Raw genomic sequence first — 70,654 nt, 5'->3', positions numbered from 1 at the left:
CCATCCCTATATAGGATCCGAACCCGCGGCGGGAGCACTGCTGCGCTCCCAGTGCCGCACTCTCCCAAGTGAGCCACGGGGTCAGCCCTAGAATCAACTTCCAATGACATTCCCAGTGGGCAGTGGATGACCCAGTTATTTATAGACCAGCCTCCTTCCTTTAATAATCATTGTGAAATGCAACAACAGAAAGAAGAAAATCATGCTTAAGAATGGTGTTTCTCACTCTGCTTGAATGTTGCAGTTTTAATACAGTGGTCAAGGAGAACCTCAGTTTACTAACTGAAGTCTTTTATTAGTATTTCACCCTAGTGGTGTAATTCTAGTACAGAACAGTTGTACGGTAGAATCAACTGCATGAATGTAAGTAGTGTGCAAGGAAAAAATAGAGTTTTTGTATATGAGGGTTTTTTTATTTGAACTAACCATCTTTCCAGATTTTTATGTATATAAAATATACCTAAAATATACATTCTTCATATATTTCATTTATGAAGAAATTGAGGGCTGGCCAGTTAGCTCACTTGGTTAGAGCATGGTGCTGATAACACCAAGGTTAAGGGATCAGATCCCCATACAAGCAAGCCACCAGAAAAAGAAAGAAAAACCCATGGCTTACCTGGGAGAGTGTGGTGCTGATAACACCAAGGCCATGGATTTGGATCCCTATATAGAGATGGCCGGTTTGCTCACTTGGGAGAGCGTGGTGCTGACAACACCAAGTCAAGGGTTAAGATCCCCTTACTGGTCATCTTTAAAAAAAAAAAAAAAAAAAAAGGAAGAAAGAAAGAAACTGATTATCTTTTGGGAACCCTCAAGCGAGAGGTATCCCTTCCTTGGGAAATCAACTCCAAATTGGGGTTTTCTTCCTGCATTTATTCTCCAGACCAGGAAGTTACAGGAAGAGAACATAGGTGGGGTTATAGTTTAACAATATAGGCTGGTAACTTTCAGTGAAACAAGCCAGATGACATTCCAGTTAGGCAATTAAGTGATCCATTAACAAAAGCTTGATCTAGCAAACATTCCTTCTCCCTCAGCAATTTTCCAGTATCTACACATATCTATCAGTAACCTGTCTGTCCTTGAGCCAGCAACCTTGCTGTGCCACATATCTTTATCTTACACCAGAGACTTTATAGCATGAGGAAAATTTCCTGTCCTTTGCAAGGTCAATATTTGAAACTGCAAGGCTTTGGAAAACCAGGCCCTGTGAAGTACATTTGCTTTATAGTGTATTCCACACTCTCCCACAATGAATTTACAACTATTAAAAAGCAACAACTGCCAAGCTAGGGGCCACTAGAGCTCAGAAGAGGAGGAGAGACTTACAGAGTGCATGAAGGCAGGAGAAGCCATGATGAGAGAAAGAAAGGACCTTTCTGACTGTTTCAAGCCCCAACCACTTCCAGGCTGGCTCTGGTGAGCACACAGAGCAAGAGCTGGCAAAAGCCACTGCTGTTCCCTTCATACAAAGTTGCTCGGAGGCTGCAAGGGAAAAGAGGGCCTTGGTGAACCCCAGGCCAGCAAGACCACTAAGAGTTCCCATAGACCCACATAGGAGTGAGGGGCCACAGACAACTGGAAAAAGGAGCCACTCAGAGGCCAGTAAGTCATTGCAAGGGACTGGCACATGGCCCACCCCATGGGAAGTGTTTGGAGTCATGGGGGGTGGGGGAGACAGGCCCAGTGGTGGAACCTTGGGGCACAGCATGGACAGCTGATCTGCCTTCCAATCAGCACAGACCCACTCAGTATAGACTGAGGAATATAGAACTGCAGGTGGTGTGGACTGCTGAAAAGACTCAGGCCCAGACTAGATTTTCCACACAACCCAGGTGTATTGGACTTCACAAGACCCAGAAGTGCTTACAAGGACAACAATTAAAACCTGAGCTGCACAAAAAACCTTCCCCAGGGAGCAAAGCAGCAAAGCAGCAATTTAACTCAACCACAGGTCTCACGTGCTGGTCCCCACAGGAAGTTCACCCATTTACAAATTAGTTCCAGTGCAGAGTTTAAGTGCTAAGATAGCAAATAACCCAACACAGAACTGAAAGAAAAAACAAAAACCCACAGATCAAAATTCTGATACTAACCAGTAAAGGTCTAACACCACCAAAGAACACATATGAAACCTAGCGGGACCGGAAGCCCCCCAGGTCCCCAAGCTGGGGTAGTGAAAAGGCCAATGGCTTCAGCCATGCCCACCCGACGACTGCATCCAGCCCAGCAACAACCACCAGGTTGCTGCCGGAAGTGCTCCAGGCTCCCAAGCCAGGGTTGGGGGACCAATGGCCTCATCCAGGGCCCCCCAACATCCACATCCAGCCCAGCAATGACCACCAAGCCACTACCAGAAGCACCCCGGGTTCCTGAGCCAGGGTGGGAAGGCCTGAGGGCCTCAGCCACACACCCCTGACATCCACATCTAGCCCAGCCCAACCAAGCCACCACCAGAAGCTCCCTGGGCTCCTCTGCTGGAATGAGGATGGTGTCATGGGCCTTGGCCATTCTCCATCCCCCTTCCTCATCCTCCCATCCTTCCCCTTCTCCTTCCCCTCTCCACCTCCACCCAACTGCTCTGCAACATCTTAGAATGTAAAAATAATAATAACAATAAATAAATAAATGTTTAAAAACCAATATTATACAATGTAATCTTTTTTTGTGGCCCTTTACCAATTTCTTCCTAAAACCCCCTCCCCTTACCCCTTTCCCACCACTGGTAACCTCAGTTCTATTCTCTGCTTTAGAAAGTTCAACATATTATTGTGATTGTTGTATCTTTCTTAGTTTCTTTCTTTCTATTTTATTTATTTATTTTTTTTTTAGCTCCCACTTATGAGCGAGGACATGTGGTATTTCTCCTTTGTTACACTCTCTGTCACCTCTCTCCCCCTGGGTGACGGAGATGCAAAGGACTACTCAAAACCCATTTCCTCTGAGCAGTGAGAAGCCCCGAAGGGGTTAATTTCCTGGAACCCTCAAGAGAGAGGCATTCCTCCTTGGAAAATTAACACCAAACTGGGGTCCTTTCTCAATATTTATTCTCCAGGCCAGAAAGTTACAGAAAAGGAAACATAGGTGGAGTTATGGCTACGTATAGTTTAACAATAGAAGCTGGTAACATCAGTGAAATAGCAAAGTGACATTCCATAATGCAATTAGTAAAAAGTTAAGTCGGTCCACCAACAAAAGCTTGTTCTTAGCAAACACTTTCCTTACCAACGGCAATTTCCTTAGCATATTTACATAACAATCAAGTAACTTTCTTAACATATCAATCAGTAGGTCAACCTGCACCAAAGACATCTTTTCTTGAGCCAGCAATTTTGCTGTGTTACAATTCTTTATCTACAACAGAGACTTTAGCCTGGGGAAAGTTTCCTGTCTTTTGCAAGCTTAACATTTCTATACGTAATTTTTAAAAGTTAGGCTAAACCTGAAACTACAGGTCTTTGGAGGCTAGGCCCTGTGAAATACATTTGCTTTATTAATGTTAGTGCTCTCTACACTCCTTCTGTGCCTGGATATTTCACTTAACATGATTTTCTCTAGGTTTATCCATAGTTCAGTGAATGACAGAATTTCATTCTTTTTTATGGCAGAATAGTATTCGATTGAGTATATATACCACATTTTCCTTATCCAGTCATCTGATGATGGACATTTAGGTTGGTTCCATATCTTAGCTATTGTAAATACACCTGCAATAAACATGGAGTGCAGGTGTTTTATTGACATGATGATTTCCATTCTTTTGGGTATATACCCAACAGCAGGATTGCTGGATCACATGGCAGTTCTATCTGTAATTGTTTGAAGAACCACCATACCATTAGTACCATAATGGCGGTACTAATTTACAGTCTCTTCAATAGTGTCAGAGGATTCCCCTTTCTCCATATCTTTGCCAGCATTTGTAATTCTCTGTCTTTTTATAATAGCCAGTCTAACTGGGGTGAGATGATATCTCAGTATGGTTTTGATCTGCATTTCCTTGATGCTAAGTAATGTTAGCCATTTTTTAATATATCTGTTGGCCATTTGTACATCTTCCTTTGAGATATGCCTATTTAGCTCCTTTGCCCATTTTTCAATTGAGTTGTTTGCTTTTTTTTCTGTGAAGTTGTTTGAGTTCCTTGTATATTCCAGATATTAATTCCTTGTCAGATACATGGTTTGCAAGTACTTCCCCCCCATTCTGAAAGCTGTCTTTTTGCTCTGTTAATTGTTTCTTTTGCTGTACAGAGCTTTTTAGTGTGATATACCATTTTTTAAATTTTTTCTTTTGTTATCTTTCATTTTGGGGTCTTATTCATACCCTATGTTTTGTTTTAGGAGTTTTATAATTTTAGGTCTTATATTTAAGTATTTAATCCATTTTGAGTTGATTTTGGTATATGGTGAGAGGTAGGGGTCTAGTTTCATTCTTCTACTTATTTCCAGTTTTCCAGTTTTCCCAGCACCATCTATTGAAGAGGCGATCTTTTTCCCATTGTGTGTTCTTGGTGCCTTCATCAAAGATCAGTTGGCTGTAAGTATGTGGGTTGACTTCTGGGTTCTCTATTCTATTCCATTGGTCCAAATGTCTGTTTTTATGCCAGTACCGTGTTGTTTTGGTTACTATAGCTTTGTAGTATAATTTGAAGGCAGGTAGAGTTATGCCTCTGGCTTTATTTTTTATTTATTTATTATTATTATTTATTTATTTGCTTAGTATTGCTTTGGTTATTCGGGGTATTTTGCTGTTCCATATAAATGTTAGGACTCAGTTTTTTTCTATTTCTGTGAAGAATGTCATTGCTATTTTGATGGGGGTTGCATTGAATCTGTAGATTGCTTTGGGCAGTGTGAACATTTTCACAATATTGATTCTTCCAATTCAAGAGCATGCAATGTCTTTCCATCTTTTTGTGTCCTCTTTAATTTCCATTAGCAGTGATTTGTAGTTCTCGTTGTAGAGATGTTTCACCTCCTTGGTTACATTTATTCCTAGGTATTTCATTTTATTTTATTTCTTTTTTTTTTTTTTTTTTTTTTTTTTTTTTGGTGACTATTGTAAATGAGCTTGCTTTCTTGATTTCTTTTTCTGCTAGTTCCTTATTGGAGTATACAAACACTACTGATTTTTGTGTGTTGATTTTGTATCCTGCAACTTTACTGAAATCATTTATCAGCTCTAAGAGTTTTTTGTAGACTCTAGGTTTTTCTATATATATGATCATGATATCTGCCAAAAGGGACAGTTTGATTTTGTCTTTTCCAATCTGGATGCTCTTTATTTCTTTCTCTTGCCTGACTGCTCTGACTAGTACTTCTAATACTATATTAAATAGGAGTGGTGAGAGTGGGCATCCTTGTCTTGTTCCTGTTCTCAAGGGAAAGCCTATCAGCTTTTTCCCATTCAGGATGATATTGGTCGTGGGTTTGTCATATATGGTTTTTATTGTGTTGAGGTATTTTCCTTCTATACACAATTTGCTACAAGTCTTTATCATGAAGGGATGTTGAATCTTGTCAAATGCTTTTTCTGCATCTATTGAGATAATGATATGGTTTTTGTCCTTGATTTTTGTTGATATGTGTATCACATTTATTGACTTGCACATGTTGAGCGATTCTTGTCTTCCTGGAACAAATCCCACCTGATTATGGTATATAGTTATTGGGGGGGGGGTTGCTGTATTCTGTTTGCTAATATTTCATTGAGGATTTTTGCATCTATGTTCATTGAATATATTCACCTGTAGTTTTCTTTTTCTGTTATATCTTTGTCTGGTTTTGGTATCAGGGTGATACTAGCCTCATAGAATGAGTTTGGAAGAATAGCCCCTCTTTCAAATTTTTGGAATCGTTTGAAGAAAAATGGTATTAATTCTTCTTTAAAGGTTTGGTAGAATTCAGCAGTAAAGCCATCCAGTCCTGAGCTTTTCTTTGTTGGGAGTCTGCTGATGACTGCTTCAATCTCATTGTTAGTTGTTGGTCTGTTCAGGTTTTCTATGTCTTCTTGTTTCAGTCTTTGTAGTTTATATGTATCCAGAAATTTATCCATTTCCTGCAGGTTTTCAAATTGGTTGGCATATAGTTGTTTATAATATTATATAATATAGATGTCTCTAATGATTCTTTGTATTTCTGTGGTATCAGATATAATGTATACTCTTTCATTTCTGATTTTTGTTATTTGGGTCTTCTCTCCTCTTTTTTTAGTCAGCTTAACTAATGGTTTGTCTATTTTACTCATCTTCTCAAAAAATACAACTTTTGGTTTCATTGATCTTGTGTGTCATTTTGGGGGCCTCTATTTCATTTAGTTCTTCTCTGATCTTAATCATTTCTTTCTGACTACTAATTTTGGGATTCAATGTTCTTGTTTTTCTAGTTCTTTGAGATGTGATGTTAGGTTGTTTACTTGAAATCTTTCTATTCTTTTGATGTGAGAATTTATTGAAATAAACTTCCCTCTTAGCACTGCTTTTGCTGTATCCTGCAGGTTTTGATATGGTGTATATTTATTTTCACTAGTTTAAAGAAATTTTTTGATTTCCTGTTTAATTTCTTCTTTAACTCACAGATCATTCAGCAGCATGTTGTTTAATTTCCATGTGTTTGTACAGTTTCCAGAGTTTTGCTTGTTATTGATTTCTATTTTTAATCCATTGTGGTCTGAGGAGATACCTGAAATTATTTCAATTTTTTTTTAATTTGTTGATATTTGATGTGGTCTATCCTGGAGAATATTCTATGTGCTGATGAGAAGAATGTATATTCTGTTGTTCTATCTCTTTCTGTGATATCTGCCAAGTCCAATTGAGCTAAAGTGTAGTTTAAACCCTGGATTTCTCTGTTGATTTGTTGCCTAGATGACCTGTCCAATGCTGAGAGTTGTGTTCAGGTCCCCGACTATTATCATATTGGGGTCTATCTCTTTCTTTAGGTCTAACAGTGTTTGCTTTATATATCTAGGTGCTCCAGTGGTGGGTGTATATATACTTATGAATGTTATCTCTTCTTATTGGATAGATCCCTTTATCATTATAAAATGGCCTTCTTTGTCTCTTTTTATGGTTTTTAGTTTAAAGTCTATTTATCTAACATAAGAATAGCTACTCCTGCTCATTTTTAGTTTCCATTTGTGTGGTATATCTTTTCCCATTCTTTCACTTTTTGCCTCTGTCTCTTTATAGATGAAATGAGTCTCTAGTAGATAACATAGAGTTGGGTCTAGTTTTTTTTATCCAGTCAGTCAGTCTGTGTCTTTTGAGTGGAAAATTTAATCTATTTATATTTAGGGTTGTTATTGAAAGATATCATCTTACTCTTGACATTTAGTTGCTTTTCTTATGGTTGATTCAAATATCTTTTACTCCTTTCTCTCCTTTTTATTATTTGTCTTTGGTGTTTGTTGGGTTTTTTGAGGTGGTATGGTATAGGTTCTTTCTTTCTCACTTGCATATTTGCTCTACCAGTGATGATTGTTCTTTCTCATGCATTCATGGTCATCATTATTTTTTTTGGATTCCAGGTGCAGGAATCCCTTAAGGAAGAGCTGGTTGTGTGGTGGTGATCTCCCACAGCTTTTGTCTGTCTAGGAAATATGCTATTTCTCCTTCATTTCTGAAGGATAGCCTTGCCAGATATAGTGTTCTCAGCTGGCAGTTTTTTTCTTTTACTACTTTGAATATACATCCCATTATTTTCTGGTCTGTAGGGTTTCTGCTGAGAAGTCTGCTGTTAGTCTAATGGGGACTCCCTTATGTGTTACTTGATTCTTTTCTCTTGCTCTTTTTAGTATTCTCTCTGTGTCTTTGACTTTTAACAGTTTGACTACAATGTGTCTCAGAGAGGACCTTTGTGGATTGAGTCTGTTTGGGGATCTTTGAGTCTCTTGGATTTGGAAGTCCATATCGCTACCAATACCTGGAAAGTTTTCTGCTATTATTTCATTGAATATATTTTCAATGCCTTTTCCTTTCTCCTCCTGATGGAGTTTGGATGTGTTGTCCCCTCCAAAACTCATGTGGAAATTTGATCTCCAATGTGGCAATGTTGGAAACTGATTGAGTTGTGGGGGCAGATCTCTCATAGATGGGTTAATGCTCTCCCTGGAGGAGGAGGGATTAATGAGTGAGTTCTCGTTCTATTAGTTCCTGTGAGACCTGGTCATTTAAAGGACCCCGGCACCTCCTGTCTCTCTCTCTCTCTTGCTTCCTCTCCCACCAGGTGATCTGCTTATGCCTGCCACTTTCCATCATGAGTAGAAGCAGCCTGAGGCCCATGCCAGATGCAGCTGTCCCAGAATCATAAGCCAAATAAACCTCTGTTCTTTATAAATTACCCAGTTTCAGGTATTCCGTTATAGCAACACAAAATGGACTAAAACATAAAATTGGTACCAAGGAGTGGGGTGTTGCTAAACAGATACCTGAAAATGTGGATGTAGCTTTGGTACTGGGTAATGGGCAAAGGTTGGAGGAGTTTGGAGGACTTAGAAGGATACAACAAGATGAGTGAAAGTTTGGAATGTCTTAGAGACTTATGTGGTGGCAAGCAGAATGCTGATAGAAATGTGGACAGTAAAGGCCATGTGGATGATGAGGTCTCAGATAGGAATGAGAAACTTATTGGGAATTGGACAAAAGATCATCCTTGCTACACCATAGCAAGGAATTTGGCTGCATTGTGTCCATGCCCTTGGACTTTGTGGAAGGTGGTACTTTAGAGTTGTAAACAAGACCATTTGGCAGAAGAAATTTCTAAGCAGCAAAGCATTAAGGATGCTGCATGGCTACTTCTAACAGCCTGCTCTGAGTTATGGCAGCAAAGGCATGATGTAAAGCCTGAAATTAAAAGGGAAGCAGAGCATAAAGATTTGAAAAATTTGCAGCCTGGACATGTGGTAAAGAAGTGGAAAGCTGGTGAACAATGCAAGGGTGAAGAAGATAAACTGGTTGCTAAAGACATTATCTTGGCAGTGAGACAGCCAGATGCTAATAGTAGAGAATTTGAGAGGAAAGCCCTGCAGGCATTTGAGAAGTCTGGAAGGGTGCCCCACCCATCACAGACCCTGAGGCCAGGAAGGACTGAGTTATCCTGGAGGACAGACCTGGGGTACAGCTGCCCTTAGGATCCTGCTCCCTGCATCTCAGCTGCTCCGGCTGGAGCAGCCCCAAGTGTGGTTCATGCAGCAGCCCTGGAGAGTAGAGGCCCGAAACCTTGGTAGCATCCACATGGTGTTAATTCTTCAGGCCAGCAGGATGTGAGAGCAGTGGAGGTGTGGCAGCCTCCACCCAGATTCCAGAGGATATATGGAAAAGCCTGGGGGTCCAAGGGGAGACCTGCTGCAGGGGCAGAGCCACTGCAGAGGTCATCTACTAGAGCAATGCCTAGCAGAAAAGTACGGTCCGAGCCCCCACAGAGAGCCCCCACCAGGGAAATGTCTAGTAGAGCCAAGGCAGCAGGGCTGCCACCAGGACCCCAGAACTTTGGGGGCACTGGTAACATGCAGTGCAGGCCTGGAAAAGCCACAGGCACCAGTGTGGCCCACGGGCTGTGCCTGGCAGAGCTGTGGGAATAAGGCTGCCTGATGCTTTGGGGGCCCAGATGCCCAATTGTGCCCGGGATGTAGGACTTAGAGTCAAAGAACATTATTTTGGAGCTTTAAGATTTAATGCCCACCCTGCTGGGTTTTGGACTTGTTTGGGACCTGTTTTTTCTTTCTTTTGGCCTAGTCCTCTCTTTTGGAATGGCAATGTGTACCCAACGTCTGTTCCACCATTGTATCTTGGCAGTAGATAAATTTGGTTTTGTTTTTCAGGTTCACAGCTGGAAGGACTTTTGCTTTTGGTCTCAGAAGAGGCTTTGGACTTTGGACTTTTAAGTTGGCACTGGAACAAACTAAGACTTTTAGTACTGCTGTGATAGAATGATTGTATTTTGTATGTGAGAGTGACATGATTTGGGGGACCAAGGGTGGAATGATGGAGTTTGGATGTGTTGTCCCCTCCAAAACTCAGGTGGAAATTTGATCCCCAATGTGGCAGTGCCGGGAACTGTTTGAGTCATGGGGGCAGATCCCTCATGAATGGATTAATGTTCTCCCTGGGGGAGGGGGGATTAATGAGTGAGTTCTCGCTCTATGAGTTCCCGCAAGAGCTTATTGTTTAAAAAGACCCTGGCACCTCCTCTTGCTTCCTCTCTCACCATGTGATCTGCTTCTACCCGCCGGCTCCCTGCCACTTTCCACCATGAGTAGAAGCAGCCTGAGGCCTGTGCCAGATGAATCTGTCCCAGAATCATAAGTCAAATAAACCTCTCGTCATTATAAATCACCCAGTCTCAGGTATTTCTGTTATAGCAACACAAAACAGACTAAAACACCTCCCTCGCTTCTGGAACACCCATGATTTGGGTGCTTGTGTGCTTAATATAGCCTGTTAGCGCTCTTAGATTTTCTTTATTTTTTAAAAAAATTTTTGTCTGCTTGGGTTATCTCAAAAAAAACTGTCTATAAGATCAGAAATTCTTTCTTTTGCCTGCTGCTTACACTCTCAACTGTAGTTTTTATTTCACTGAATTAGTCTTTCAGTTCCAGAGTTCTGCTACATTCTTTATTATGTAATTATCTCTTTGTAAATTTCCTCCTTCATGTCCTGGATTGATTTTCTCATTTTGTTATGTTGTCTAACTGAATCTTTGGTATCTCACTGAGTTTCTTTCAGATTGTTACTCAGAATTCCCTTTCAGACATATCAAGGGTTTCCTGTTATATGGGTTCTAGTGCTTGAGAATTATAGTATTCCTTTGATGGTGTCAGATTTTCTTGTTTTTTCATGTTTCTAGTATCCTTACACTGATGCCTCGCCATCTGGTGGTTGCTTCTTCTATTACTCTGGGGTGGCTTTTGAGAAGAGAGACTCACTCTTATAGATTTTTTATATATTGCCTGTTGTGCTGGGTGTTTTCGTTTTGGTTCCAAGTAGACTCAGTAGTTCTGGGTACATTTTCCCAGGGATTCCAGCAGCTATATGTGTGGCTGGGGCTGCACACAGCTGTGCCCACACAGGCGGGTGAGGACCATGTCGGCAGCTGGGGGGGGCTGGGACTGCATAGGCAGCTGCATGGCTGGGTCTGTGTGTGTAGATGGGGCCACATGGGTGGCTTGTGGCAGCTGGAATCATGCAGGCAGCTGGATGTCTGGGCCCACATGAGTGGATGAGGCCACACCGTTGGCCAACAGTAGGGCCTGCATGGGCAGGTTTGGCTGCATGGGTGGTTGGGCAGTTGGGGTTATGTGGGCTGCAGAGGTCCAAGTTGTGTTTCCAGGCACTAGAAGGCTGGAGTCTTACAGGTGGCTGGAAGGCAGGAGTTACACAGGAGGATTCGAGGCTGGAGCCATGCAGGCACCAGGCACCACATAGGTAACATGGGTTGCATGGTAGGGTGGGCTGCTCTGGATGATCTCAAGTCCTGGGAGAAGGGCCATTGTTCTGGAACTAGGCAATGGCACAGGCAGGGGTGGGGGGTGCTGGTGCAGGAGCAGGAGGAGGGTTACTGCTGTAAGTGCTCACAGCTGAGCAGATTCTTTCCACTGCAAGGGAGAATTCCTTCTGGCTGATCCTGGTTTGGGAGACATGGAGGTGGCTGAAGTCATGTGCCTTTTTCTCCTCTACCTCACCTTGCTTGGTTTTCATGCTCCACAGTGTCCTCACGAGGCTCCCATTGCTGTCCCACGCTCTCCCACTGATGCTGTCCCCCACACTTAGCTGTCCTTTCCTTGCTCTGGTCCCTCTCTGTGAGAGGATCATATGTTGGACATCTCTAGTCCATCACCTTGCCGCACCTCCTTCTGTTTTTCTAAAATGAAATATTCATGAAGTTTCTCTTCCCCCCAGGAGGTTATATGGCCTGTTCTCTTTATAATAAGAGAAACACATTCTTGTGAGTCTTAACATGCTTTTTAACTGTTAGTATGATGGACTTTATTTTTCCTTAAGTTTGGGTCAAGCTGTATAAAAGTCATTCATGTGATTTAAATGATGCACTACACTGCTGTTTACATGGATGTTTTGTGGGGTGCTTTGAAGTGCTTTGCATCAGGAGTTAGGAGCAACTGAATTATTTTTCTATGGGACTATGTAAAGCATATAACTAGGTATTGCTTTGGTATATAATTATTGCAGGTTTACAGTAGAATTTTTTATTTGAGTGGGGAAAATTCCCTTTAAATTATGACAGAAGGGCTGGCAGGTTAGCTCATTAGTTTGGAGTGCAGTGTTGATAGCACCAAGCTCAAGAGTTCAGATCCCCATACCAGCCAGCCATCAAAAACATAAAATAAAAATTATGATGGACACAGTCAAGAATGGGTTTGAGGATTTTCCAAACATACAATAATGGTGTTTTTCATTAAACATGATAGATGAATAATAAATGTTGATATATCCTGTACATGACAGTATGAGACTTTTTCAATAAATAAAATTGAAAGATTTTTAACTCAAAAATAAAATTAGAAGTGCAAAAGGAGACATTACAACTGATACCACTGAAATACAAAGGGTCATCAGAGACTATCATGAACAACTATATGGCAATAAATATAAAAATCTAGAGGAAATGGATAAATTCCCGGACACATATGACCTACCAAGACTGAACCAAGAAGAAACAGAAAACCTGAATAGGTCAATAACAAGATTGAATTAGTAATAAAAAGTCTCCCAACAAAGAAAAGCCAAGGACCAAATGGCTTTACTGCTGAATTCTACCAAACACTTAAAGAAGAACTAATATCAATACTTCTTAAACTATTTCAAAAAATTGAAGTGGATGAAATTCTTCCAAATTCATATAAGGCCAGCATTACCATGATAACAAAACCAGGCAAGAACACAACAAAAAAGAAAACCACAGGCCGATATCCCTAATGAACATATATGCAAAAATCTTCAATAAAATATTAGCAAACCAAATCCAACTGCATATCAAAAAGATTATACACCATGATCAAGTGGGATTTATCCCAGAGATGCAAGAATAGTTCAACATACACAAATCAATAAATGTAATACTTGACATCAGCAGAATGAAAGAAAAAAACATATGATCATCTTAATAGACACAGAAAAAGCATTTAATAAAAATTTAATATTCCTTTATGATAAAAACTCTCAACAAACTAGGTATAGAAGGAAAGTATCTTAATACAATAAAAGCTCTGCATGACAAACGCACAGCTAATATCATACAGCTTTTCCCCTAAGAACTGAAACAAGACAAGGATGCCCACGCTCTACACTTTTATTCAACATAGTACTGGAAGTCCTACCAAGAACAATTAGGCAAGAGAAATTGGAAAGGAAGAAGTCAAATTTTCTCTGTTTGCAGGTGACATAATTTTATAGAAACCTGAAAACTCTACCAAAAATCTTCTAGACTTGATAAACAAATTCAATAAAGTTTCAGGATACAAAATCAACATACAAAAATCAGTACCATTCCTATATGCCAACAATGAACTTGCAGAAAAATAAATCAAGAAAGTTATTCCATTTACAATAGCAACAAAAATAAAATAAAATACCTAGGAATAAATTTAACCATGGAGGTGCAAGACCTCTACAAGGAAAACTATAAAACACTGATTAAAGAAATCAAGGAAGACAAAAAAAAATGGAAAGACATCACATGCTCATGGATCAGAAAAATCAATATCATCAAAATGACTATAATACCCAAAGCAATCTAGAGATTCAATGAAATCCCCATCAAAATACCAATGACATACTTCACAGAAATAGAAAAAACAATTCAAAAATTTATATGGAACAAAAAGACACCCTGAACACAAAAGCAATCCTGAGCAAAAAGAAAAAAGCAGGGGGCATCACACTCCCTGATTTCAAAACATACTACAAATCTATAGCAATCAAAACAGCATGGTACTGGCACAAAGAGAGACACAAACTAATGGAACAGAACAGAGAATTCAGAAATAAATCCATGTACCTTCAACAAAATGATTTTGAAAAAGGAGACAAGATCATACATCAGGGAAAGGACAATCTCCTCAAAAAGTGGTGCTGGGAAAACTGGAGATCCATATGCAGAAGAATTAGAAGAAACTAGACCTCTCTCTCTAACCATATACAAAAATCAACTAAAAAATGGATTAAAGTCTTAAATGTAAGACCCAAAACTATAACACTTCTAGAAGGAAACACAGAGGGAAATTTTCAGGACATCATACTGGGCAAAGATTTTATGAATAAGACTTCTAAAACACAGGCAACAAAAGAAAAATAAATAAATGGAATTATTTTAAACTAAAAAGCTTCTGCACATCAAAGGAAACAATCAACAGAGCAAAAAAAAAAAAAAAAACATGCAGAATAGGAGAAAATATTTGCAAACTATGCACCCAAATAGGGATTAATATCCAGAATATACAAAGAACTCAAACAATTCAATAGCAAATAAATAAAATAAATCTGATTAAAAAATAGGTAAATGAGCTAAATAGACATTTCTCAAAAGAGGATATACAAATGGCCAACAGGTGTGTGAGAAAATGCTCAACATCACTAATCATCAGAGAAATGCAAATCAAAACCATTATGAGATATCTCTCATCCCAGCTAGAATGGCTATTATCAAAAAGAAAATAACAAATGCTGGCAAGGATTTGGAGAAAGGGGAACTCTTACACATTGTTGGTGGGAATGTAAGTTAGTACAGTCATTATGGAAGACAGTATGAAGATTTCTCAACAAACTACAGATACAACTACCATACGATCCAGCAATCCCACTACTGGGTATATATCCAAAGGAAGGAAAATCAACGAGTCAAAGGGACACCTTCACTCCCATGTTTATCACATCTGTATTCCCAATAGGCAAGAGTAGAAACCAACCTAAATGTCCATCAACAGATGATTGGATAAGGAAAATGTGGTGTGTATATGCAATGGAATACTACTCAGCCATCAAAAAGAATGACATTCTGCCATTTACAGCAACATGGATGAGCTTGGAGAAAATTACGTTAAGTGAAATAATGCAGGCACAGAAAGAGAAATGGTGCATGTTCTCACTTACACGTGGAAGCTCAAAAAGTGGATCTCATAGAAATAGTAGAATAGTGGTTACTAGCGACTAGTAAAGAGGAGGGACATGTAGAAGTGGCCAATGGACACAAAATTGTAGGGAAATGGGAAAAATAGGATCCAATGTTCTATTGAAACACAGGGAGACTATAGTCAGCAATAAATTACTGTACAACTTCAAGTAGCTGGTTGGAAGGAGGTTGAATGTTCCCAACACAAAGAGGTGACAAATGTTTGAGCTGATGTTTACTAAATACCCTGATATGACCATTGCACACTGTATAAATGTACCCAAATATCATATTTTACTCCACAAATATATACAGTTATCACAGGTCAATTAAGAAAAATTAAATTAAAAAGGAAAAAAATTTTTCAGAGACAGAAGATTAGAGGTTACCAGAAGCAGGGGGAAGGAATAGTGAGAAGTTATTGTTTAATGGGTACGGAGTTTATGTTTAGAACAACAAAAGTTTTGGAAATAGGTAGAGGTAGTGTTGCACAGCATTGTGGATGTAATGAATTCCACACAATTGTATGTTTATAAATACTTAAAATGTCAACTCTTGTGTTATATATGTTTTGCAACATTTTTTAAAAAGAAAGATAAATACTGCATGATCTCACTTACATGTGGAATCTTAAAAAGTCAAACTCATAGAAGCAGAGAGTAGAATAGTAGCTTTCAGAGGTGGGGGAATGGAGGTGGTCAAAGGATACATCCTTTTTAGCTGTGCAAGATAAATGAGTTTCTGGAGGTCTGCCATACAGCATAGTGCCTATAATTAACAATATTTATCCTAAAAATGACTTTTTTTTTTTTAAGATGACCGGTAAGGGGATCTTAACCCTTGACTTGGTGTTGTCAGCACCACGCTCAGCCAGTGAGCGAACCGGCCATCCCTATATGGGATCTGAACCCGGGGCCTTGGTGTTATCAGCACCACACTCTCCCGAGTGAGCCATGGGCCGGCCCCAAAAATGACTTTTTTTAAAGGTACACTTCTGATGTGATTAAATACATTTCAAAGAATCCTGTTGGGGTGTGCCACTCAGGTCTTCCTAAAGAAAGAACTTGCCGGGCCGAGCCCGTGGCGCACTCGGTAGAGTGCTGCGCTGGGAGCGCGGCAACGCTCCCGCCACGGGTTCGGATCCTATATCAGAACGACCAGTGCACTCACTGGCTGAGTGCCGGTCTCGGAAAAACGACAAAAAAAAAAAAAAAAAAGAAAGAACTTGCCATTGGGCTGCAAGAAATGCCCTGGAAATCACTCTTCCTGGACAGCCTAGTCATCATGAGCAGAGCAAAAGGCTTGACCTTTTCTGATGGATGTGGAATTCATTCATGAGTCATCTTTACTTCTGATTTCCACATTGGCTTGGCTGAAACTTTGCCAGATCTGGATTGTAACATGAGGTTCTTTCCACCCGATTCAGCTTCCTTCCCATTTATATTTCTGAGTCATCATCTTTCAATAATATTCTTACACTCCAGAGTTAATTATGAGCTTCCTGGAGGACACAACAGGCACACATGTTAAACAATTGAAAGGACATGTAGCCATCTACCTGTTTTATTTCCAAGTTTTAGATAATGTTTTTAACATAAGGTAACTTGGAAGAGAGGAATCTTGGGTGGGGGGATGTCAACCCTCAATCATCTCCCATCCTCCATTTTTTAGGAGTGTTTCCCATGAGTTAAACCTAACTGGTAGCCAGGGGATGAAGGGGCCCATTGGTTCCATTCATAAAGGTCTTCCTCCTAGGAGATGGAGGAGATGGACAGTACACCTGAAGAGACAAACAGAAAATATCTGGACACTCAATGAGCCAAAGCACCAGTCTGAGAGACAAAGAGCAGATTAAAACAACTCTCACTGTCCTAACAGATAAATCCCCAAATCCCAGTGACTTCACACAATAGAAATCTCTTTCTTGTTCACACATTTTTAAACAGTTAAGTGTTTCCTGGCTCATGTAAAGCTCTCCTCTATGCAGTGACTCAGGGACCCAGGCTCCTTCCATGTTGTGGTTCTACCTTTCATCATCGTGCTCATCTGTATCAAGCCACGGAAGAGACAAGATGACAAAGGGTCATTTGTAGGTGTTCATGGGCTATGCATGGAAGTGGAGCATGTCGTTTACCTTCACAGTCCATTGACTAGAACTCAGCCACGTGGCAACACCTACAGAGAAGCAGGCTGGGAAATACAGTCTAGTTGTGTATGCCCAGGAAGAAAAGGGAACAGTTTTGGGAAACTGTCAGCCAGTCTCTGGGCCAGCAGCTAACAAAGTATTATCAAAAATAAATAAATAAAAAGACCATTATTTACAAAGGAGTCAGTAGAGGGAGCATTAAGTAAATATAACAGGGAGATCTTGCTTACTTTTGATACTGGAGGAGAGGGTCTCTGGGAGGCCTGGTAGTTGTCCTCAACACACCCAGTCCTATTATCAGATTCTTGACTCTGCCACCAGAAATAAATCAAGAGCAGAATCACAGTAGAAGAGAAAAGCAGGTTTAATATATCACATAAGAAATACAGACTTCACAGAGAAAGTGCAGCCCGGCTCCAGAAACTGATCAGGGCCCACACCAAATTTAATGCAAAAGTCTGAAACACACACTTAAAGTTTAGCACAAAGTGCAGGCTGGCACAAGAGTGAGCAGCCACAGCTAAAAGCAAGTTTAACACAAAAGTAAAGTGTACACATCTCAGCCAGCAAAGTGTGGGCTGGCCCCAGGAAAGTGAGCAACAACCCCACCTTCTGCCAGGATTTCACTTTTATAGTTTCACTATCTGATACATATTCGTGCTATCTGATGACTATTCAACCAAGGGGATAGTTCCCTGTTACTTAACATAGTCTTGCACATGCTCAGTTGGTCCTTCTAGGGCATGTTCATTGGTCAAATCTAATCACATGCACCAGACATATTCAAGAATATTCTGTGCTCTTTAGCATCTCTAGTGGAAGGTCATTCAAAGGATAAATTCCACTTGACTGAGCATGCATATTAGGGTTGTATAACCCCACTCTACTGAGCATGGCCGGCCACTGGATTTGCACAAGTCAGCCCCCTGAGGTCTCAATTTCCCCATATTGGTGTGGAAAATTGGCCCAACAAGCAACAGTAACTCTCCTCTAGGGGACAGCCTACAGGAGAGTCTTGAGAACTTGGAAAGTGGCTTGAAACCCAGAGGTGTGTCCTATAACCTGACCCATGGAAACTGAGTACCTCCTATCTCACTTTGGGGGGTGGGGGGAGAGCATGTTAAGGAAGGAGTCCCTGAGGAAGTGATATTTAAGACGAACGCTGAAGAATGAATGGAAGTAGGCAAGGTGAAGGGTGGGGGAGTTTCAAGGGGATCCAGGAAGGACGTTCTGATTGCAGGAACAGCACTTGGCAATAACTGGGAAGTGGATAGGAGAAGCCAGGCAGCAGCTTGTGTGGATGAGGAAGAGTGTGCTACAAGATTCTTCTGAAAAACTAGGCAGGGACTTGCTCCCTCCAGACCTTAGAGGACTACGGAGGCTCCCATCTTTATGGTTGGCAAACAGAGGCTGAGTCTGCAGACCCTAACAAGACCTGATTGGTCCAGGGATTGATGCCCAAGTCAAAGGCTGCCCAATAGGGTCAAAGGCTGCCCAGTAGGGTCACTCCATATTGGATGGTAACTAATCCAGCCAATCAGCTCTTCCCCAGTACACATCCCACTGTCCATGGTTCTAAAGTATCTTTGCATATAAGACTGGTAATCCCAGTCAACAGTTTGGCCACATAGAAATAACCCAGTGTACTAGTTAGCTATTGCTGCATAACAAATTACCACAAATTTAGTGACCTAAAATGACACACATTCATTATCTCATGGTGTCTGTGGGTCAGAAGTCTGGGGAAGACTCATCTGGAGTCTACACTCAGTGTTTCACCATCAAGGTGAAACACTCCAAGTCTTATCTGGAGGCTCTGAGGAGGAATCAGGTCCAAGCTCATTCACATTGTTGGCAGAATTTAGTTTCTTGAAGTTATAGGACTGAGATCCCTGGTTTCTTCCTCATTGTTGTCCAGGGGTCATTCTCAGCTCCTAGAAAATGTTCTCGGGTTTTCTTCTTTTCTTTTCTTTTTTAAATTTCCTGGCATTTAACATCAGAATGCTCTCAGGTTTTTGCCACGTGGTCCCATCATCTTCAAAGTCAACAATGAAAGGTCGAATCCTTCTCAAGTTCTTTTTTTTTTCTCATTGGTTATGCATATTCGTGGTGTACAAAGCTGACCATCACCACTTGTGCCCAAGATGTGATGGCCAGACCAATACTATCAGCATGCCCGTTACCAGAAATTGAGATTATTCCCCATGTTCCCCACCCAGTTAATCCCCAACCTCCTTCCCCCTCCACACTCCACAACCCTAAGTATGTTCTCTCCCTCTGCAAGTCCAACACACCACTGTGGTCCTTCTTTCCTTCCTTCTTTCTCTCTTAGCTCCCACTTATGAGTGAGGACTTGTGGTGTTTTTACCTCTGTGCCTGGCTTATTTTATTCAACAGAATTTTCTCCAAGCTCATCCATGTTGCTACGAATGGCAGAGATTCACTCTTTTTATGGCAGAGTAATATTCCATTTTGTATATATACCACATTTTCCTTATACAGTCATCCATTGGTGGACATTTAGGTTGGTTCCATATCTTGGCTATTGTAAATAGGAAGAATACAGAATGCTTCATGAATTTGCATGTCATCCTTGTGCAGGGGCCATACTAATCATTCCAATTTTAATATATGTGCTTCCGAAGTGAGCGCCCTTCTCAAGTTCTTATTCTTTCTGATGTCTGGCTTTCTGCATCTCTGACTTCTAGATCCAAATTTAAAGAGCTTGTGTGATTTGCTCAGGATCTCCTGCATAATTTTTCTTTTGATTAATTCAAAGTCAACTGAGCAAAATCTGCCAGATCTCTTTTACCGTGTACCATAATCACACGAGTAATATCTTATCATATTTACAGGAGAGGAAATTATACAAGGGTACTTCCAAAAGTTCATGGAAAGATTTGTATTATCTTTTAATTCAATTTTTCCATGAACTTTTGGAAGTACCCTGGTATAAGAGCCAGAGTCACTAGGAATTGTCTTAAAATTCCGCCTGCCACACTTAAAAAGTTGTTAAAATACATATTCCTGGGACCCACACCTGGAAGTTTCAACTCAGTTGGTCTCAGATTGGCACAGGTCTCTGCATTGCCTAAAGCTGCCAAGATCTGACAGGCATCCAGGCATAAAATCTTCCTCCTGGCTGTTTCTCTCAAGCCTGGAATAGTTATAATACCTGTTTAATCCTTTCCAGAAGATCTGAATCAGAGAATGGGAAAAAAGAGGCAGGGGGATGAATAAACAAAGTATGGTAAAGGGGCTTACAGAGAAATACCCAAAATGGGAAAAGAGAGAGAGAGAGCTTTGTCCACAATCATTTTTAGATTTTCATCATTCCTATGACACCCCAAGAAAGTTCAAGATACTTGGGGAGAGAAGAAATGTGAATGCAAAATGGAAAGGGTGCAGGATGGAAAGAATTCTAAAGACAGATGGTGATGGTTGCATGATATGAATGTACTTACTGCTACTGAACCATACAATTAAAAATGAGTAAAAGGGCCGGCCTGTGGCTCGCTCGGGAGAGTGTGGTGCTGATAACTCCAAGGCCATGGGTTCGGATCCCATATACGGATGGCCGGTTAGCTCACTGGGTGAGCGTGGTGCTGACAACACCAAGCCAAGGGTTAAGATCCCCTTACCGGTCATCTTTAAAAAAAAAAATGAATAGAAGATGGATAGAAGATGGAGCATATCATTATGATTGCATAAAAACGGTAATGTTTGGATGACACGTTTTTTACAGATGTTGAGCAAATGTTTGTTTCCGTATTCAAGTTTCGGTTTCTATTTAAGTGTCTTTTTAAAATCATGTACAGTTTGAGCCTTGTAAAATTAATCTTGTACTAATTCTGTAACCCACATTTCCACTTGTAGGTATTTCCCCAAGAGAAACAAACTTGTGTTCACAAAGGCACTTAAACAACAGTGCTTGTAGCATTATTATTCATAACAGGCAAAAACTAGAAAGAACCCAAATGTGCATGAACTGGAAGATGGATAAACAAACATGCTTCATCCATACAATAAAATGTTATTCGGCAATAAAAAAGGAATGAAGTACTGCTACACATAAAACAGACAAACCTCAGAAACCAGACACAAAAGAATACATAGTGTGTTCTTTCACGTATCGGAAATTTAATGACAGGCAATTTTAGCAATGGCGATAGAACTCAGAACATTGGTTATATCTGGGGTAGTGTACTGCTTGGAAGGGGCACATATGAACTTTCCAGGGTGATAAAAATGCTCTAAATCTTGATAGGATTGTGAGTTACACAAGTAAAAGCATTTCTCAGAGCTCTTTGAGCTATACCTTTTAATCATGGAAGATATATCTCAATTTTTAAAGAAAAACACCCTCTGTGGTTTGAGTGTTACAATTAGTATAATTTTTTATATAATTACCTCACAAATGCTAGCCAGTGCTCTTAAATTCGCATTTGTCCCCACCCCGACTCATGACTCATCCCACCTATGCCCTCTCATCCCTCTGCAGAACCACAGTTCAACACATTTAGATATGCGATTATATTCTGATTATATCATTATACAATACACGCATGCTTTGAATCAACAAACTGTACCCTATAAAGATGTACAATGAGGCTGGCCAGTTAAAATGTACACTTAAGCCACAGTGTCATAACACCAAGGTCAAGGGTTCAGATCTCCATACTGGCTAACTGCCAAAAAAAAAAAAAAAAGGCACAATTTTAAAAAATTAATTTTAAAAAAGTGCACCATTTCATTCTATCTTCCTAACAAGCCCTCGGGGTAGTATGGCAGATGGTGTTTTCCAAAGGTAGCTGCCACAATGTCTTCCATCCCAATGGGCCTTTCTCCAATTGTGCCTTACCCCTCTGGAGACAATTTCTCCACCGCCTTGAATCTGGGTGGGCCCTGAGGAAGGTTAGCCCCATGGCAGTTGGCAGAAGTGATTCTTGGGTATGGCATTTAACTGTCCAGGCAGCTTCTACTTCCTGCCTGTTGGAATCCAGCTGCCATATGAGCCCACCATGCAGTGAGAAGCCCAAGTCACGTGAGAACATGAACAGGTGCATCATTTGATTGTCCCTGCTCAGTTGCAACCCCTGAAAGCGAACAAGCCTCCAGATGTTTCCAGCTCCCAATAACTCAAGTCACCTCCAACCACTGGAAACTTGCCAGACGAGCCCTAGGCATTGTGGAGCAGAAAATAAGCCATTCCCACTATATCTTGCCCTGATACCTAACCCACCAGATCCATGAGCGTAATAGAATTGTTTTATGTCACTAGGTTTGGGGGATTTGTTACACACCATTGGATAACTGGGACACTCTCCAAAGAAAATACAACAGGTCAGGTAATAATTAGTGAATTGATGGGAGAGGGAATCTTTTATTTAAATGGGGTATCAGGTAAGAAAATGACTTTGAAGCTGAGCATTGAATGATAACAGAAACCTACACATGAGGATCTGGGAGAGAAGCCTTCCAGACAGAGGGCACAGCCTGTGCAAAGGCCCTGAGGCAGTGCCCTGCCTGACATGTTGGAGGAACAGCATGGAGGCCTATGTGGCCAGAACAGAGTGAGTGAGTGAGGGGGTGAGTGGGAGATGGAGAGGGTAGGGAGGTGACAGTAACAAATCATGTGTGATCTTATGAGCCCTAGTGAAGAGCTGGGACTTTTTTCTAAGAGCAATAAGGACACACTTAAAGTTATTGAGCTAATGGAGCCAGGGATCCCCCTCCCACAAACAGGCACACTGCCAGTGCCTCAGGGCCTTCCTGGGGTCCTGAGGTCTGAAGCTGGAGACTGGACCTCCCTTCCACAACCAGGCACACTGCCAGCACCAAGGAGCATGCCAAAAACATCACCTCCATGTGGGCGGCCCACCACAACCACCACAATAACTACAGCTGTTGCAAAAGTGGCTAAACACCACAACCATCATGCACATGGTCCACCTGCCACTGGAGTACATTTACACAAGGAGAGTCACCAGCAGAGACCCAAGAAAAGAAGAGGATGTCTCTCTCCACAAAGCCCATTCCAGAGTGACAGAAGCAGCATCTGCTCTACAATAACATTGAGGGACCTGAACACACCTCTCAGCATTGGACACATCATCTTGGCAACAAATCAGCAGAGTAACCATTATTCTTTCAGAAGGAGAGAAGAAATCTAGGGTAAGTAGAGGGGGGACAGTGGGAAAAGGGGAGGAGGAGAGATTGGACAAGGGGCATAAAAAATAAGTATGATTTGTAACAATATATATGCTAGTAATATTGATTTGATCAACATATGTCAACGTTGAACCCCAAAATAGGTATAATCAATTATGATTCAATTAAAAAAATCTTTTTTCAAGTACTTTAGGGGCCAGCCCATGGCTCACTCGGGAGAGTGTGGTGCTGATAACACCAAGGCCACGGGTTCGGATCCCATATAGGGATGGCCAGTTGCTCACTGGGTGAGCGTGGTGCTGACAACACCAAGTCAAGGGTTAAGATCCCCTTACCAGTCATCTTTATAAAAATAAATAAATAAATAAATAAATAAATAAATAAATAAGTACTTTAGGAAAACATAAATGTAATACTGGCAAAGTGCTTCTCTGTGGACTTGCAACAGTTTACAGTCTACTCCTTAGGCAAAGCTCAGATCTACATTGCTTCCTTTATCCTAACTCCCTTCAAAGAGGCCTAAACCAAAAAGCATATAATAAAATCAAAGACCTCAAAAAATAAATAAATAAAGTGATTGAGCTAGCACCAATTCCTACTCAGTAGAGCCCCCATTTCTCCACTTCTATCCAGCTCCACAACCACCATCCAAGCCAACAAGATCTTTCTCTAAGAGGCATCCACCAGCCTCCCAATCATGTTCCTGCTTGCAATTTTCCCAGCACAATCCTAGCTTAAAACCTTCCAATGGCTTTCCATGGAAGATAGAAAAAAGTCCAAACTCTTAAATCTGTATAGAAGGACCTCATGGTTTCTCTCATTCTTCATTCCCTACCTATCCACCTCCCTGGTCCCCTGCAACCACACTGGTTTTTCTGGGCCCCAAATACACTTGGCTTTTTCCCCACCTCAGGACCTTTGCACTTGCTGTTCTCTTTTCCTGGGATGCTTTTCCCAGTAGAGTTTCCCATGGCTAGATTTTTGTCATCACTCAGATCTCAGCTCATATGTTGCCTTCTAAGAGAAGATAACCCTGACCATCATTTGAAAGTAGACCTCCTTCACTGAATTACAATGCAAATTGAATTCCCAGCCTTATGTGGTGTCTGCTGTTAAGGCAAGGGTGTTGATTGTGAAGGAATGAATCCCAAAAACTGGAGTGGAAACTGTATTAGTTTGCTTGGGCTGCCATAACAAAATAGCACAGACTGTGTGGTTTAAACAACAGGAATTTATTTTCTCAGAGTTCTGAAAGATAAAAGTCTAAGGCCGAGGTTCCAGCCAATTTGGTGTCTGGTGAGGGCTCTCTTCCTGGCTTGCAGACAGCAGCCTTCTCTCTCTGTCCTCACATGGTCTTTCTTTGGTGCCCTCCTGTGTAGACAGAGAGAAAGGGAGCTCTCTGGTGTCTCTTCTTATAAGGACTCTTATCCTATCTGATCAGGGTCCCACCCTTGTGACCTCATTTAACCTTAATTTCTTCCTTAGAGTCCCCATCTCCAAATACAGCCAAACTGGGAGCTAGGACTTTTGTGGGGGAGGATGGAGGAGGGACACCAACACTGAGTTCATAAAATTCCAATCTCCAACCCTGGTTTCTTCTCACATGCAAAATATATTTATTCCATCCAACTGCCCCCAAAGTCTTCACTCACTCCAGCATCAACCCTAAAGTCTAAAGTCCAAAGTCTCAAGTAAATATCCTTTGAATCAGATATGTGTGAGTTTCAAGGTACAATTCATCCTGAGGCAAAATTCCTCTCCAGCTGTAAACCCATGAAGCCAGACAAGCTATGTGCTTCCAAAATACAGTGGTGGGACAGGCAGGCATAGGATAGACATTCCCATTCCAAAAGGGAGAAATCAGAAGGTAGATAGGAGTAACAGATCTCAAGCAAGTCCAGAATCTAGTAAGGAAAATTTCATTAGATCTTAAGGACCAAGAATAATCCTCTATGGTTCAATCCTCCACCCTTCAGTCCCAGCATCACCCTTGAGTGACTCAGTGGTGGAATTCCACCCCCAGGCTCAGGCCCTCAAGGCTCTCTGCAGTGACCCCAACCATGCAGCTGTAGTGGCCACCCAGCCCCCTGAAACTAAGGAGAAAACAGCCTTGCCCCTGGGTTTGTGATGAGAGGCAATTCTGATGCTATCTGAATTGCCTTTGAGGTCATTCTTCCCTTTTATTGAAGGATAATGCATATTCACAGCCAAATAACTTTATCCTGCTGAATCCTAGAAAACTGAAATCCTTGTTTTATTTCGTTCCATCTCTGTTCCCTTTCATTTAAATAGGCAGTGTCTCTGCTAGTGTAATCCCATCTCTGTCCCTGACTTCAGCTGAGATTACTGGTTATATTGTGTTTCACACCCAAACTAACCGACTTTTCAAATGATTGTTTAGCCACAACCTTATTGTTCTCTTCAGAACAAGATTTCTCATTTTTTGTGCTATGAACAGGACAAGAATTTTTGGAATCTACAAGATCTGATTTCTTTTTGCTTAATCACTTCTTCATTTCATCTCTCTCCTCTTACATTTTACTGTAAATTTTAAGGAGAAACCAAGTGACTCCTTCAATACTTTGCTTAGAAATCTCCTCAGCTTAATATCCAATTTTGCTGCTTTCAAGATCTGCCTTCCACAAAACACAAGGATATGAACACAATTTAGCCAATTTATTTGCCACTTTATAACATGGATCACCTTTCCTCCAGTTTCCAAAAAGCTTTTCCTCATTTCTATCTGAAACCTCACCAGAATGGTCTTTAATGTCCATATTTCTATTAGCATTCTGTTCGTGATATGTACGAGGGTACTTCAAAGTTCATGGAAAAATCAACAGGCAAAAACCAGTAGCGTTTTTTTTTTTTTTTTTTTTTTTTTTACTTTTGTTACTGGTTTATTTCACATAATGTAATGTCCCCCAAGGTTCATCCTTGTTGCAGCATGTGTCAGAATTTCTTTCCTTTTTAAGGCTGCATAATATTCTATTATATTTATATAACCCATTTTGTTTATCCATAATCCAGTTTTAGCACATTTCCATCACCCCAAAATGTTCCCTTTTGCCTGTTTCAATTTAACCCTCACTCTCACCCCCAAGCCTTAGGCAATCACTGATCTGCTTTCTCTCTATACTAAATTTACTTTCTCTAACAATTTATACAAATGGGTTCATACAATATGTAGTCTTTTGCATCGGGCCTCTTTCAATTAGCATGATGTTTAAGCGTTTTTAATACTCCAACAACAAGCTAACAGAAAAAGAAGTCAAGAAAGCTAACTCATTTACAATAGTCATCAAAAAATAAAATACCTAGGAATACATTTAACCATAGAGGTGAAAGATCTCTTTAACAAGAAGTTCAAAACACCATTGAAAGAAGTTAAAGAGAACACAAGAAGATGGAAAGACATTCCATGCTCTTGGTTAGGAAGAACTAATATTATCAAATGATGATACTACCCAAAGCAATCTACAGATTCAATGCAATCCCCATCAAAGTACCAATGATATCCTTCACAGAAAAAAAAAAATCCTAACATTCATATGGAACAACAAAAGGCCCCAAAGAGTCAAAGCAATCCTGAGCAAAAATAAATAAATAAATAAAGCCAGAGGCATAACACTATCTGACTTCAAATTATACTACAAAGCTATAGTAAACAAAACAGCATGGTACTGGCATAAAAACAGACACTTGGACCAATGGAAAAGAGAACCCGGAAGTCAACCCACAAATTTACAGCCAGCTGATCTTCAACAAAGGCACCAAGAACATACAATGGGGAAAAGACTGCCTCTTCAATAAATGGTGCTGAGAAAACTGGACATCCATATGTAGAAGAATGAAATTAGACCCCTACCTCTCACCATATACCCAAATCAACTCAAAATGGATTAAAGACTTAAGTATAAGACCTGATATTATAAAACCCCTAAAAGAAAACATAGAGGAAACACTTCAGGAGGTAGGAATGGGCAAAGACTTTATGAATAAGACACCTAAAGCACAGGCAACAAAGGGAAAAATAAACAAATGGGATTATATCAAACTAAAAAGCTTCTGCACAGCAAAAGAAACAATTAACAGAGCAAAAAGACAACCTACAGAATGGGAGAAAATATTTGCAAACTATGCATCCGACAAAGGATTAATATCCAGAATATACAAGGAACTCAAACAAGTTAACAGTAAAAAAAAAAAAAGAAAAGTTTAAAATGGGCAAAGGAGCTGAATAGACATTTCTCAAAGGAAGATGTACAAATGGCCAACAGACACATGAAAAAATGCTCAACGTTACTCACCATCAAGGAAATGCAGACCAAAACCACAATGAGATACCATCTCACTCCAGTTAGACAGGCTATTATGAAAAAGACAGAGAATAACAGATGCTGACAAGGATGTGGAGAAAGGGGAATCCTCCTACACTGTTGATGGGACTGTAAATTGGTGCAGCCATTATGGAAAATGGCATGGAGGTTCCTCAAACAACTACAGATAGAACTGCTGTACAATCCAGCAATTCCACTGGCAGGTATATAACCAAAGGAAGAGAAACCATCATGTCAAGGAAATACCTGCCCTCCCATGTTCACCTCAGCTCTATTTACAAAAGCCAAGATATGGAACCAACCTAAATGTCCATCATTGGATGACCGGATAAGGAAAATGGGGTATGTATACACAATGGAATACTATTCTCCCATAAAAAAGAATGGAATACTGCCATTTGCAGAAATATGGATGAACACAGAAAAAATCATGTTAAGTAAAATAAGCCAGGCACAGAAAGAGAAATACCACATGTCCTCGCTCATAAGTGGAGGCTAAAAAATAAACAGATAAATATTTTTTAAAAAGAAAGATACAACAATCACCACAATGCATTGAACTTGCAGAAGGAGAGAACAGAACTGAGGTCACCAGAGGTGGGAAAGAGAGAGGCGGATAGGGGTAAGGAAGGAATTGGTAAAGGGCCACAAAAATCAATTACGATGATTGTAATTGATTTTGAATATACTATGTTGTATGTTGTATGATGTTGAATATACTAATTATCCTGATTTGAGCATCACATATTGCACACAGGTATTAACATTCAACCCAGTACCCCACAGATATGTACAATCAACTGTGTTTCAATAAAAAATAAATAAAATTAAATTAAAATAAAGTTCATAGAAAAATTTGTGCTATCTTTTAATTCCATTTTTCCATGAACATTTTGAAGTACACTCATATTCTGTAAGACGATAGAAGCTTTCTCTATAGCTCTTCTTTTCTTTATGAACCCTCACCAGAATTGCCTTTACTGTGCATGTTCCTACCAATGGTTTCTCCAAAACAATCTAGGCATTTTCTACCAAACACCTCAAAACTTTTCCAGCCTCTACCCATCACCCAATTCCAAAGCCACACCCACATTTTTAGGTTTTTTTGTGACCCCAGAACCTCATTTCTTGGTACCAAAATCTGTAATTAGTCAGTTTGGGCTGCCATAACAAGATATCACAGACTGCGTTGTTAAAACAACACAAATTTCTTTTATCTCAATTCTGGAGGCTAGAGGTCCAAGGTCAAGGTTCCAAACAACTTGGTTTCTGGTGGCAAATCTCTTGATGGCTGGCAGACATTAACCTTCTCATTATGTCCACACATAGTCTTTCCTCAGTGTATATACAGACAGAATGACAGATAGGAAACTCTGGTGTCTCTTCTTACAAGGTCACTAATCTCACCAAATCAGTGTCTCACCCTTTCGTCCTCATTTAACTTTAACTACCTTCCTAAATGCTCCATCTCCAAACTGGAAGCTAGGGCTTCAACATATGAATTTGGGGGAACACAAACATTCAGTTCATTACAGGGACATACAGGATGATTCTGAAGAAGCTGAGAACACTGAATTCCTAAATTCTTTGTTTATTTTTATTTTTTTTAGTTCCCACTTATGAGTGAGTGAGCCCATGTAATATTTCTCTTTCTGTGCCTGGTTTATTTCACTTCACATAGTTTTCTCTAACTTCATCCATGTTGCTGCAAATGGCAGAATTAAATTCTTTTTGATGGCAGAGTAGTATTCCATTGTGTGTATATACCGCATTTTCTTTATCCAGTCATCCATCAATGGACATTTAGGTTGTGAACCCCTAAATTCTGATGGGTCTTCTTTGCCAGTCAAGCAGCAACTCCACGATCATTTGAAGAGACTAATCCTGCTTTGTCTGAGGTGGCTGACTTGCAAGACATTTTTTATCCCCCTCAAGACCCACCACCACTTTTTCCTTCTACACCTACAACTAGACTCCAGTCCCAGCAGACCCCAAAAGGCCAAGTACAAAGCGCAACCCATGAGGTGAGTTACCACATGATTTCTCCAATTTATACAGAAAGAAGACCAGGGGGAATGTGTGAGAATCGATATTAAGGGTGTGGTGTAATGATGGAAGGAACATAAAGTTGGATCAGGTTGAATTTATTGATATGGGTCCTGTGATGGTTAATTTTATGTGTCAACTTGACACAAGATGCTCAGATAGTTGTTTAAACATTATTTGTTTAAACATTATTCGGGATGTGTCTGTGAGGGTGTTGCTAAGTGAGACTCACATTTAAATTGGTAAACTGAGTAAAGCCAATTGCCTTCCCCAGTGTGGGTGGGCCTCGTCCAATCTGTTGAAGGCCTGAATAGAACAAAAGGCTGAGCCAGGAAGAATTGGCTCTCTCTGCCTGATGGTTTTGAGCTGAGACGCTGGTCTCCTCCTGACTTTAGACCTGGACTGGAACTTTCACCATTAGCTCTCCTGGTTCTCAGGCCTTTGGACTGCAGATCTTAGGTTTCATAATTGTGTGAGCCAGTTCCTTACAATAAATCTCCTCTCTATATATAAATCTCTTTCTATATAATAATAATAATAATGATACACTGTCATTCATATATATATATGAATATACATGGATTTATATATATATATATATCCTCTCTCTATATGTAAATCTCCTTCCATATATGCACACACACACACACACACACACACACACACACACACGTCCTCTTTATTCTGTTTCTCTGGAGAACCCAACTAATACAGGTCTCTAAGCAGAAATTCTGTGTTTCATGTTGCAGCATGAAGGATTAGAAAGGGCTCTAACAGTTTAATCGGTGCCTGAAACATGGACCAAAAGCTGGCCTATGCTAAATGAAGTTGAAATGCCAGAACTGCCTCAGTATACAAGGAAGGGAAGGGATACAAAGGCTTAAGGAGGTTGGAATGTTAAAGTGGATTTACCACGTAAGACCTGTTCACCCACCCTGTGAAGGTGTGGAAGGACATACCTTTCAGGACCATAAAAATAAACTTGTCAGGGGGGCCCCAGCATCCCTGAAGAGCTCTGTGATCACCCTTCTCTGTAGGTAAGGTCAGAATTTACAGGGGGACCTGCTGCCACTGAATGGGAAAACCTAACAATGGAGGTAATTAGATACCAGTGTGTCAGGGGCCAACTGGCCACTTAATCACCAAAGGCAAGGTGGGCTTAGTTACCATAATTGACAGTAGATTCACAGCAGAATCAGGATAGTCTGACTCACAGAGTCCTACTTGGCTACCTGATCATGGTGTTCCTAGAAATGAAAGATATTAAAAGTCTACTACATTCTTAATTGATCTGTATAAGCAGAAAAGTTCTAGGTCGAGTGAACAAAAGTCTAATTTGAATCATACAAACAGAAAGTCACAGCCCTTCAATCAGTTCTGGGAGTTGAGCTAATTTATAAAGCTCAACTTTATAAAGAACCGTTCAAATGAAGGGGAGGCCAAGTCACCTTCAGGATGGACCCCGGCGCACTGTCAAAATTGCATACTGTTAAACTTCCTTTGCCTTCCCCAAAGGGACCTATGGCCTTTTACAAGAATGAGTGTGCATTGGGGAAAAGTACATTGATCTTTCACATTGACTCTGAACTGACGCTCAATCCAAGAAACCCAAAACATCACAAGTGGTCTCCCAGGACCTAGTAGAGATCAGGTGACCAACAGGGCTGAGGTCTCAGTCACAGTGGGTCCAGTGGGAGCTCCACCGATCCTGTGATTATTTCCCAGGTCCAGATGCATAATTGGAATAGTTATACTCAGCAGCTGGCCAAATCCCCACACTGGTTCCCTGACCTGTGGAGTGAGGGCTATTACAGTGGGAAAGGCCACATGGAAACTACTAGAACTACCTTTACTTAGGAAAATAGTAAACCAAAAAGTTACGCTGCATTTCTGGAGGGATTCCTAGAGAGACTGCCAACATTAGTGCCTCCATCAAAGTCTTGAAGGATGCAGAGGTGGTGATTCCCACCACATCCCCATTCAACGCTCCCATTTGGCCTGTGCAGCACACTGATGGATCTTGGAGAATGTCAGTGGATTATTATAAGCTCAACCAAGTGGTGACTTCACTCGCAGCTGCTGTACAAGATGCATATTCATTGCTTGAGCAAATCAGTACATCCCCTGGTACCACGTATGTAGCTATTGATCTGGCAAATGCTTTTTTTCTCCCTATCTGTTAGTAAAGACCTCCAGAAGCACTTTGCTCTCAGCTGGCAAAGCCAGAAATACACCTTCACTGTCCTATCTCAGGGGGATATCAATCCTGAAGTCCTATGTCATAATTTATTTTGCAGGGGTTTTGTTTGATCTCCTTTCCTGTCCACAAGACATCTCTGTTACATTGATGACATTATGCCGATGGAAACTAGTAAGCAAAAAGTAGCAACTTATTGGTGAGACAACTGTGTGTCAGAGAGTGGGAAACAAACATGACAAAAATTCAGGAGCCTTGTACATCAGTGAAATTTCAAAACGTCCAGTGGAGTGGACAGGTCAAGACATCTCTTCAAAGGTGAAGGATAAGTTGTTGCATCTGACCCCTCCTACAACCAAGAAAGAGGGGTAATTCTAGTGGGCCTACTTGTTTTTTGGACGCAATTTCCTCATTTAGGTGTGTTACTCCTGTGCATTTACCAAGTGACATAAAAAACTGCTAGCTCTGAGTGGGGCCCAGAGCAGGAGAAGGCTCTGCCACAGGTCCAGGCTGCTATGCAAGATGCTCTTGCCCCTTGGGCCATATGACCCAGCAGATTCAAGGGTGCTTAAAGAGTCAGTGGCAGGGAGGGATGATGTTTGCAGCCTATGCAGGTTCTTTAGTTGAATCACAGTGCAGGCCTTTAGGATTTTGGAACAAAGCCCTGTATATTTGTTCATTTCTATTGCTTATAACAAAATACACAGAACTGGATAATTCGTAAGAAAATAAAATTATTGCTTACAGTTTCAGAGGCTTGGAAATCCAGAGTCTGGGGAAAACTTACGGTGAGAGACTTCTTTGGTGGTGGCTTTACAGCAATGCGGGGGTCTCACACGGTAGAAAATAGCGGAGCAGAGAGAGATTCTCATGTGCTCTCCTTTTAAAGCCCTCAGAACCACACCCTGACCACCATTATTAATCTATTCACTGCGACGTGGCCCTACAACCTAATCCCCTCTTAAAGGCCCCACCTTTCAATTACCATAATAGGATTTCCCACCCTTTTAACACTGTCACAACGGGTGTCAAGTTTTGGAGGGATATTCAGTCCCAGGCATCCTGCCATCCTCTGCAGATAACTACTCTCCGTTTGAAAAACAGCTCTCAGCCTGCTACTGGGCCTTAGCAGAGACTGAACACATAACCACGGGCATGAGCTGCCCATCATAAACTGGGTGTTATCCGACCTGCCAAGCCATAAAGTTGGGCATACGCAGCAGCACTCCATCATCAGTGGAGGTGGTATATACGTGATCGCCGAGCATGTCCTGAGGGCACAAGTAATCTACATGAAGAAGTGGTCCAAGTGCCCCCAGTCCCCACTGCTGCTATGCTGCCTTCTCTCTCCCAGCCTGCACCAGGAGCTTCATGGGATGTTCCCTACAATCAGTTGACAGAAAAAGAGAAGACTAGGGCCTGACTTACAGATTGTTCTGCATGATACGCAGGCACCACCCGAGGTGGACAGCTGCAGCCTTACAGCTCCTTTCTGAGACATCCCTGAAGGACAATGGTGAGGGAAAATCCTCCCAGCAAGGAGAACGCTGGGCAGTGCACCTGGTTGTTCACGTTACTTAGAAGAAGAAGTGGCCAGATGTTATGTTATGCCCTGTTTCACGGGCTATGTCCAACAGTTTGGCTGGATGGTCAGAGATTTGGAATGAACATGATTGGAAAATTGGTGGCAAGGAAATTTGGGGAAGGGGTTTGTGGACAGACCTCTATGAATGAGTGGAAAAGTCAAAAATATTTGTGTCCCGTGTGAATGCTCACCAAAGAATGACCTCGGCAGAGAAGGATTTTAACAGTTAAGTGTATAGGATACGACATGTTCGGTGGACACCATTTAGCTTTATTCCCCAGCTACCCCTATCATCACCCAATGGACTCATATATAAGGTGGCCTTGGTGGCAGGGATGGAGGTTGTGCGCAGGCTCAGCAACATAGACTTCCACTCACCAAGGCTGACGTGGCCATGGCCGACTCTGAGTGCCCAGTCTGCCAGCAGCAGAGACCAACACTGAGCCCCCAGCATGGCACCATTCCCCATGATGATCGACCAGATACCTAGTGGCAGGTTGATTACATTGAACTGCATCCATCACAGAAGAGGCAGCATTTTGTTCTTACTGGAATAGACACGCTGGGTACAGATTTGCCCTCCTTGCATGCAACACTTCTGCCAAAACTACCATCTGTGGATTTTATAGAATGCCTTATTCACTGTCATGGTATTCCCCACAGCATTGCTTCTGCCCAGAAAAGTGTAGCACTGGGCTCATGCTCACGGAATTCACTGGTCCTACAGTGTTCTCTACTATCCTGAAGCAGCCAGCTTGATAGAATGCTGGAATAGCCCTTGAAGATTCAGTTACCATGCCAGGTAGGTAGCAATATCTTGCAGAAGTGGGACAAAGTTTTCCAGAAAGCTGTATATGCTCCAAATCAGTGTCCAACATACGGTGCTGTTTCTCCCAAAGCCAGGATTCCCAGGAACCTGGTGGCACCACTCACCATTACCCCCGGTGACTCACTAGCAAAAGTTTTGCTTCCTGCCCTTGTGCCCTTATGCTCTGCTGGCCTAGAGGTTCCAGAGGGAAGAATGCTGCCCCCAGGGGACAACAGCAATTTTATTTCACTGAACTGGAAGTTAAGACTATCACTTGGCCACTTTGAGCTCCTCATGCCTCTGAATCAACAGGCAAAGCAGGTAGTCAGCTATGCTGGCTGGGGTCATTGATCTTGACTACCAAAGGGAAATGAGCCAGCCTCTCCACAACCGAGGTGAGGACGAGAGTGTCTGGAATACAGAAGGTCTCTTAGTGAGACCTGTGGTTAAGGCCAATGACAAACTATGACAACCCAATTCAGGCAGGACTATGAATGGCCCAGACCCTTCAGAAATGAAGGCTTGGGTCACTCCACCAGGTAAAGAACCACAACCAGGAGAGGTGTTTCCCGAGGGCAACGGGACTACAGAGTGGGTGGTGGAGTGGTAGTTATAAATGCCAGCTATGACCACGTGACTAGTTGCAGAAACCACTACTGTAATTCTTGTGAGTGCTTCTTCCCTATTTTGTTATGAGAGTGTGTGTGGGGGGGGGTGTGCACTGACTTTACATCGTAGTATTTAAGTTACAGGATATCAAGAAGACTGAATATCGCCCAGGGACTTTGTATTCTCTTCTGGGGGGAAGGATAGTGCATTTCTGGTTTTATGCAGGACAGTTGTATCATGTTAGGTAGAAATTGGAGCTTATTATTGTCTTTATTTGGAGATGAAGTGTGGTTTAAAGAAATGCATATAACCTTACATATACAAGTTAACAAGGGGTAGATTTGTGATGGTTAATTTTATATGTCCATTTGGCTAGGCTATGGTGCCCAGATGGTTGGTCAAGCACAAGTCTAGATGCTGCTGTGAAAGGTTTTTTTGTTGTTGTTGTTGTTTTTAGGTGTGATTAACAGTTAAATCAGGTGACTTTGGGTAAAGTACCTGGCAGACCCTCCATCATATGGGTGGGTCCCATCGAAACAGTTGATGGCTTTAAGAGAAAAAAGACTGAGACCCCCTAGAGGAAGCAGGAATTGTGCCTTCAGACTGCCTAAAACCTTGGGATTCAAGCTGTAGCACCAACTCTTCCCTGAGTCTCCAGCCCGCCAACCTGCCCTGCGGATTTCAGACTTACCGGCTCCCAGAATCATGTGAGCCAATTCCTTACAATAAATCTCTCTCTCTCTCTGTCTCTCTCTCTCACTCTGTGTGTGTGTGCGTGTGTGTCCACAGGCCATACAGCCTCCATCACAGCTACTCAACTCTGCTGTTGTAGCATGAAAGCAACTACACATAAACAAATTATCATGGCTGTGTTCCAATAAAACTTCACTTACAAAAACAGGCAACGGGCTACATTCAGCCTGCAAACAATCCAACTCCTGATCTAGAATATAAGCTGCTTGAAAGCAAAAACTAGGTATCTCTTTTTTATTCTGCATCCCCAGCACCTAGAAAAATGTTAGCACATTAAAAACCCCCGTAAACATATGCTGAATAAATGAATGAGTGAATGAAAAAGTATTCTCTAATCTCTCCCTGATCATTCAATTCCTTTGCACTTTAATGTCTTTGAACTTTAATGAGCAATGGTATTTACTCTTTAAACTTTAATATCTCTGAAAGTTTGAGTGGTTTTACTGAAAGTCAAGGGAGTATCCTTAGACATTTGATTATTGGTGTACTTAAATATTATTTAATCTAAAATAAAATCTTTGTAGAGATATGACTTAAACTTATGCTTGGTCTGTTAGCATTGTTTCTTCAGGTGTTCATTCTTTTTTGCTGTTATGGAATTTGGGGTGTCTCTTAGGGTATTGATTTTGGTCACATGCCTGGTGATCTCTTGCCTGCTCATCTTGGTGTTTGAAAATCCCAGTTCTCGTGCCTGTTGAATTTAATATAACCTGATATCAGAAGAGGCATGCTGATTACTTGACATTTTATATCCACTGATTTAGACTAAGAAAAAATGCCATCATCGGATCTGCTTAATATGGGGGCCAGAGGAAAGACGAAAGCTAATCCAACTAGTCCCGTGTATCTTTCTAAATAGTCACCTTGGCAAAGGCCCCAGAACTTCCTCCTGATTGTTGAATCTATTCACACTGCATTTGGAATTTCCTAGAACTGCCCCAGTCTCTGAGGCTGTGGTTTCCTCTGGTTTTTCTTCTTAATAACCTTGATCTTGTCTTACTCATCTTAAATGAGACTTCCAAATTATATCCATAACAGCAAGAAGGAGACAGAGACAGGCTAAGAGACAAAGAGAAAGAGACACAGACAGAGGATAGAGACAGAGACAGAGAGATGCAGAGAGCAAGTAAGTAATAAAGCAAATGGGACTAAACATGAACAGTTGGCGAATCCGGGTAAAAGACATATGGGTGTTCTTTGTAGTCCTCTTATTCATGTAACTCCTCTTTAAATTTGAAATTATTTCCAAATAATAACTTTTTTTAAGAAACTGTCTCTACAGTCTATCTCAAATTCTTCACTACTAATTTCTACTATTATTTCTAATACTGCTATTAATATTATTAGTATGGCTAATACTTATTAGTAGTAATACTACTACTAACTTCTCAAAGCCAGTCTGATGCAATTTGATCCATTCGTGCCACTGAAAATAGCCCTTGTAAAACCCCACACAATTGTCACGATTTAAAATCTGGTAAATATTTCCCGTTCTCATCTTAACAGATTCTCAACTGCACCGGACACCACTGACTACTATTTCCTTCTTGAAACCCATTTCTCGGCCTCCCACACTGAGCCATTGACTTGCAACCTTAGAGGCTTCCGTCCTAGATAGAGGTCATTTGGCTGCATGGAACAGAACACACCCCCAGAAGAAAATTCATAAGAGGACATACAGGTGTCTCATGGCTCCCAAGGGTAAATAGTAGGTGTACTGGGTTGAACAGTGTCCCCTCAAAATTCATATCCTTCCTGGGATTTCAGAACGTGACCTTATTTGGAAATAGAGTCTTTGCAGATGTAATTAGTAAAATTAGATGAGGTCATACTGGAAGAGGGTAGACCCTAGATCCAAAGTGAATGGTATCTTTATAAGAAAAAGAGAAGAGACCTAGAGACAGAGACCCCCAGAGGGAAGGCGGCCATGTGAAAACAGAGGCAGAAATTGGAGTGGAGTGTCTACAAACCAAGCAACCACCAGAAACTGGAAGAGCCTTCAGAGGGAGCACGGCCCTGCCTACACCTTGAATTTGGACTTCTGGCATCCAGAACTGCAACAGAATAAACTACCCTTGTTTTAAGCCACTCAGATTATGATACTTTTTCTCAGCAGCCCTAGGAAACTAATGCACTAGGGTATCCCATGTCACCAGGAAGGAGCAAGACGCAGCTCCTGTCTCTCTCTAGGGCTCTGTGGTCTCACCTGTGAAAATGCACACATTTTCCATTTCTCCTCTCTTTACATGGGCCCTGCCAAGCTTCTGTCTTGCAAACAGTTTCCAATTGCTGACTCAGAGTCTCTGGCGCCGGGCCTACCCACGTTCCTGGGAAGAAGTTCTGATTGGCCCAGCTTGAGTCACGTGTTGACCCTGACCCCCCTCAGCTGAGCCAGAGGAATTGAATCACCTGGTGCCAGGGGTGCTATTCAAAATAGGCAACAACTCTCCTAGTCAGAAGATGACCAATCAGATTTAAGGTTGGCCCCTGAACCAGAGTTCTGGGGACCACCCTCCCCAGGGTGCAATTCTGGTGCACCAGGTGTTAAGGTTTGGGTTGCTGGGTCACAGGGCCATTGTAGAGGTCCAGAGGAAGCATCTAGCAATGGAGGCGGGACTAACAGACTCATCCTAACAGATGGGGAAATCATGGGACTGGAGAAACCGGCCAGGTCTGGAGAGAGGAGAGGAACGGTGGTGCGCTGGTAAACATTCAAGCACCGGCTCTCCAGAGGAGGGGGGAAGTGAGTCTGTGTGTGTTTATTATGAATTTTACCGACATAAATTATGTGTAGCACACAATTTAAAATAATAATAAAATATAAATCACTCTTCATTGCAAGTTCCATATAATAAGTCAATTGTCACCAAATGTTTTCCTTGATTTTTCCCAAATTCTTGTATTCATAGCCAACCGATGGTTGTAAGTGAAAGTGAATATAAGTTGATATAGTCCTTTTCTATTTTTGGCACCTGGCTGGTCTGGGGATCTGAACCTTTAACCCTAGTGTTGTCAGCACCATGCTCTAACCAAGTGAGCTCACCTGCCACCCCCCTAGTCCTTTATTTTAAAGAATAAGATGAAATGAGACAAGGATATGTGTCAGGGCTTTACGTTTTTGTGAATGATGTGAGCAACTTCTTCGTTGAATCAGAAAAACGAAGAATAGTTTTAAAACACTAGACAAAGGCTTACTCGATTTTTTTGTGCTATTTGCAATGTAACAGCTGCAGAGGAGATACACTTTTAAGTTCAATCTACATGGCTAACGTTGTCATTTTCTCCAACACTTTCTTAATCCTAGGTAATCAATAAACAATAAGTCCCCTGACCTGTGGTATTTGCTGATTCCTGTGGTGTAAACACTCTCACCGTGGCTGATTTCAAAGTACCAGTGTGACATCACTAAGCACAGAGTTGGGAAAAGACACTCGGTGGAACACCATTATGCAATCTTTCCACCACACAGATACAATCGAGGTAGAAAACCTCAAGAGCATGCACAGGTAATGGTAAAATGGAAATCATAAAATCTCTAAGGCATAAGATAGTTATGGGCCTCAGAATAAGATAACTCACACTGTCTGGCGTATAGTAAATGCTCAATACATAGTCGTCATTACATTTATAAATATTTTATTATCCTGTACAATGCACAGTCGCATACTGGGCCACGTGATCCAGCCACGCAGAATCACACACGATCACATCACAAAGCTGTGGACTTGCACGCCGAGATATAACAGACCGTCAGCTCCCCAAAGGCTGAGGTTTTTTGTCTGTCTTATTCATGGCTGTGTCCCCGGCACTTAAAACAGTGCCTGACACACAGTAGGTGCTGAATAAATATCAGTTGGATACATGGATGAAGCTCACTCAGCAATGACACGTACCCCAAAGCTAGCCCCATGACTCACATTGGCGAGGTGGGGGCGGGGGTTGGGGGTGAGTCCAAGTTTCTCACGTATTGACATAAATAAGGATTTGGGGGGAGGGTGTCCGTTTTGTTTCGTGATGTCTCTCTGGTACCTGCAGGATGCCTGGCACATCGCAGATACTCAATAAATACTAAGTACAATGAATTAATATAAAGTATAGGTCTGAGCTCAGGCTCAGAATAAATATCAAGAGTTCAGCTTGGGGCAGAAGTGGGTGAAGAGAGTCCTCGAGGAGGGGTCAGCAGCGGAGACCCCCGCCCAGCCCCGGGTGAGGTAGAGCAACCGAGCCCCGGCACCAGGGGCCACAACGAAGCAAGGACAGCAGGATTCCGTCTCTGTCCAGGTGGGTGGCACCCAGGCCGGGCATCACGTGGGCCGCGGTGAGGGGAGTCCGGCGGGGACTTGGGTGGTCACGCGAAAGAGGCCCAGGACCGTGGCGCCGTGGGCGAGCTGCCAGGCGAAATGCGTCCCCGCCTCGGCCCTCAAGTGGGCGCTCAGGCGCTGCCCGGCGCCCAGGTGCAGCAGGCGGCCCCGGAAGCCGAAGGCCGAGTTCGGAGTCGGCTGGGGCGGCAGGTCCACGGTCAGGGTCAAGGCGGCGGCCCCGGAGCTCAGCGGCTGCAGGTGCAGAGCCAGAGACACGGAGCCCGAGGCGGCGCCGGCCACGACGCGCTGCAGCTCCACTTGCAAGAAGACGTAGTAGACGCCGGCCTCTGCCACCACCAGCTCCTGACTGTCCTCGTCGTAGCTCAGGCCCGCCGCCAGGGACACGCCTGCCAGGCCCGGGTCGCTGTACCAGCGCAGGGGCCCGTCGGTCAACAGTGCTGTCGGGGGAGGGTGGGGAGAGGCGCACTGAGTGTGGCCGCCGGGCAGGCGCGCAGGCCTGGGGAGGGCGCTCCGAGGGAGGTGGGGGCGGGGCGGTGGGGGCGGGGCGAGAGACTTCTGGAAGGGGGAGGGGGAGGGGAGAAGTGCGCTGGAGGGTCTCTGGAGGCGAGTAAGGGAAAGGGTGGGCAGGAGGGTCCGGATCTCCCAGAATCAAGCGGGGGAGACAAAACCAGGCCGGGGTAGGGGGGTGTCCAGCCCCAGCTCTGAGAGGGCAGGGTCTGAGATGGGCACAGACGGAAGTCAGATGGGCAGGAAAAGGCATTCAGAGAGGGCCGGGGGGTGGGTCAGAAAGGGGCACAGCGTGGTACCGACCACACCGAAGTCCAGGGTTCCGTCCCTGTACCGGCCAGCCACCAAGAGAAAAGAGGGACAGATGGAGCTCAAAGAGCTGAGGCGACAGCTTTGAGAGGGCGCAGCGTGGGAAGGTCGCGGCCAGGACTCCCACTTCTTTTTTTGTTTGTTTTCTTAAAGATGACCGGTAAGGGGATCTTAAGCCTTGACTTGGTGTCACCAGCACCGCACTCTCCCGAGTGAGCCACGGGCCGGCCCCGCCCCCTTCTGAATACCCAAGCGCGGCGGGAGAAGTGGCACAGGTCACTCACCGTTCTGAGCCACCAGCTGCGCGAACATGCCCTGGGAAGAGAGGAAAAGAGGAAGGTGGGTGGAGGCCCCGACCGCGCCCACACCCTGCGCCGGGAGCGCGGCTCCGCCCCGTCCCGAAGGCGCGCACGCGCACGCGCAAAGGAGCGGCTCCACCTGCCCCGACCCGAGCTGTGCGCGGAGGGACGGGGGATGCTCCCAGGGCCCGAGGGAACAACGAGGCTTCCTAAGAGATGGCAAAGGAAGTCGGGGGTCCCCTCGGTGTCTCCTGGGACCAGGGACAGAGAATGGGCTCCCCTCTGGGGCCGGGAGGCAGATGGGGTCTCGCGGGGGCGCAGGATGAGAAGGGGCGTTCCCCGTCCCTCAGTCCCAGATGGAGACAGGGAGCCCTCGGGGGGCCGAGAGGGACAGTGGGGGTCTGCTCGCCCCCGGCCCGGGCTGCAGAAGGGGAGTCCCAGAGGGGCGGTCGGGGGCTCCCCCGGGGGCTGGATCGGGGCGCGTCTCACCTGCTGCGGGTCGGGGAGGCCGGCGCCGGCATCGAGCGGGAACTCGGGGTCCCCGCGGAGTCTTGGGCTCGGCGCGGGGCCGGGGCTGGGCGAGGCGGGGGTCCCCGGCACCGCCCAGGTTCGGGCCACGCAGGCGGCGCAGGTGCCCGCGAGCAGCAGCAGCGCTGCGCCCAGGGCCCAGGGCAGCGGGCGGCAGGAGCTGGCGGGGGGCGCGGCCGGCCACTGGGCTTCGGGGTCCGGGGCAGCGGCGGCGCGGGAGCCCATGGCAGACGGCGGGCGACTGGTGCCCCCGGCCCCGCGCGCCGCGCTTTATAGCGAATCCGGAACACGGGGCGGGGACCGCGGTGACGCGCCCGCCCGGCCGCCTCCGCCTCCCACTCGCGCGGGTTTTCTCCTCGCCGAGTCTCCAGGACGCTCTCCCGCTTTCCCTCCCCGCCTCCGCTCTTTCCCCCCGTTTCCTCTTTCTGCCCCGTCCCTCCATCGCCCTGGTACTCTCGCTCTCTCTCTCTGTCTTTCTCTGCGTCTCGGGGTGTCTCTGGGTGACTGTTTCTGTCCTTTGCCCTGAGTGTCTCCCAAGCTTTGTCTTTCTCTGTCTGCGCCGGTGGGCTCTGCAGAGGGTGGCCGGAGGGGGGGATCTTTTTCTCCACGTGTGTGTCTCTGCCTCTGTCTCTGTGTTTCTGCTCGTGTCTCTGTCGGCCTCTCTCTGTCTCTGACTCTCACTGCTTGTGTCTCTCCCTGTCTGTCTCTCTGTGTCTCTGCTCTCTCTTCTCTCTATCACTTTCCGCACCTCTCTGTCTCCCTCTGTTTCTCTCTGTCTCTCACTGTGTCTCTGTGTTTCTCTCGGTGTGTCTGTGTCTCTCTCTTTATCTCCACCTCTGTCTCTCTCTGACTGTCCCTGTGTCTCCCTGTCTCTGCCTCTCTGTCTTTCCCTGTCTCCTATGTCTCTGGCTCTCTTTCTCTGTCTCTTTCCCCTCCTTCTTGGCGTCCCCTAAGCCCTCATCACTGAGACTCCCCAAGGCTCCCTCAAATCCAGCACTTCCGCAGAGGGGTCAGTGGACAGCCAGGCCTCAAGCAGCTCCATTCCTGGAGGACACGTCCCCCTCAGTGCACCCTGAGTGCAATGCTCAACACACACACCACACACCCCCGCCAAACCCACCTGTCCCAGGACCCCTGGGCCTTCCCTGGCCTGTCCCCACCCACCCACAGGATGCTTCCCGTCAAGAGCCCTTTGGGACCCCACAAGCAGAAGGCTGGAGAGTCCAGGTGAAGAAATTCCCCTGATAGGAAAGAGACAGACTTGAGAGAGACGAAGGAAACTGAAATTTCCCGTTTGCTGTTGCCTGGTGGAGGCGGGGGTGGGAGCAGAGAAGTGGCCCCAAAAGAGGAAGCTCCCCTGGATGGAGAGCTGGTGCCCCTGGGAAAGCCCTGGGCTGTTGTTGAAGTCCTGGTCTGCCCAGAGCAGCATCAGTCAACATCAGCCAACTCTCCCCAGCCTCACTTTCCCCATGGGAAATGGGAGGGGAGGCAGACCAGGGAAGTGATTTCACCCTCTGCCAGCAGCCCGTGAAATGCGGGGAAACTGATTCAACTGAACGAGGGATGCAAGTCCTGCGTCGCCAGGAATCACAGAGAAAACAATACTAACACTGGCTAGTGTAGTTACAAGGTGCTAAACACTTCCGTTCCGGCTGTTCCCAAACTGTGAGGTCGAACCTAGCAACAGCATCACCTAGAATATATCGGCTATGCAAATTCAAGCAGCCCCAGCTAGACGTATTGAAACGGTCAGAGCCCAGAGCTCAGTGTTCTCATGAGCCCTCGGAAAGATTCTGATGCTTGCTTGAATTTGAGAACCTGCTGCATTGGACCAACATGTTTTGTTTTGTTTTGTTTTTGTATGTTTTTTGCACCTGCTGTCCCTCTGTCTGGAATGTTCTTTGCCCAGATCTACAGCCAGCAGATACATTCTCTTCATTAATGTCTCCATTCAAACCCTTCTTCCAGGTAAAAATGACAAATGGAGCACCGGTCTCTACTTTCACTCTCTCCTGAAACCCCACTGCAGTGACAGTTATGCAATTGCTTAAGTCTTAAACCGAACTTGTAAACCAGCAGAGTGGAAAGGTTCATTTCCCTAGAATTCTGCCAGCCCCAAGGCTCAGTCGTTGGTGACGACACACACGCACATGCACACACATGCACTCTGAGAGTGCGGCAGGTGACAACTAAAATAGAAGAGTTTATTGAAAGCAAATTTCCAAGAGACACCAACTCTTCTCTCCATCGAGACAGAAAAGCTGCTTTTTTTTTTTTCTTTTTTTCTTTTCTTTTCTTTTTTTTTTTTTTTTTTCCTTTCGAGAGAGGGAAACGGCAGTTTCTGGACAGACGAACACAGTTGAGGGTAGGGAATCATACTGAAAACAGGAGGGTCAAATCCAGCCTGAAAGGTGAACACTGAATTAAGGCACACGCCCCTTTAACCTTCCTCCCCTCTACCCCACCCCTCAGCATCCAAGATCCAGAAGATGAGAAAAAGGCAAAAGACCCCTCTCCAAGGAATTTGACCCACCAGGAAGAAAGATTTAAAGATACCAAAGCCAAAGGGCTTTCCCTTAATATCACCACCTCCCTGCCCCTAAGAAGCTCGCAGTTCACAGTGAGGATTAATGATTAACCGATCTGTTTATTATTACCCCGGAGGATTGCCTAAGCTGGTAAAGTGACAAAAAGAGGAATTTGGAGGACCGCAAAGTCACCTCCTCAGACAACCGAAATGAAAGTATCCCTCCCTCGCTCAGGCCCTGGTTACATCACCCCATCGGATTTTCTTCCTAGCAGTTTCCACCATCTGAAATGTCCTTGTTCATTTATTTGTTTACTTGCTTACGATTGTCTTCCCCACTAGTTTGTAAGCTCCTAAACAGCATCTTTATCCGCCTTGTTCCAGTATTATCTCCAGTGCCTAGAACATTGCAGGCCTCCATGATATTTACAGAAAGAAAGAAGGAAGGAAATGTAGCATAAAGGTTAAAAGCAGAGGCTCTAGACCCAGCCTCGATGAACTCCAGCCAGGCCAAATCTACTTTTTGCACAGCTTCACAAACTAAGAATTTTTTGCTTGTTTTTAAGTGGCTTCAAAAGAAGTCCAAAGAAGAATAGCTTGTGACATGTGCAGAGTATATGAAATTCAAATGTCAGTGTTCATAAATAAAGTTTTATTGGCACACAGTCATGCTCATTCATTTACGTTGTCTGTGGGGTCTTTTCTGCTACGACAACAGAGTTGAGTAGTTGTGACAAGAGACTGGCTAGCCCACAAAGCCTGAAATATTTACTCTCTGGTCCTTTTTTTTGGCAGCTGGCTGGTATGGGGATCTGAACTCTTGACCTTGGTGTTAAAATATAGCACTCTAACCAGCTGACCAGTTTGTTGGTTAACTGGCCGACCCCAACTCTCTTGTTCTTTTCAGAAAAAAGTTTGCTGTCCCTGCCCTAGAATGTTGAACTCCAGCTCTTCTGATTTTGTGCTGTGTGCTCTTGGGCCAGCTGCTTCACCTCCTGATTCCGCTCATTTTTCACATGTGTCAGATAGGACTAATAGAAGACCCCAGTGGCAGGTCAGTTCAGTCAGTTAGAGCACAGCGTTGTAACACCAAAGTCAAGGGCGTGGTGTTATAACACCAAGGTCAAAGGTTGAGATCCCCATACCCACCAGCTACAAAAAAAAAAAGTAGATCCCCCAAAGGGTGGTTGAGGGCTTGCTGTGAGCACACTGCCAAGCACACAGTAAATGCTCAATAAAGGTGAGCTGTCATTAATTTTATCCCTGAATCCTTTCTACAGCTGTGTGGGAGCCCATCACCCCTGATATGAGGGTACAGAAATGAAGACTCCAAAAGATGAAATCACTTGGCTAACGTCTCACATTGACTGCTCTGAACTCCCCTCTATGCTGGGGGCTTGGCACAGTTCTGTACACCCCCTCTGGGAGGGGAAACAAGGCCTGTCAGCCTGAAGAAGGCTCAGGCCACAGCCAGGGAGCACCATGACGTGCTGTGGTTGGGACATCTGAGCCAGACAACCCCGCCCACCGTGAAGCTCTCGGTATCACCTTCCTAGCACCCTGCATTTGGTGGAGTCACACCTCTGTGCTGTCCCCGAAGTGAGCATGGGCCCTCACTTTCCTCATCTGCAGGGGAGGGCCTGAGCCTCCACACTCACCATCACAGGGATCCAGATGGGGCTTGGGCAGGAAGTAGTTGGAGGGGAGAGAACCCCAGTCCCTGCCTGGGCATCTCTTCCACCTCTGAGGTCAAGTGAACGAGCACCTCTCCCAGGAAGTATGCCTTAATTTGTCCTAGCAGAAATGGTCACTTTCTCTCCAGGATCTCTGTAGCATGCTCCCCATGCTTGGCCAGTCGCCTCCCCCAGTGTCAACTTTTAACTGGCCTGAATCCTAGGTCTCCCCAGGGCAGAGGCAAAACCCCACAGAGTTAGTGGTGTTTGCTGAGTAAATGCGTGGGTGAGAAGGCAAGCAAGTGAGCTGGGGACCGAATGTATGTGTGAAGGGAGAAGAGAAGAAAAAAGGGAAGGAAAGAACCAAGCATGGTTGGCCTTGAACCAAGGGAGTGTTGATATGTGTTGATTGAGGAAAGAGACACAAAGTGGGAAATTGTATCACCCAAATCAATAAACTCTCTGGATAAGCTGGATCTGGGTTTCCGTGGCCCTAGGCAAGCCAGGAAAACACAGATCCAGCACGTCAGTATGTACACCTGGGGTACTGTGTAAGAAATGCAAAGTATTTGTGCAAAGCAATTAAGCTTTGTGGAGCTGGGGTTCATCCCCGGCTACTCCAATGTGATGATGCATATTCTGGAAAATCCATGTGTGTGCATGGCTGTGTTTCCAGTTGAAGGACAGCATAGCAGAGGATCCAAACCTCTTGCCTTCAAATCCCAGCTCTGCTTCTGCCAGCTGTATGATCTTAAGCCAATTCCTTCACTTCTCTGTGCCTCAGTTTCCCCATCTGTGAAGTGAGACTAATACCAGTGACTACCTCGTAGGATTGTTATTCAGAATGAGGGAGCCAGAATAGAGCCTGGCATACAGCAGGTGCTCAATATGGTTAGCCATCATGGCTGCTAACAATAGGTTAGGGAGGCTGATGTGTCCGCGTGACTGTGTATGAGGGTTGATCTTGCAAATGAACCACCGAGGTCCAAAAGCAAGTGCCGACATCCGGGCAAAAATACAGGGACATCTGTTGCAAAATTGCTCAGAATGGAAATGACCTCAACAGTCATCGGAAGGGAATCAGCTCAATGATCAAGCATGAAGATGGTTAACTTATCTCCCTGGGCCTCAACAGAGATCTTCAAGTGTTAAGAAAACAAAGCAAGGTACAAGATGCTCTGTATAGAATATAGGTTTTGTTTTAAAGCAGAGATGTATTTGTATAAAACATTTTTTGAAAGTATGTAAAAAACTCGGGGGAGGCGGTCAGGGGTGAGAGGATGTGAACCTTTTACTGTTTATGATTTTGTCCACTTGCATTTTCCATGTGTTTGGTTTTGTTTTGTTTTTTTAATGTTAAGCACAAAATTGCGGTCAACTGTGCATACACGAAGAAAGAAACCAGTGGCCAGAGATGTTTGGAAGAAGGGAAAATTTAGCACCAGTGACATCAAAGGCAGGAAATGGTGTTTCCCTGTGAAGGGCCGTGGAAGGACACAGAGGCGGGGAAGCCAGAAATGGGGAAGACCCAGGCAGACCCAGGTGGGGCCCAGGGACCTCCCTGAGGGGCAAAAGAAGCCAGATCACTGTGCTGGGAAGCAAGCTAACCTGTCCTGAAAGGGAATCCCAGCAGGGCTATCACCCAGAAGGGACTCTCCAGCTCCCCAGGGGAGGAGCTACTGAACACACACAGTTAGACCAAGGGACACAAAAGACACACCCATTCAAGACATATACAATCACACAGAGACAGACGTGCCATGCAGATATACACACAATCTCACACACACACACACACACACACACACACACACGCCACCTGTATGCACAATCATAGGGTAGCCACCAAAGATAGCCATAGACACACAAAGGACACACATAAGAACACAAGAGATGTATATTCAGGGCATATAATCAAGCACACTGAGAATAGACCACACCTTCATAGACACACAATCACACACATACCAAAACAGATGTGGAGATACACAACACAGCTACACACACAGTTTACACACTGAGACAGACACCCAGAGACCCAACCATAGACACATGGGCAGGCACCATAGCTAGCCATAGACACACACAAGGACACACATTAAGGGCATACAATCACACACACACACAAATAGACACAGAGACACACAATTCAGACACATACAAAATCACCCACACCAATACAGACACCTGGACACAGGCACCCAATCCTGGACACATAGGGGCAGTCACACAGAGCCACACAGTTACATATGGCACACAGTGGCATATACACAATCACATAGAAAGACAGAGGGACCCACAATTACAGAAACACAAAATCACCACATAGAAAGAGTCATGGAGATGCAGAGCCCTGTCACCTCCCCAGGCCTGGGGATGCAGGGTGGGTCACGGTCACACATACCCACAAACACATAAATAGCCTCAAGGAGACTCAAGGACCCTGGGATATACAGTCAGAGACATGCAATATCAGACACCCAGGGACCACCAAGGGCACACAAGTCACACACTGAACAGGCCAAATTTGAGACACGCGAGAGACACCTGAAACAAGAACAAAAAAGGCAGCACAACCAAAGGAACCCAGGCCCCGCCCCAAGAGGAGACCTAGGTCCAACCCTAAAATCACCCAAGAGCCACCTACCCCAAAAGAAGACCCAGGTCTAACCCTAAGACCACCCAAGAACCACTTACCTCAAGAAAAGACCCAGGTCCAACCCTAAGACCACCCAAGAGGCACCTACCCCAAGAAAAGACCCAGGTCCAACTCTAAGACCACCCAAGAGCCCCTTACCCCAAGAAAAGACCCAGGTCCAACCCTGAGACCACCCAAGAGAAGATCCAGGTCCAACTCTAAGATCACCCAAGATCTTTCCCCCCATCCAGAGGAGAGGTAGGCACTACTCCTCAAAACACGCAAGATCCGCCCCGCAGAGGTGACCCACGCCCCAGCCCTCAGACTACCTAAGATCCATCCCCTAAGAGGAGACCCAGGCTCCTCCTTCTGGGGACCTGTCCACTCTGCTCGGTAGCGACGCCCAGTGTGGGCGGCGGGCGCCCCCTGGTGGACCAGGGGCCTCAGTCCAGGGCTGCACGGAGCGGGGTCCCAGGAGCCGAGACGCGTGGGGGGTTCCAGGCTGGGGCGTGGGGAAGGTTGCTCGAGGTCTTCCAAGCATCGCACGCAGAGGCCGGACAGGAAAGAGACTGCAGACGCCGGAGCAGCGAGATGGGCGTCCGGAGCCGCACGGGGCAGGGACTTGGCCGCGGGAACAGAACCGGGGAAGCAGGAGTGGGTTGGAAGCGGGGAGGACCGTGGGACCGAAGACCCCCAGCCGCGGCACTCAGCCCGCCCTGCGACCCCGCCGGGCCGGGGCCGCTCCCGGGACCTTGGAAGAACCGGGCACCCGGAGGCGGATTCCCATTCGGCCGCGCGCGACCAACGAGGACGGCGGGGCGGGGCGGCCGTTGAACGCAGAGCCAAGGGTCCTTGCTGGCCCAGCCATGTCTCTCAGGCAGAAGGTGACGGCCGAGGAGTCGCCCAACACCAGGAATGCCCAGCGCCCAGCCAGGATGACCCCCGACGACCACGTGGGTTTTGCCCCAGGATCCAAGGGACAAGTGGGCCCGGCCCTCCCAGAGTCAACCCGGCTCCCAGCCCCAGCCCACTTCCGGTCATTCTCCCTAGACCCACCCACTTCCACGGCCATCTTCCATCTTCCTCCCAGACTGCCCACTCAGACTCTCCCACTGCTCCTGCCGTTCCTCCTAGACTCCGCCCACTTCCCCGGCCATCAGCCTCCCAGGCCCTGCCCACTCCTCAGTCCCTCCCACTTCCCTTTCATTCTTCCTAGACTCCGCCCACATCCCAGCCATCAGCCCCCCAGGCCCTGCCCACTCCTCAGTCCCTCCCACTTCCTTTTCATTCTTCCTAGACTCCGCCCACTTCCCAGCCATCAGCCCCCCAGGCCCTGCCCACTCCTCAGTCCCTCCCACTTCCCCGTCATTCTTCGTAGACTCCGCCCACTTCCCAGCCATCAGCCTCCCAGGCCCTGCCCACTCCTCAGTCCCTCCCACTTCCCTTTCATTCTTCCTAGACTCCACCCACTTCCCCGGCCATCCTCTTTCCAAGCCCCGCCCACTCGGGTGCTCCCACTTCCCCTTCTCCCTTGGCCCCGCCCACTTACCGGCCGTCTGCCTCCCAGGCCCTGCCCATTCCCCTGCCATACTCGCGTTGCTGCCTTTTAGTCCAGCACCACCCTCTCCGCAGGCTCCGCCCCGTCTGGTCTCCTCTCACATCTTTCCCCCTGTGCTGGGTTCCACCCTTCCAGAGCCCTGCACCCTCTGGCCGGTCCAAGTCTTCTAACCATCCCAACCCCTCATGCGACCTCGCTGGGCACCTTGTGGCCTGCGGGTCTCTAAGACTCTGTCTTATTCCTTCAGGCCCGGCCCCTTCTGTTCTGCCCTACATTCTTCCAGGCCCCGTGCACACCCACCACCCCAGAGCCGCCGCGCCCCTGGTGTGAGATGTGCTGTCCAGTAACTCGCTAAGGTAGCGAGAGAGGCCTCAGTTTCCCCGGCCCCACCCCCTTGGCTGTACCGCCCTAACATGGGACCCCGCCCCGGCCCACGGTGGTCCCCACCATCCCCGCCCGCTTCTCCCCTGCTGGGGCCCAGCCTGGCTCGATAAGAATCCCAGTCCGGGTGGGCATACCCACCCCATCGTCCTCCCTCCTCCACCCCGCCCGCAGTCCATAAAATCACACGCGGTCATGACGCTGCCCGAGTGGAGGGTCCGACACCAGAGCCTGCGGGGAATGACCCCACCCACTCCACTGCCGAGCTCCGCGACCGCCAAGATGTTGGTGGCTTTGGACGTGTTCTGTCTGTTGCTGGGTGAGCCCCCTCCCCACCAGCCTAGAGCACCCTAATCCCGAAATCCAAGGGGTCGTGGAAGCGGTCCGTGTCCCTCTCGGTCTTTACCTGAGGGTCACTAGACTGGGGGCTGTTTGCACTGGGGTGTGTACTTGGGTCGTATGTATGTCCATCCGTGTGTGTCGCAGTGTTTCTGGGGCGTCTGTATCAATGTGTACGAATGGAGAGAAAAGGACCCTCCACAAGTGTGGCTTTTGTGTCCACAACACTTGGTATATATGGCTGTGTGTTTGCCTGTCTCCTGGGTCTGTGTTTATTGTTGGGTTGTGTGTCTAGGTTTGTCTGTGTGTGTGTGTGTTGCATATCTCTGTGTACATCTGACTGTATGTGTGTTGTATGTATGTACGTGGATCTGTGTTGTATTTATATCTGTGTATATGTATGATTCCAAGTGTGTGCGTGCATGTGGGTCTGTATGTAGGTCTAGCTGTCTGTAGTGGGCTCTGTGTGTATCTGGCTCGGTATGTGTGTCTCTCACTGGGTTTCTGTGCATCTCTGTGTGTCACTATCTGACTATGTTGTATTAGCTTAGAAGAGATGGGGTGTTTATGTGTGACTCTGTGGGTGACTCCTACGCATGTACTTAGTCTTTTGGAGCCTGTGACTACGCACATATCTACATTGGAGGTGGGTCCAATGGTATTTGTATATCTGGGTGTGCATCGGGCTCTGTGCAGACCTATGTGTATTATGTGTATATTGTTGCATTGTGTGTCTGTGTGTGTATATCTGACTCTGGATGTCTGGGTCAGACTGTGTGGTTGTATAACTGTGTATGTCAGATTCTATAGGTGTGTATCTGGCATCTGTGTGGATTGTGCTTGCCTGGAATCTAGATGCGTAACTGACATACACCATTGCCCCTCAAATCTCCACTAGGCAGAACCAGTAACCAAAGGCCCCTCTGGGGAGGGGAGGCCAAGCTGGGACAATAGCTTTGCCTCCCCTCATTCAGCCTAGGAAGGGAGTTAGGGGGTGTGGGAGGCTCGTTTCCAGCTGCCTGTCTCTACTAGACCTCAGGGGCCGCAGAAAGAACAGGGTCAAGGAAGCATGGGGGGCTGGGAGGAGGCCTTTGGGGTGGGTGAGTCTGATAGAAAGCTTAGCACCTGCTGGAGACAGGCCCCCAGCCCTGTCTGACCTTAGGATGGTAATGTCAGGAGGGGAGGGGCTCTGGGCCCTGTTCAAACACACATTCACACCAATATCCCCCAACTGAATCAGCTATAGAGCCACAGATGTAAGCATAAACACACACGTAAACCCTGGACACAACCACACACAAATACCAGCACAACCCACACTTCCACAGACACACACTCATAACCTCAGACACACACACAAACACACGCCCAGATCACATACAGGAGCACACACACCCAAACAGGTATCCATCTGCATCACAAGCACATATTCACACCACACATACACACGATGCGTGAGATGTGCACACACCAAGACACACACATCTACATTCATGAACATCTTCAAGCACACAGGGGCATATACCAGGACAAACATACACACACACACACACACACACACACACACAAACACTTCCCTAGACATAGTCATATACGTGCAAAGACACAGAGACTTGCACACACAAAGACACACTTTCATAGCCACAGACTGGCTCACAACTACACAGAAAGCACTTTCATAGCCACAGACTGGCTCACAACTACACAGAAAGACACACCAGAAAACACACATTCACAGATTCACAGAGACCTATTCATATAGCAGGTAACAGAAAAGTCACCCATAAGCTGAGACACACACATGCACACATATGCACCCATGCAAAGACACACAGAGCCACACCCACACACATATACCTGCACTCATCAGGACGCACACACATACAGAAGACTTGAGTTCTCCCACCCTTACCCCCTCATTGTCCTGACCTCTTACCTACCTCATTCACACATCCACAAATGCCACACCTACCCATCCCACCCCCCCTCCCACCATCTCACACACCTGAGGGAGGATGCTGACTGCAGGTGGCTGAGAGGACCCTATCCATGGATGGGTCCCTGGGGCTCTCCCCTCCCTCACCTTCTGGCCAGGTCATCTCCCTGCACAGCCTTCCTGCCCTCCCACCATGTCCAGGCTGTGAAGACACAGGAAGGACCGACTGGCCAGACGGCCTGAGGAGAGTAAGCCTCAGGTGACCCAGCCATGAGTGGGGTCTTCTCTGTCCCCCGCAGTCAGCATCCCCACCCTGCTCTGTGAGAGCGGTTACGTAGCACCCCACTTCCAGGGCTTCTTTTGCGACGACAACACCATCAAATACCCTCGGGTGTCCCATTATGCCATCGAGGACTCGGCACTCATCACCATGGACTTCTTACTCTCCATCTTCATGGTAAGGGGCTGGACACCTTCACCCCGTGTAGTGGTGACATGCCACGGCAAGCTTCACCCTTTCTCTGGCAAAGTTGGAAGCCCTGCCCTAAGGCAGGAGGGAGTCCCACCTCTTTTCCTAATGACATGGGAACTTTCGCTGCTTGATGACATAGAAGAAAACCTTCCCTTGAGGAAAAGGTAAGGCTCAGCCCTTGTTGACACAGGACAGAGGAGACGCCCACCTCTCTGCCTTGAGCATGGAGCAAAAGGAAGTTCAGCTTCTTGCCCTAGTAGACAGGAAACCTTCATCCCTTATATGCATAAAGCAGGAAGCAGTCCTGCCCCTTCTCTGGTGTGCTGGGAAATCTCCTCCTTTCAGACATAGGGGGATCGTCTTGCCTCTTTCTCCTGGTGGAAAAGGAGGTCCCACCATCTGCAAGCATTTGAAAGGAAGTCTATCCTCTCTTCCTGGTGTCACAGGAAGTCCTGCCCCTGACATATATGGGACAAGAAATCCTGCCTATATGTGACATAAAATGTGGGGATGTCCCAGCCCTTTTCCTGGTGTAATGTAGCAGGAAGTCCCAATCCTTTCCCATATGGGACTCTTGCCGATGTCTGACATAAAATAGGGGGATGTCCCACCCCTCTTCTTGGTTAAATGGGAGGCCATGCCCCTAGCCCTAGTGAAATAGGACATCCTGCCCATTGCAGACACAAGGGTGGGAGAAGTCTCCCATTTTTGTGTATGACAAATCGAGAAGCCCTGCCCTTTTGCCTGGTTTAGTGGAAAACCGCACCCCTTCTCCACATGCAGAAGGGAATATGGAAGCTGTCCGAGACAGAGTGCCGAGGATTCTCCACTCTTACTGTCCCCCTGCCCTCAGCAGCGGTGTGCGCCCCACCCCACAGATCAGCCTCGGAGAAATGATCCGTGTCCGGAGCCTGCAGCTGAGCTCGCCAGCCTTATTAAACAGCACCTACATGGTCATGGTCTACAAGCATCTGGGCACCTTCGTCTTCGGCGGCATGGCCAGCTACTCCCTGGCAAACATTGCCAAAATGACCACCGGGAGCCTGCGGCCCCACTTCCTGGCCGTGTGCCAGCCAGACCCAACCTCCTTCAAATGCGAGAGCGGCTACATCACCAACTACAGCTGCACCGGGCACCCTGCCGACATTCTCAATGCCAGGCAAGTGGGTGGGTGGGGAGCATCCCCTCCCCACCCCGGCCACCGCTGATCTCTGCCCTCCTTCCTGCCCATCTCCCAGGAAATCCTTCTATTCTGAGCACGCCTCCTTCGGGATGTACTGCATGGTGTATCTGATGGTGAGTGTTGGCAAGAGGCAGTCCACATACCCAGCAAGGCCAGAGAATGCTCCATTGTCCCCTCACCACCACCCTCTACTCTATACTTGGTGCCAGCAGTGCCAGGCACGGCTTCCACAGAGCTCATGTGTGCCCCTGGAATTGGGAGAGCTTCTGTCCTCTTAAAGGCTCATTTAGCATCCCAGTCCTCCGTCCCACCCCTCCCCACAGCTGGAGAGGGCCTGTGCCAGGCTGGGCCCATGCCCAGGGCCGGGCTCTGCCAGGGCAAGGAGAAAGACCATCAGACCCAGCTGAAGTGCCGGTGAAAGGTCTGTGTGGCAAGGTGGAAGGTGGGGCCAGAGAGGGGGCGGGAAGGACCTCTGGGAAAGAGCCCGTGATCCACAGGCCAGCACACAAAGGCAGCATAGATTCAGGTTCTGGAAACCAATCGCACACGTCGGAGCCAGCCCAGAGCACTCGGGCACAGTGGTGGACAGACGCATGACACAGACAGAGGCTCAGGCCACAGGGCACATGATGGTCACACAGCCACCTCAACACCAGCAACATTTTCTTCCTGAAAGACAACCCATTTGACTGCCAGCCTTTTTTTTTTTTTAATTTCAAAAACCAAGTAACAAAGTAACTACAGCATCCTATAGTGATGAAGACCTGGGGTGTTGGACCTGGAATGCACAGTCTCTGTGGCCTCTATTCCCAGCCTCAACAGTGTGTGACCCTTGGGTGAGATACTCAACCTCCTTGGGCCTCCATTTCCTCATCTGTAAAATGGGCACGCAAACAGCACCTACCTCCTATGGTTGTGGTTTCATGAGTGAAAACATAAACCAGCTGATAGACACTAAAGCACATAGAACAGGGTCTGACCATAGGATCTGGTCTAAACATCGTTATTGTTATCAGTAATAGGACTCCTCCTGTCCCCCACAGGGTGGTTGGATCTGGGATGCATGTCACCAATGCCTCGAGGCTCACAGATGGAGTGGAAGTGTCCCCCTCCTCACCATCACCCTAGGTGCAAACAAATCACATACAACTAGGCCCAGGCCACGAGGCCTTTTTCTGGTTTCAGGGTCCTCAGAAAGGGTAGTCAGTTTTGTGAGCAGAATGTTCTGGGTCTCCAGGAATTCTCTTATCTAGTGCCAATGCCTGATCTCTCCCCCAAAACACATAACAGCCTCTTTCCCATCCTTCCTGCTCATATCTAGGAAGTGGATTTGATGTTTTTAAACGTATTGTTTGAAAACGGGAAATTTTTGGCTTTTGTTTGCCGTTTCAAAATCAGGAGCCCAATCTCTGCTGTTTGAGGGTTCCCTGATGAGTCTGACCCAGTTTGATTGGAAATCTGCCACCTGCAGGAGGTGGGGGTGTTGGGCCACGATATGAGGCTCACCTGTATGGTCTCAGCTGACTGCATGGGAAATCCTCCGTGCAATGTCTAACAGTTCTCCCAACACTAGTGCGTAGCTAATAGGGAAAAACCGTCTTCCAAGGATGGTTTCGGTGGCCACAACCAATACCCTCTTTACACACTGAATTCCATTTTCGTACAAAACTGTCAAGGTAGAATGTCCTGCTTCATAGTCTGGGTCAGGATCAGACAGTCAGGTGGCCACAAAAATGCAGTGCCTCTCGATACCAGCTCCCCGATCTTCAAGGCACTGCGCACCCACCCCCCAGCTCTATGTGCAGGCCCGCTACTGGGGACAGAAGACCAAGCTGTTGCGACCAACCATCCAGTTCCTCTTCTTATCACTGGCTCTGCTCACGGGCTACATCCAGACCTTAGACCATTGGCACCACCCCTACGACATGGTCTTCGGATTCCTGCTGGGAGCCTTGATGGCTTTCTGGGTGGTAGGTGATGCCATGGGACACCTGGGTACCAGGGGGAGTCTGCTCACGTGGGAGCTATGGGCACACCTGGTGGTCTTTACCTTCCAGGACTGGAGCTTAGGAGAGCCAGACTGGGGAGGGGTGACATCGCCCACCCCAAACCCCTCTCCCCTTCATCCCCACAGGCTTTCTATATCTCTGGACTGTCTCTGTATCGGGCAATGCCAGGTCCCAGCAGCCCCGGGCACTAGAAGGCCACCCTCTGCTCTCCATTCTCTTGCCTCTTGCCCTCCCTCTGGATTCCTCCCCTGAGGGCCATCAGGGAGCCCAAGGGATGCTCTGAGATTGAAAAAGATAGTGGTCTCTGCATGGCCTGTACTTTCCAAGGAGCTGTCCCTTCCCAGGTGAGCTAACCAAGGAACACCCCCCCCAACTGCTGAGTCAACACCCCAATTCAGCCGTGTCCTGGCAGGGTGACATAGGAAAACCCCATTTTTCCAGGACTGAGCCCATACCCTAAATCATCCCCTCCCAGCAGGGCCACTTCTGTTTTTATTCTTTTTTTTAAGATTCTTGATATATTAAAAAGTTAAGAAATGCCAACACAGGGTTGACAAATTCTTGATATACATTTGCGTGGGTTGGTAGGCCTCCTGTTTCAATCGGGTACTGTGTCTCTGTGATCAGTTGTAACAAGGCGTTGGGTGATAACCCCGAAAGTCTAAATCGGCGTCACTCAGCCGTGGTACTGTTGACATTGACACTCGGGATCAGATCATTCTTTGCTGTAGGAGCCATCCTGTACATTATGGGATGTGGAGCAGTATACCTGACCTGATCCACTCACTCCATGCCAGGAACACCCCAAAAGCTGTAATAATCAAAGATGTCTCAGACATCAGCAGGTGTCCCCTGGGGGCAGAATCACCCCTGGCTGAGAATTCCCTGGTTAGGGAAGTCCATTGACCCCCAAGAGACTCTGTGTTCCATAATTATCTGGCCTACTGAAGTCCTAGGAAGTAGCACACATTTAAATAAACGCACTGAGAGCTCTCCGGGTAAAGACGGCAGATGCAGCATGGTTACAGCTTTTCACTGACTACTTTCAGCACATCTGGTAAACCTGTCCAGGTTGAATATGCTCTGGCTGCTGTAGCTGGAGGACCCCCTTCAGTGGGAATTAAAGCTGCAAATGGTGTGGTATTTGTGACTGCAGAGAAATAGAAATCCATTCTATATGATGAGCAAGATATATACAGAGCAAAATCAATTACCAAGCATATTAGTTTCTGTTGCTTATAACAGAATACCTGAAACTGGGTAATTCATAGAGAAAATTTATTTCTTACAGTTTTGGAGGCTGGGAAGTCCAAAGTCCAGGGAACACATCTGGTGAGGACCTTCAAAAATGATGGTGACTCTCCACACCACATGGCAACAGGGCTGAGCAAGAGAGAGCTAACCTGCTCACTCACTCTCCATATAAAGCCATCAGAACCACACCCATTACTCTGTGAATGAATCAATCCATTCACAAGGCCACAGTCCTCACAATCTAATCACCTTTTAAAGGCCCCACCTTTCAATTACCGTAATAGGATTTCCCACCCTCAACACTGTCACAGTGGGGATTAATACATGAACCTTTGGGGGACATAATTCAACCCACAGCACCAAGCATGTGGGTTTGGTGTAGAACGCATGGGGCAGTTACAGAGTGCTTGTGCACAGGCTCAAAAACTAGCTCAGCAATACTGATTTCTTGCTAAACTCAGCTGCTGCAGAAAGTAGCTCCCAGACAAAAGAATATACCCAGTCAGGTGGTCTTCATCCATTTGGATTTTCTTCTTTCTGGTTGAAATGAGAGACGACAATATTTATTTCAGTTAGATCCATCTGGAGCTTGCTTTGCCTGGAAAACCACAGCAATGGGAAAGAATTATGTGATGGGGAAACTTTCTTGAGAAAAAATATAAAGAAGATCTGGAACTTCAAGTTCAAGGTGTTCACACAGCCATCCTAATCCTACAGAAAGCTTTGAAGGGGAGATGGCAGAAAATACATACAATTTGGAATCTGCAATGAAACTGGATTTAGGAGGCTTACTCCAATGGACATGAGGCAATAGTTGGCTGCCACACCATAACAATGAAGTGTCTGAAAAATCCAGAATTTCAGATCATGTGTCTACTTAAACATGTTTCAAGTATGCTTTGTTTTGCAGACTTTCTGCATACTTATCTCTACATGGTTTCACGGATTGATGTTTTTAAGTGACACCTATAAATCATAACAAGCTGTTAAATCCAACTTGCAGTGTTTTAGGAGTTAGTAAAATGTTAACAAAGTAATTTCCTGCTGTTTATCACAGTTGATTTCTGGAAACTACATTGCAAAGCAGAATGATGAAATCACTCTTTAGCCTTCATGCAATATTGGTAAAGTCAAATCTTGTTACCCTCTTATACCAAACGTTGCCTACGTTTCGGTAAAGAGAAACTGCCGATTTTGGTAAACATCACTGTTTTTAGAGCTGGGAGAATCTGCAGACTTTCATGGATTTATGAGGCAAGATAGGATGCATAGGTGTTTTTAGGCACTGTTAGGTGTGGCTGAGTAAAACCCCAGGATGCCTTTGAGGTTGTACTGTAGTTATGAAGAGGGCTAAGCAAAATTGGTTTCCTATGGGAAATACCTTATGCGAGTAAATAAAAAATGGTTTTCCGGGGGAAAAATACACACATGCGTACATACATACATGAACTAAGTGGGGAGGGAGAGAGGAGGTAAATCACAGAAGCTGGGGGACCCATCCCAGTCTAACCCATATACCATCTAATCCATCTGGAATTTATTCCAGGGTCTACTGTGAGCTAGAAGTCTCGCTCAAATTTTTTTCCCAAATAACACAGGGTTTCTCAGCCCTAGCCCTATTGACACTTGGGGCCGGATCGTTCCCTGTGATGAGGGCGTCCTGGGCACTGCAGGTGCTGGGTAGCATCCCTGACCTCCACCCGCTCCGTGCCAGAAGCACCCCCCACCCCAGTTGTGACAACCACAAATGTTTCTACACATTGCCTGGGGTCCTCTGGGGGGCAAAATTACCACCTCCCTTCATGTTTGAGAGCCACTGGTCAGAATTAGAGGCCACTGGCAAATGTGAGGTTCGGTAAATGTGAGGTTGGAACCATATGGTCTACATGGCTTCCCCACCCCCAACCTGCAATAAGGCAGAAGTCCTTAAGTTGGGGGGGGTGAGGAGGAGGCTTCCTGGGATGGCAGAGCTGGAGGCTGCCAGCAGAAGGTGGCCCCAAGAGACCTGACCTTCACCTGAGGGGCAGCCCAGGAAATCCTGACCAGCCCCTGATAATAATTGTAATCAAAATGGATACAACTTATTGTTGACTCTGTGCGAGGGTAGACTGGGGCCCCCTTGTTGTTGACTGGGCCATGTCACTGGACCCTCCCAACAGCCCTAAAGGGCAGGCATTCATTACTATTCCTTCTTGCAAATGAGGAAGCTCAGGAAGAGAAAGAAGTGGCCTGTGCAAAGTCATATAGCTAATAAAAGATGCAAAGGTGTGGGAGACGGTTTGTAATGAATTATAACAAGGAATAATAAGGGAGCGAAGAGGCGTTGATCTGGAGGAACAAGGCAGCCCCGGGGGCGGGGGGGGGGAATCACTATCCTCTCTCCTTCCCCCAAATATGTAATTCAGCTATAAGTCCTACTCTCTGTTCCTCCCCAGGCCTGGCTAGGGTGATCCCACCCGGGATGGGCCCAAAGCCCAACATAGGTGTCCAGGGGGAGCCCAGGGTTCCCCCACAATCTCCACCAGCTTCCACAAGCTTCCACAACCAAACACGGAAGGAAGATGATGCTTTTACTGACTCTGCAGCTTTAACACAAGTCCTCAGGGGAACCATGAGCCCTTTACCCCCAGCCCCCCAATCAGATCTCTACTCTGGAGCCCCTAGATCGGCCCCACTAGGAGCCCTCCCGGTTAATGCAAGGGTTCTGGCAAATGAGGTCTAAATGGAATGAGGAGGGAGGCCGTGGACAGAGAAACTGAGGCACGGCCTGGAGGTGGAGGTCGTGGGGATAGAGAAGCGACAGCAATTCTCAGCTCCTTGTGTACCAAGTGCTGCCCCTTCCCCCACTCAATTTCTGCAAAATGCGGGTGGCCGGGCCCGCCTGGGGGCGGGGAGGGATGGAGACGGGGGAGACGGAGCAGAGAGTGGCCCTGGCACGCCCCAGCCCGTACCCCCCGAGGGCTCGGAGCCCGCTGGGGAGGGCGATCCCTGCACCCCCGCACCCTCAGGCCTGGGGCGGGACCAGGGGGCGGAGCGGGCGGTGACCGGCCGTGACGTGAGCCCCGCCTGCTGATATACAGACACCCCGGGGCTCAGGGACAGTGCATCGCCGCCGCCGCAGCCTGTCCCAGCGTCCGCGCCACCGCCGCCGCGTCCACCGTCAGCGCCACCGCCATGCGAGAGATCGTGCACCTGCAGGCCGGCCAGTGCGGCAACCAGATCGGAGCCAAGGTGCGCGGGGGACCGGGCCCGGGGAGGGGTGCCCGAGATGAGCACAGCCGGGTCCTCGAGTTCCCCCCAGAGATCCCCCACCTGGGGCCTTTGGGGGACAGGGTCCCCAAGAGGCCTGCGCCCCGGGGACGGTGGGGGAGGGGGCGCTGGGGGCAGAGACAGGCTGGGAACAAAGAGGCCGATAGGAGTGGGGCCCGGCCTTCGGTCTGCTCGCCACAGCCGGCTTCACAGCTGGAGGACTGTCCCCTCCAGGCGCACAAAGAGACCCCGCCCTTCCCCCCAGGCTGCAGCCCGGGTGCGTTGGCACCAGGCAGCTCCGCTGGGTGCTGACTCTGCACCCCGCCCCCACCTCTTCTTGCTGCCTCATCCTGGCCTGGCCACCATGTCTCAGGTCCCCCACTCACCTTGCTTGGGGGAGAGGAGGCAGCTAGGGAGGTGGTTTGGGGTTCCTGGGACTGGTCACCTGCTTTCCCCTTGCTCAACCCTGCCCACCATCACCCCTCTAGTTTTGGGAGGTGATCAGTGATGAACATGGCATCGACCCCACCGGCACATACCATGGGGACAGTGACCTGCAACTGGAGAGGATCAACGTTTACTACAACGAGGCCACAGGTAGGGCCAAGGAGGCACCTTCCAGAGCAGGGGTGGGGAGTAGCCAGGAGGGGACAGGATGCTCCCAGGAGCCTGTGTGGTTCCTGGTGCTCACCTGAACTCCCCTCCATCTGCTTCCCCGCAGGAGGAAATTATGTCCCCAGAGCAGTACTGGTGGACCTGGAGCCTGGCACCATGGACTCGGTCCGCTCTGGCCCCTTCGGCCAGATCTTTCGGCCTGACAACTTTGTCTTTGGTGAGTCCCCAGCGTGGTACACAAGCAGTGAAGTCCCCTTATTCCTTTTACTTCCAAATGCTTGATGAAAATTTTCTACAGAACATCATCACAGAGTCACAGGGACCGCCCCCCATACCAGTGGCGGAGGCAGACAGCATTCGGGGCTCTGATGGGAATGCCCAGACCACTGTGAGAGCCCTGGGGAGGCATCTGATACAGGAGGGGTTTCAGGGAAGGCTTCCTGGAGGAGGTGGCATTTTTAATTCATCAGCGTGGACCAGAGCCAGACTGTCTGGGTGAGAATTCCAGCTCCGCCACTTCATGCATTTGACAAATAGTTAGTGAGCACCCAGTTTCAGAAGCTGAGGATACAGGCAAGAACAGATCAGACAGAGCTCCTTGCCCCCGTGGCGGGAGATGGACAACAGAGGAGATAGATAAGGAAAACAGAGCCACGGATTGAGTCAGCTAGGGGACTTTGGACAGGCTCCTTAACCTTTCTACACTGCAGTGTCTGCATCTTTAAAACCAATTACCAAATGCAGAAGAGAATCTGCAGGGTAGCAAATTGTGAGGTTTAAAGCCGTTCATATGTGTAAAGAATTTAAAATAGTGCCCAGCACGGTAGAAAAGGTAAATAAGTGTTTGTTGCTGTGATTTTCATGATCATTATTACTATCTGAAGCCTAAAGGATGAGTAGGACTTGGACCAGCCAAGGGGCATTGAAGGGAGGAAAGAAGTGCAAGACAGATGGAACAGCATATGGGAAGACAGTGGGGACATTTTTGGCACTTAGACTCAAGGGTGCCTTCCGCTCTGTGACTGTCATTCTGGGAAAGCTTTCCTGGATCAAGCTGGCTGTACACCCCCACCCCGGCCTCAGGCCCAGATTCCACCCTCTCCCAGCACCCCAGTATCCAACCTCCTCTGAGCATGGGTGGTTTAAAGGCTGGAGTCTAGGGACTGACGAGCCAAGCTGGGTGACCTTGGGCAGGTGACTTTCCCTCTCTGATCTGTGCAAAGATGCTGAAAGACAGTAATGCCCCTTTATAGATGTGGCTGATAATAGATTCTCAAGAAATGGCTTTAGAAAGACAAGATGAGACGGCTGGCTGGTTAGCTCAGTTGGTTAGATCATGGTGTTGATACCACCAAGGTCAAGGGTTCAGATCTCCATACTGGCCAGCTGCCAAAAAAAAGAAAAGAAATAAGAAATGAGGGGGCCGGCCTGTGGCTCACTCGGGAGAGTGCGGTGCTGATAACACCAAGGCCCCGGGTTCGGATCCCATATAGGGATGGCCGGTTTGCTCACTGGGTGAGCGTGGTGCTGACAACGCCAAGTCAAGGGTTAAGATCCCCTTACCGGTCATCTTTTAAAAAAAAAAGAAATAAGAAATGAGGCTAGCCAAAGGGCATGAGGGATTCTAGGATGGCCATGGGTGGCTGGCGGATGGGCCAAGAGATTCTGCAGCCTCTGGGAGGTGGGGGCGGGAGGTGATAAAAGTGTGGACCCAAAAGCCAGACTGCCTCGTTCCTGGCTGCGTCACTTGCTTGAGGGGTGACTTTCCACACATGACCTAACCTCTCTGTGCCTCCATTTTCTCACCTATAAAATGGAAGTAAGAAGAGTGTGTACATATGGGCCTCAGAGATTTGGGGGAAAGATTCAGAGATGCAGGACATGCCCTGCATCTCGCATATTGTTCTTCTTTGTTGGGGGGGCAGGGAGCGGCAGCTGGCCGGTAGGGGGTCCAAACCCCTGACCTTGGTGTTATAAGGCCACACTCCAACCAACTGAGCTAACCTGCCAGCCCACATTTAGCATATTTTAGATGCTAGAAGCAGTCCATTGTTGAGTAAGAACAGCAACTACTGTGTGCCAGACACAGGTAGGACCAAGACAAAGTCCTTATCCTCCACGAGGTTATGTTCTAGGAGGGGGAGACAGACACAAGCAGAAAAACAAAAGGATATATATATAAGGTAGAGTAGTGACAGGGACTATGTAGCAAAATAAAACAAGGTAAGGAGACGGAGGACAAAGAGGAGGGTTCATTACAGATCGGGGGCTGAGGATGGTCAGAGATGGCTTCCCTGAGGAGGTGACATTGAACAGAGACCTGAAGAAGGTGAGAGAGGAGCCGTGTAAAGGAAAAAGCATTCCAGGCAGCACGAACAGCCAATGCAAAAGTTCTAAGGTGGGACCGAGCCTGGTGTGTGGGAGGAACAGTGAGGCGGCCCGTGAGGCTGCAGCAGAGTGAGCGAGGGGACAGAGGGAGGACAGGAGGACGGGGGGGACGGGGCAGGTTGTGCAGGGACTTGTGGGCCGTGGGGAGGACTTGGGCTGGTCCCCTGATGGAGGTGGGAGCCACGGAGGGCTGTGGGCAGAGGACGGACAGGACCTGACTCAGGTGCTCACAGGCGCCCTCTGGTGGCTTCAAGGAGAACAGACCGTGAGGTGAGGGTAGGAGTTGGGGGACCAGGGCATGGGGGCTGTGGGCAAGGATGGGACGGACCAAGGTGGAGGCAGAGGAAGGGGCGAGAAAGAGTGTTGCCTGTTCACAATAATATTCTAATAATAATGTTCTAGGTGTAATCCTTGTCCTCCTGCAGCTTGCATTTCACTGCGAGATTATAGACAATAAACGTGATTAATAAGAGAACAGGATTGTCAATGCCACAGAGAAAAATACAGCAGGGAAGAAGAACAAGAAATGGGGAGGGCTTGTATTTGTGCATAGGGCACTCAAGGAAAGCCTCGCTGAGGCTGACAAAGTCCTGAGGGAGGTGAGGAGGGACTTTGGGACAGGCTGGGGGAGCAACGTGCCAGGCAGAGGGAACAGCACGTTCAAAGGCCCTGGGGCAGGACTGAGCCTGGCGTGTGGGAGGAACAGCGAGGAGACCCAGGTGTCTGGAACAGAGTGAGCCACGGGGAGAGAGGAAGGCGGGTAGGGCAGAGAGGGGACAGGGGCAGGTGGTGAGGGGGACTTGGGCTTTTAGTGAAAGATGGGAGTCCTGGGATGATACTGAGCTAAGATGGAACATGATTTGATTTAGGTTTTACTGGGATCCTTCTGGCTGGTGGGTGAACGGGGCAGAGATGAAAGCAGATAGAACACATAATAATATGAATCATCTTAATGTTAACTCTTCATTCTTTTACTGTTTTTTTTTTGGTTGTTGGCTCGGTTGGGTTTTTTGCAGCTGACCAGTATGGGGTGTTTCTATTTTTGATACTGTTGTTATTAGTCATGACCTAGGGGTCCTCTAAGTGGTGACAGGGTTAGGGTAGGGGCCTCCCCTAAGCGCCCGTGTGTCCCCTCCCTGTTCCTCCCCAGGCCAATCCGGAGCCGGCAACAACTGGGCCAAGGGGCACTACACGGAGGGCGCGGAGCTGGTGGACGCCGTCCTGGACGTGGTGCGCAAGGAGGCCGAGAGCTGCGACTGCCTGCAGGGCTTCCAGCTGACGCACTCGCTGGGCGGGGGCACCGGCTCGGGCATGGGCACGCTGCTCATCAGCAAGATCCGGGAGGAGTTTCCGGACAGGATCATGAACACCTTCAGCGTGGTGCCCTCGCCCAAGGTGTCGGACACGGTGGTGGAGCCCTACAACGCCACCCTGTCCGTGCACCAGCTGGTGGAGAACACGGACGAGACCTACTGCATCGACAACGAGGCCCTGTACGACATCTGCTTCCGCACCCTCAAGCTGACCACGCCCACCTACGGGGACCTCAACCACCTGGTGTCGGCCACCATGAGCGGGGTCACCACGTGCCTGCGCTTCCCGGGCCAGCTGAACGCCGACCTGCGCAAGCTGGCCGTGAACATGGTGCCCTTCCCGCGCCTGCACTTCTTCATGCCCGGCTTCGCGCCGCTCACCAGCCGCGGCAGCCAGCAGTACCGCGCGCTCACGGTGCCCGAGCTCACGCAGCAGATGTTCGACGCCAAGAACATGATGGCCGCCTGCGACCCGCGCCACGGCCGCTACCTGACGGTGGCCGCCGTGTTCCGGGGCCGCATGTCCATGAAGGAGGTGGACGAGCAGATGCTGAGCGTGCAGAGCAAGAACAGCAGCTACTTCGTGGAGTGGATCCCCAACAACGTGAAGACGGCCGTGTGCGACATCCCGCCGCGCGGCCTCAAGATGGCGGCCACCTTCATCGGCAACAGCACGGCCATCCAGGAGCTGTTCAAGCGCATCTCGGAGCAGTTCACCGCCATGTTCCGGCGCAAGGCCTTCCTGCACTGGTACACGGGCGAGGGCATGGACGAGATGGAGTTCACCGAGGCCGAGAGCAACATGAACGACCTGGTGTCCGAGTACCAGCAGTACCAGGACGCCACGGCCGAGGAAGGCGAGTTCGAGGAGGAGGCCGAGGAGGAGGTGGCCTAGGCCCCGTGCGGCTCCGCGGCTGCCCCTGGCTCGCCTCTGACCTCCGACCCCCGGAACCCCGCTTCCCCTGCAAGGCTGACGCACCTCTGACCTTCCGACCCCATGAACGTCACTGGGCCCCGCCCCTGACGATACCCTTGGAGCCCACGTCACCTCTGCCCACTTCTTCCCGGACCTGCCTTTGGCCTTTGAGCTCTTTCAACTTTGACATGCTCAGGAGCCCTGCTTCACCCCTTCTGACCCCACAAACCCCACCTTTAATTCCACCCTGGAGCCCTCTTTCACCCCTCATGAACCCCATTTCCCCTCTAGATCTCCAAGCCCTGGTTGACTTTTGACCCCTCCCTCTGAGCCTCACTTCACTTCTGACCTTGCCTCACCTTTGACCCCATGGCCCCAGCTCCCCTGTGACCCCACCTCCTCTCTGACTCCCATAAGACCCCACTTCCTCCCTGACCTCACTCCGCCCAGCTCCTGCCCACCTTGGCTCACCTGGGGTGGGGGCCGGCTGTTGCTGGGGGAGAAACAAGGCCTGGAGCCTGTGAGGAAGAGTGATTGTGCCCTCCGCCCCCCATCCTCCCCTTCCCTGCCTCACCCTCGATGAATAAATTAATTGTTGTCCTAGCACATTTCTGCCGAGTTCCTTTTTCACCTTCATGTGCAGCAAGCAAAGAAAGGCTCCTCCGTACAGGGTGGAGATGGGCACAGAGGGGCGTCTAATCTTGGAGTAGAGGGATGTCGGGGAGGGGGCCAAGATGTTGGAGTCAGACAAGACTATGCCACTAACTGACCATGTGGTGTTGAGTAAGACATGTGTCTTCTCTGAGCCTCAATTTCCTCACCTGTAAAATGGGATCATATGTTTTCCCCATGATCCCCATACACCCACCTTAGGGTTGTTTGTGAGGATTCGAGGAGATCTCATGGGCACAGAGTGGGTGCCCCATGATGGAGCTGCTGCCATCCTCTGGGGGGCGTCTTGCAAATATGGAAGGCAGGACACTCAGGAATCTCCAGAGAAGGGTGCTGGGGAGATGGCAGCCTGAGCTAGCACCCAAGTGGTAGTCTTCCCAGAATAACAAGGTAGCTCAGACATTTGGAGCACTTCAGCATGCCCAGTACATGCCTCATCTCATGGAACCCTCTCAACAACCCTACAAGGTCTGAGTTTTTATCCCCTTTCAAACCAAAGTTTAGATAAATAAAGTGTATCAGTTAGCTTTTGCTGCATAACAAACTATCCCCCAAAACTTAGTGGCCTAAAACAAAAGCAAGTATGTTTTTGGCTCCCACATCTGTAATTTGGACAAGGCTTGGCAAATCAATTCATCTCTGCTCCCCATGGTATCTGCTGGAACATCTCAGCTAGTGGCTCACAGTTGACCAGAAAGTTGGTGCCAACTGTTGGCTGGGGGCTCAGCAGGAGTTGATCAGAACAAGGGTCCCAGTGCCTCGCCGTGTGGGCTTCTCTGTAGTCTGCTTGGAATTCCTCACAGCATGGTGGCTGTGTTCGCCAAGAAGCAAACATCCCAAGAGACCAAGGCAGAAGTAAATGCAGGTGAAAAACACACTGCTCTTTTATGACCTAGCTTCAAAAGTCACCTAGTGTCACTTCCTCCAGACTCCTAGTCAAGGCAATCGCAAAGCATTGCTCAGATGCAAGGGGATGGGATATAGACTCTACCTGTTGGATGCAGGTTGGTAGGATTATAGAAGGGCATGTAAGATGGGAGATTACAATTTGGCACACAAAGTCACCTGCCCATGGTCTCATGGCTAGTAAGCAGTGAGCTGGGATTCAAACCCTGCCACTTGAACTTTAAAATTCAGACATCACTTTGTCAGCCAGAGCTCACTGCGGGGACCCCTGTAAGTATATTAAGCAGAAAGAGATTGAATACAAGGATTTGGGAGCTTGCAACACTGTTGGAGGGGCTGACAGAATGGGCTATAAGCCAGTGCTCTCAAACTTTCATGTACAAAAAGAATCTCTAGAAAAACTTGCTAAAACACAGCTTCCTGGGTCCCACCCTGTTTCTGATTCAGTAAGTAGGTTTGCGGTGGAAGCCAAGACAGTATTTTTAACAAGTTCCCAGATGATGCTAATGATTTGCAAATGACATCACACTGAGTAGCACTAGACTAGGTTGTGCTTCCAGAAAGGACCCTTGGAGACACCACACAGCTGAGCCACCAGGGGGCTGCTTCCTCTGTACAGAGAGAAACGTGGAGAACCACCTGGTGGAAGGCTGCCACCAGGACTATGGAGTTCAAGAACACCTCTTAACACCCACAGACCAGGAGATAGGTCCAGTGGAGAACAAAACTTCAGTAAAATATCTGTTGGTTAGAGCACAGCCTTATAATACCAAGCTCATGGGTTCAGGTCCCCACACCAACCTACTGCCAAAACAAAACAAAATCATTAAAATACAAGCTCAGCTGGTTAGAGCACAGCCTTATAACACCAAGTTCATGGGTTCAAATCCCCATGCTGTCCAGCTGCCAAAAAAAATTTTTTTTCGTTAAAATAAATCCCACACCTCCACAATTCTGCTTCTCAGCAGGATAAACACACACTTACACACCGTCTTACTTTCACTTTTCAAATCTCTCATGAGCATTTCTAAATGGTAGAACCAATTCTGCGTCTAGAACCAGAGCTGCAAGGGCATCTGGGACATGTAGTTGTTTTGCAGGCTCTGCATTAGGACGACAAACCAGGATAAAGGGTTGGTGGGAGGGAGGGATGCTAAGAGCCAATCAACTATGTCTACCACACTCTGTGTGAGACCACCAGACCCAGGCTGGGGCCCTAGCCCTCTTACTGGGTCGCATCCCAGCCAGGAGTAAGAAGCATAAGGAAGGAAGCCTGAACATTCAGCTCGCAGTAACCACCAACTCAGCAGACCCTGCACAGCGCTGCCTGGCAGACCAGAAAGACAATGAATGGCAGTGTGGCAGGTGGACCTGGGTTTGATTCCCCAGCTCTGTGCCTTTCTTCCTTGAACAAGGCACTGTATTACTCTGAATCATAACTTTTCCTCTAGATTAGAAGAATCACAATTCCAGCCAGCCCTGCATCCTCTTCAAGAACTGAACAGAAAAGTACTTTTCTCAGCTGTCAAATCCTGTCTCTAATCAGAGCAGACTTTGGCATCCCCTTGAAGGAAAATAAAAGTGGTGCTCACATAGCAAAATGTGCCAGGAAGTGATTCTGGCTCTTTGTCATCTCCAACCTAATGTTGCCACAGAAGAACTCCTGATTCTACACCTAAAAATATCGTCTTCCCCAATAAACTGCATCACGATCCACCCAGATGCTCAAACCCCAACTCCAGGACTTAGTCTTGATTCTTTGTTTCCCACACCCAAAATTGTGTTATTCTCATCTTTTGCTGTGTCCACTTGTCTCTGCCTCCAAAATGTATCCCAAGAGATTAGAACCATGATCCTCAGCTGGGGACTTCTGGCCTCTGAGCATTAAAGAAGAAAATGGAAGTGACTTTGGTATAAAAAAAAAAAAAAAAAAAAATCCACAAGACAGAGGGAACTGAAATAAAACTGAGCCTGGAAAAAATGTTCGTTGGTGGCCTGAGCTGAGATATCAGCAAAACAGCCTTAAAGGACTATTTTACAAAATTTGAAGAGGTTATTGACTATACAATAAAAATGGATCCCAATGCTGGACGGTCAAGAGGACTTGGATTTATCCTTTTCAAAGATGCGGGCAGTGTGGAGAAGGTCCTAGACCAGAGGAGCGCAGGCTGGATGGCCGTGTCATTGACCCTAAAAAGGCCATAGCTATGAGGAAGGAGCGGGTGAAGAAAATCTTTGTGGGAGGTCTGAATCCTGAAGCCACCAAGGAAAAGATCAGGGAGTACTTTGGCAAGTTTAGGGAGGTCAAGGCTATTGAGCTTTTAATGGATTCAAAGTCAAACAAAAGACAAGGTTTTGTGTTTACCACCTTTGAAAAAGAAGAACCTGTGGAGAAGGTCCTGGAGAAAATGTTCCATACTATCAGTGGAAGCAAGTTCAAAATCAAGGTGGCCCAGCCCAAAGAGGTCTATCGCCAGCAGCACTATGGCTCTGGGGGCCGTGGAAACCACAACCAAGGGAAACTGAGGCAGTGGTGGCTGTGGTGTTGGCCAGGGTAGTACAAATTATGGGAGGAGCCAGAGACGTGGTGGCCATCAGAATAACAACAAGCCATACTGAGGCAACAGCAGGAACAAGTGACCAACCAACCGACCACACACACTTTGTCTGGATATGGAGTGAACACAATTATGTACCAAATTTAATTTGGCAAACTTTCGACAGCCTTTTTTACATGTCCCATGTGCATCTTATTTAAAATACGACCCCCACCCCCTGGAAATCACTCTCCTGTTTACTATTTCCATAGCTCTAGTTGTTTTAGGCAGTGTGGGTCGTCTCAGAAGCCAGGACAGCATTGTGGGCTGATCCTACTACCA

The 70,654-nt window shown here is 46.7% G+C and overlaps 3 protein-coding genes and 4 pseudogenes across 6 annotated transcripts; 5 read left to right on the top strand and 2 right to left on the bottom strand.

The window, feature by feature from the left end:
• The window catches only part of LOC134387525 (G/T mismatch-specific thymine DNA glycosylase-like), a 9,880-nt pseudogene extending 9,670 nt beyond the window's left edge, over positions 1-210 (top strand).
• A 19,618-nt stretch (positions 211-19,828) lies between these two features.
• Positions 19,829-19,924, bottom strand: LOC134389807 (U6 spliceosomal RNA; annotated as a pseudogene).
• Positions 19,925-39,928: 20,004 nt separating this feature from the next.
• Positions 39,929-41,971, bottom strand: TNFSF9 (TNF superfamily member 9). The gene is made up of 3 exons (XM_063109977.1): positions 41,708-41,971; positions 41,204-41,234; positions 39,929-40,540 (listed from the first exon to the last, which is right to left on the bottom strand). Exons 1-3 carry the CDS (start codon positions 41,969-41,971, stop codon positions 40,086-40,088), a joined length of 750 nt encoding a protein of 249 aa, XP_062966047.1. The 3' UTR covers positions 39,929-40,085.
• Positions 41,972-50,718: 8,747 nt separating this feature from the next.
• LOC134387523 (phospholipid phosphatase 3-like) lies at positions 50,719-56,653 on the top strand. Its single transcript, XM_063109976.1, has 6 exons — positions 50,719-50,842; positions 53,098-53,255; positions 54,149-54,429; positions 54,509-54,566; positions 56,247-56,423; positions 56,588-56,653. The coding sequence occupies exons 1-6, from the start codon at positions 50,719-50,721 to the stop codon at positions 56,651-56,653; spliced, it is 864 nt and encodes a 287-aa protein (XP_062966046.1).
• An 820-nt stretch (positions 56,654-57,473) lies between these two features.
• On the top strand, positions 57,474-58,548 carry LOC134387522 (proteasome subunit alpha type-2-like; annotated as a pseudogene).
• A 2,309-nt stretch (positions 58,549-60,857) lies between these two features.
• TUBB4A (tubulin beta 4A class IVa) lies at positions 60,858-66,176 on the top strand. 4 transcript variants are annotated; one of them, XM_063112433.1, is made up of 4 exons: positions 60,858-60,947; positions 61,454-61,562; positions 61,687-61,797; positions 65,119-66,176. In XM_063112433.1, the coding sequence occupies exons 1-4, from the start codon at positions 60,891-60,893 to the stop codon at positions 66,174-66,176; spliced, it is 1,335 nt and encodes a 444-aa protein (XP_062968503.1). In that variant the 5' UTR covers positions 60,858-60,890. The 4 variants fall into 4 exon arrangements, with proteins under 4 accessions (XP_062968503.1, XP_062968500.1, XP_062968502.1 ...); XM_063112430.1 differs by having other exon boundaries at positions 60,891-60,947; positions 61,454-61,566; positions 61,682-61,797; XM_063112432.1 differs by lacking the exon at positions 61,454-61,562 and having other exon boundaries at positions 60,891-60,927; positions 61,690-61,797.
• A 3,579-nt stretch (positions 66,177-69,755) lies between these two features.
• On the top strand, positions 69,756-70,394 carry LOC134389343 (heterogeneous nuclear ribonucleoprotein A/B-like; annotated as a pseudogene).
• The last annotated feature ends 260 nt before the right edge of the window (positions 70,395-70,654 follow it).

Source organism: Cynocephalus volans, chromosome 10 (genome assembly GCF_027409185.1).
Source record: "Cynocephalus volans isolate mCynVol1 chromosome 10, mCynVol1.pri, whole genome shotgun sequence".
Lineage (NCBI taxonomy): Eukaryota > Metazoa > Chordata > Mammalia > Dermoptera > Cynocephalidae > Cynocephalus > Cynocephalus volans.
The sequence above is the reverse complement of the archived record's forward strand: the minus strand, read 5'-3'. Positions and strand labels throughout refer to the sequence as shown.

Bases quoted from the DNA above. Each gene is read 5' to 3' on its own strand.
- TNFSF9 (XM_063109977.1), bottom strand. From the start codon at position 41,971: ATGGGCTCCCGCGCCGCCGCTGCCCCGGACCCCGAAGCCCAGTGGCCG. The intron at 41,235-41,707 runs GTGAGACGCGCC...CTCTCTTCCCAG, and splicing joins GCCTCCCCGACCCGCAGCAG to GGCATGTTCGCGCAGCTGGT. The intron at 40,541-41,203 runs GTGAGTGACCTG...CTCCCCCGACAG, and splicing joins GCAGCTGGTGGCTCAGAACG to CACTGTTGACCGACGGGCCC.
- LOC134387523 (XM_063109976.1), top strand. From the start codon at position 50,719: ATGACGCTGCCCGAGTGGAGGGTCCGACACCAGAGCCTGCGGGGAATG. The intron at 53,256-54,148 runs GTAAGGGGCTGG...CCCACCCCACAG, and splicing joins TCTTACTCTCCATCTTCATG to ATCAGCCTCGGAGAAATGAT. The intron at 54,567-56,246 runs GTGAGTGTTGGC...CCCACCCCCCAG, and splicing joins ACTGCATGGTGTATCTGATG to CTCTATGTGCAGGCCCGCTA.
- TUBB4A (XM_063112430.1), top strand. From the start codon at position 60,891: ATGCGAGAGATCGTGCACCTGCAGGCCGGCCAGTGCGGCAACCAGATC. The intron at 60,948-61,453 runs GTGCGCGGGGGA...TCACCCCTCTAG, and splicing joins GCAACCAGATCGGAGCCAAG to TTTTGGGAGGTGATCAGTGA. The intron at 61,798-65,118 runs GTGAGTCCCCAG...GTTCCTCCCCAG, and splicing joins GCCTGACAACTTTGTCTTTG to GCCAATCCGGAGCCGGCAAC.